General features: G+C 40.3%; 1 protein-coding gene across 1 annotated transcript; it reads left to right on the forward strand.

The window, feature by feature from the left end:
• Positions 1 to 831: 831 nt before the first annotated feature.
• Positions 832 to 53,698, forward strand: gas2b (growth arrest-specific 2b). Its single transcript, XM_034191728.1, has 8 exons — positions 832 to 949; positions 9,744 to 9,956; positions 13,765 to 13,874; positions 20,676 to 20,817; positions 25,067 to 25,130; positions 28,417 to 28,915; positions 29,011 to 29,118; positions 51,612 to 53,698. Exons 2-8 carry the CDS (start codon positions 9,764 to 9,766, stop codon positions 51,822 to 51,824), a joined length of 1,329 nt encoding a protein of 442 aa, XP_034047619.1. The 5' UTR covers positions 832 to 949; positions 9,744 to 9,763; the 3' UTR covers positions 51,825 to 53,698.
• Positions 53,699 to 56,076: the final 2,378 nt, after the last annotated feature.

Consider the following 56,076-nt stretch of genomic DNA (forward strand, 5'->3'; position numbering starts at 1 on the left):
ACGTGAATTTGTGGTGTCGCGTGGCGTCCGGTGTGAACGCAGCATGAAACTCATACTTTCGTCACTTTTCCACTGGGCTCCCTCTTATTCATACACATGTACTCAGTCTTGTTCCTACTGACTTTTATTCTCCTGCTCTCCAGAGCATATCTCCACCTTTTCAGCCTGGACTCAACCTGCTCTCTACTCATTACAGATCACAGTGTCATCTACAAACATCATAGCCCATGGAGACTCCTGTCTGAGCTCATCTGGAAATGTCTGTGCACTGACGCTCCCCATTCAACCTGATGGAGCTTGAGAGTTGCTGCAAAGACAAATGGGCAAAACTGCCCAAAGATAGGTGCACCAAACCTGTGGCATGTGTAATTGCTGCCAAAGGTGTATCAATAAAGTATTGAGCAAAGGGTGTGAATACTTACGTACACATGGCACTTCGTTTTTTGTTTAATAAATCAAAGCCTTTGTCATTATGGGGTTTTGGTTGTGAAATTTTGAGGAAAACAAATAATTTACTCCATTTTGGAATAAGGCTGTAACATAAAATGTGGAAAAGTGAAGCACTGTGAATACTATCTGGACGCACAGTATTATTGTGGAATTATTATGGCTCTGAAAGTGAACATCTCACCAAATCATCACCACTGATTTGAGTGCAACTTCTGAGAAACCTGGAAAGTAGACAAATCTGACACATGAACACACAACTGTGTGAGGATTTTTTTCCCCTCATCACTTGTAAACTGACACCACAAACTTGCAAGGCGTGTACAGAGGTGTTTGTTTTAGGAGTAACGCCTGTCCCATGCGTGTAGAGACTCTGAAGGCACTGAACATCTGACTGTGGGTGATGTGCACGTCTGTTTCTAACTGCACAGATACTGCTAAGATACTGTTAGAAAAAGGGAAATATTCTGAAGATTCCTGCTGAACTTACAGCTTGCTTCTTGTAAGTATATTAGAGTTTTTTTTCTTAAAAAAATGGCAAACTTGTTGCTGCGCAGTTTGATGGTGTTACGGTGGTAAGATAAACACACTAAGTGATAAAATCTGAAATATCGCTGATGTCAAAAGATCTATAACTCAGTTTCTGCTTTTTTTAAAGTAGAAAAACTTCCACGACAGTGTTTAAACTTTTTTATGCACAGTTATTAAAAGCTTTTGTGTGGAACAGGGGATGAACAAAATCAGATGTTCAAATAATTTGCATTGAATTATCCATAAAGTTGTTGAAACATTTCACATTCCTTCAATATGAAAATCATCATTCACTTGATTGAATTCTTGCACTGAAAAAATTGTTTCAGTAACTGCAATGTGAATATATATATTTATATTATTCCCTCCAGAAGATACTCAATTCCACTCAACTTTTCACAGACTGAAATTTGTTCTGCAGCATATTTTAAGTTTTTGACCTGCAGCCTGAATCAGAACTAACTTAAAAAAACAAAGCAGGCTGCACTGAGGTGATAATTTATTTAACAAACCTACAACAGTCACTGGAAGATTGTTGTTGTGTTTTTTTTTAATTAATACTGGAGATGAGCAGTGATCCTCCCCCATTTGGTGTGCATCAGGAGTAGGAGATGACTGACTTGTCCCATTGTGTGTTGATGCATTATTTTGTCAAGAAGCATCTGAATGAAACACAGCCAACATCTGTATTTCAGTCATGCAGCAAAATCCATTAATTTCCTGTTCTCCAATTTTGCATTTTCTCTTTAACTGATGCTGGACATCAATTTGACATTATAGTAGTCCAAACTGACAAAGTAAGAGAAGCAAGCTTGAAATGGTTTGTGCATGTGTAGAGAAACTGGGGGGAATATGGGGAGAACACAGAGTCCCTTCACACAGTGCGAATTTGCGCATAAAGTGCGCATGAAGCAGGAATCATATTCAAATCATGTAAAATCGTAGCTGCCTCGTACACCTGTTGCTACAACTATTTGCACACACCAGTTGCTCAAAGACGGTGTGTGCTGTGCGAACCCATCGAACTCTCTCACGGCAGGTGTCGGCCAAATTCCAGGTGACACGCACAAACGTCTAACACCGCTCGCATGTCACTTAGAAAATGTGTGGCCATTCACACTATTAACATGAAAACAGTCAGACAATCACTGTCAAGCGGGATGTGAAATTTATGTAAGTGTCCAGTGGTGTGTGTGGGTGTGGCAGCCAACAGAAGCAGCTCTGGAGATCTGTGGTTCTGGATGTCCCAGCTGGACAACACGTACTGTGTTTGGACGGACATAAACTAATAACTGCCCACTATGACCTGTGTGTCTGCATGCTGTCCTTACATGTAGATAAATAAAAACATAAACATTGACAGGCTGCTCCCAGGTTGAAATAGCACGTCAGATCAGAACACGCAGCAGGCGATCTGACTGGTGGCTTACCATAGACTGTCACGTCACCCCACTTGAGCTCTGTTCCACATGACATGGTGTCTGTCCTGCAGTGTGGCATCCACAAGACACACGTGTCAGGTAGGAGAGGCGCCTGCGGCCAGCTGGACACACCAGACCAGTAGATGGAGACATGATAAGAGCGAACTGCTTCATCATTCATGTCATTTCATGACTAAGTCTGTGACCATGGGTCATCTACAGAGGAACAGACAGATCATATTTGTATTGCACATTTGATAAGAGGGATTCAATAAAAATGTGGTGTTTTTATATGGTATGCATTTTTTATTATACATCCATGTGCTTCCTGATATGAGGCAGTGTCCCACAGCTTTCACAGGACAGTGACTGTAGCTCAGTGGTAAAGTTTTTGGCTGGCAATCAGTTTTTGACACAGGTTTAATTCCTGTGGGTGGAATGTAATTTTTATTTTCACAGCAGCTGCACAGCGTGCACGAACTGTCGCACCGGCATTGTGCACACATGCCCGTCAGCAGGAGACAAAGAAGTCCAAAGGAGGACATACAGGTGGTTGATCTGACAGACACACACAGAAGAGGGTGAGATGAAATGGATGATCGAATGTAGCGCCCAGTAAGACAAACAGCATGGCATGAAAAACTGATAGTCCACCCTAAATTCTTTGGAAAAGAGTAGACATGAAACCTATAAGATGCACAGAGTGAACAGAAAGATTGATACATATATACGTCAGTAGCTTCCAATCTGTTAACATTAACTAAAAAAAAAGGATATGCCTCAACCAGGTTTTTGGTACCGCTTAACATGACTAAACCACAGTTGCAGTCCAGCCTCAGTGTACCATAGCCTACACAAAAATGTACGTATGATACCCATCTCACAGTGGCAGCTGTCGCCAAGTTTGGGTCACTGAAGGATCACACTGATCAACAATTCAAAATGCTCCAAACATATTAAAAAGTATGCTACATTGTTTGTCTGATCATTTAAAAAAAAAAAAAAAAAAAAAAAAAAAAATCCAAATAGGTATAAATTGTACTATCTACTTATGACAGACTTATGGAGTTTTGTGAAAAAAAAAAAGCAAATATGGTTAGTTTTAGAGGTGTTAAAAGTTAAAATTCCTCCAATTGTGGCTCAAAAAGAAAACTAATGCACACTCTTTGGTCAAAACTGGATGAAAATTAGATGAAAAGGACTGTATATAATGAGCATAAAGTGTTTAAAAGTTAATTCAAATGCATCAGATCAATTAAAAAAAGTATTTTGTTTCTATAATATACCATGCATGTCTTCCACACTCTGAACACTGCCAACTGCTGGATATCTCAGTATTTTACAGGAACTAATCTTATCCAAGCGCCAACCTGAGCCTGGTCTAAATAAGGTTGATGTGTAAGTGTAGTACCTTGACTGGCCACTTGAGGCTGGCTTCTAAAAGCACTTTCCCATAGGACTCCATGTTAAAATGTCCACAGAAATAAACGTTGCAGCCTGGTTAAAACAAACAAACAAAAAAAAAGTTTTGGTCTCTTTCAAACAGTTTCTGCTTCCATGACAACTGTATGGGGGTGATTTTTTTTTTCTAACGTCTTGTTTAAGATGTTTTAACCCTCTGGGGTCGACACCTTCGTATACGACAGCTAAGACCAAGCTTTACTAAATTATAAATAACTATGATATAACATAGAAACTTTTTTTTTTGCTGAAAAGTTAACTCCGCAGCCAGCCATCAGCCATCTTTGTACTCCTCATAGAAGCTGTGTGATGATGTGCACAGTGTGAGTGTCCAATCGGAATTGGTTCACCGTCACATGGTTTTCCAAAATCCAATTGTAGGGCAGATTTACCTCACGTGAAAAGCCAAAGATTGTTTTCAGGAGTGATATGTTACTAGTTGGCCTGTTTGAATAGCCCTCTGGGTGCTCCACTGAGTACATACTATTAGTACATACTCAGTGCGCCCTGCGCCATTACGCACAGCCATCAGTGAAAGCAGGAGCACACGGAGAGCTTCTGATGACAATCTCATGTGCTCAAACAAAGAGTGTGTAACTATCAGGATTGCTCCACTAGTTTGCATGTGAATGTTACTGGATAACTCTGTTGCTTTCTCTGCGTAAAGCACTGATTACCATATCAATGGACAACAAAATGCATATACCATTTGTATATCCATCCATCCATCCATCCATTTTCTTCCGCTTTATCCAGAGTCGGGTCACAGGGGCAGCAGCTCAAGCAAAGCCGCCCAGACCTCCCGATCCACACACACCTCCCCCAGCTCCTCTGGGGGAAACCCAAGGCATTCCCAAGCCAGCCGAGAGATGTAGTCCCTCCAGCGTGTCCTGGGTCTTCCCCGGGGCCTCCTCCAAATGGGATGTGCCCGGAACACCTCTCCAGCGAGGCGTCCAGGGGGCATCCGAAAAGATGCCCCGAGCTACCTCAACTGACTCCTTTTCGACGTGGAGGAGCAGCGGCTTGACTCCGAGCTCCTCACCCTATCTCTGAGGGAGTGCCCAGCCACCCTGCAGAGGAAACTCATCTCGGCCGCTTGTACTCGCGATCTCGTTCTTCGGTCATGAGCCAAATCTCATGACCATAGGTGAGGATCGTAACGTAGATCGATCGGTAAATCGAGAGCTTTGCCCCCCTACTCAGCTTTCTCTTCACCACGACGGTCCGATACAGCAACCGCATCACTGCAGACGCTGCACCGATCCGTCTATCGATCTCACACTCCATCCGTCCCTCACATTGTGAACAAGACCCCGAGATACTTAACTCCTCCACTGAGGCAAGGTCACTCCACCGACCTGAAGAGGGCAAAGCACCTTGTTCCGGTCGAGAACCATGGCCTCGGATTTGGAGGTTGCTGATTTTCATCCCGGACACTTCACACTCGACTGCAAACCACCCCAGTACACGCTGAAGGTCCTGATTTGACGAAGCCAACAGAACCACATCTTCCACAAACAGAAGGGTTCGGGGATTGCCGCCACGTCAGGCACCAGAGACCTTGCGACCAAGCTATGACGGCCGCATCAACAATGGAGGTGGAGAACATGGTCCACTCGGACTCCATGTCTCCAACCTCTCCCGGGATCTGGGAGAAGCTCTCCTGGAGGTGGGAGTTGAAGACCTCGCTGACAGAGGGTTCCACAGTTCCCAGCAGACCCTCACGATACATTTGGGCCTGCCAGGTTTGGCCGGCTTCCTTCCCTCCCAGCGGATCCAACTCACCACCAGGTGGTGATCGGTCGACAGCTCTGCCCCTCTTTTCACTCGAGTGTCCGAGACACGTGGCCAAAGGTCAGATGATACGACTACAAAGTCGATCATCGACCTCCGGCTCAGGGTGTCCTGGTGCCACATGCACTTATGGACACCCTTGTGCTCGAACCTGGTGTTCGTGATTAACAAACTGTGACTAGCACAGAAGTCCAACAACTGAACACCACTCGGGTTCAGATCGGGGAGGCCGTGCTTCCCGATCACCCCCCTCCATAAAGTTCGCCATAAAGTTCTGCATAATTGGGGGCGTGGTCACTTTGAGAGAGAGCTGTTGAGCAGAGGGTCTCCGTGTCTTGTCTTGAGCTCAGATTCCAGTCGATGTGGCTGGTCGTGGAGAATGTGTCTGCTTGTTTGGAGTATAATCTGGCTTGTGGTGCAGTAAAACTGTTCTGTTGCAATAGACACACTGAGTGAAACTCTAGTCAGATTTGTATCATTTTTAGCTGTTGGTAGCTTCACCCGTTAGATCCACTTAATGTATGATTACTGAGAAAATACGCAGCTCATAACTTTTAATGTCCACATCAAAAGTAAACCATTAGGAAAACCACTGTACAGTCCCCCAAACATGATTTAATAAACACCCAAAATAGTTGTTGCACTGTAGGCAGGTACCAGGTCTTGCTTGAAAAGAAACTCAGCATCTCCATAAAACCTGTCAGCAGATGGAAGTATGAATTGCTCCAAAGGTCCCACAAGTTCTTGAAATCGGTTTTGCTTGACATTCTTTTCAAGCCTCAATGAACAGCCAGCCCATTCAGCAATGACCTTCTGTGGCTTGCCCTCCGTGTGGAAGGGGTCAGTGAGTTTCTTTGACAACATGATTGTGGTTGAGTCAGACTGAAGGATTCATGGTATTTTTTACTGCATAACTAGTGATTGCAAAATAAAGTGATATTTTGAGATAAACATTTTCTGGAGCTGTAAATCATAACTATCAAAATTAAAATAAAAAGCTTGAAACATTTTAGTTTATTATGTAATAAGTATAGAATATACAATTGTCTCTCTCTTTCTGAAATACCTGAATTTTTTTTTTCAAGACATTCAAATTTTTTTGAGACGCACCTGTACATGCACATTATCACACACGTTTCCTTTTTATCTGTTACATGAATGTAAATGTTTGTATGAATCTGCATGCAGAGTGTATCTCATGCCTCACCTTACTACCACCAGCCTGATCACTCAAGTCGAGCTTTATTTCCAAAGCACATTCAAAACGACGACAGCAGTCGACCAAAGTGCTGTACATAACTAAAAAATCGGCACCAGTTACCCCAATCGTAAATAAATACATTCTATCAGGCATGGTTTTGTCTTCTGTTTGTCTGATCTGTCTTTCTCATGTTCACGTCCTCAGCTGTTGTTACAGTCTTATTCAGCTGTTACACCATCATTGTGTTTAATGGTGGTTTTGTGAGTCACCCCTTTAATTTATGAGAAAATAAAGAGGGGCGGCAAACCACTGGCCGCCATATTAAAATGGTATATTTCCTAACAGCATGAGTGGGAGGGGTGGTAACCAAGCGCTTGTTTTCCCAGAGGGGAAGGTTCACGGTTCAAGGCCGCCCCTACACATTCTCCGTGTAACGTAACACTGCATCAGGAGGAACATCCGGTGTAAACATAGGGTCGCCACAGCAGAGCTGAGGTGAATCTGCATGTTGATTTGGCACGAATGAAACAAAGTAGAATCTGGAAAAGGCTCATGTGACTCACACTAAAGGGGATTTTATATATATATATATATATAATATATATATATATATATATATATATATATATATATATATATATATATATATATTATATATATAAAGACAAGGGATTTAGAACATTTTGTCAACTAGGATACTACCTTATCAGTGTGTTTGTGGAAAACCATGTTGATTTATGATGAGTGCACGTTCAGCAGCTGAAGCCAGTGCTTCAACTGATGTAAACTAACTTAAACTCTTCACACCTTCACTGTCAAATTACCCACAAGACGACTGAAAAGTGTGCAAAATTAGACTCACATTACACAGTTACAGTATGAAATAGCACCAAAGCAAATTGAACTTTGGAGGCATTAAAGTAAGTGATGCAGGATAAAATGACTGACACATGCACGGGTGTGTGTACATGTGCACTGCTCTCACAGTGCCTGTGGTCTATAGATGTGAACCCTCAGCTTTTGCGGAGAATAAAGACTGCCAGTGTCTCTGTGACCTTTGCCCTCCCTTCCCAGCACAGCTGTCCTGTAGCTGAGGTGTGAATATATCACCTGGATGTTTAGTTATAGTCTGAGGATCTCGTGCCCAGCGGGTCAAGCTGTAAACCAGTCTCCAGGGCAGGCAGCCTCCGACTATAAACAACTGCCACGTCTGCAAGGCATGTTGACAAAAGAGCCTTATCATATTATGTGTACATATTTTCAACATTTATCAAAAGATGTCATTTTCCTCTGCGCTGGTAACAGTAAGGTTCAGACAGACAGCAAAAATGCAGGCAAGCGGGTGAGTGAGTAGGTTCATCCATCCCAGCCAGTTTGGGTGGACAATAATTCAAAAACAATTAAAGCTATCAACATGTAGTAACTCACTAAATTAGGAAGAGCACATAATTTGATGTACTAGATCAATTGAAAAGCAAGTTTACTTTACCTGTGTAAAGTAACTTTTTTTTTTTTAAATATCCCACACACCTGTCTGCCACCTATTGGATGGGTTGCAGAAAGTTATGAATAGTTGTGGTACCAACATGCAGTTCATCTGATACATGCTTATCATTTGTGGAATGATCTCCCTGCATCAATAAAACAGATTCTGTAGAGAATTTCAAGTCCAGACTTAAGACGCACTTATTTTCCCTTTCGTATGGCTAGCATACTGGCATAGGACAGTACTATGCTTCCTCCCCTTTTAAGTTAATTTTATTAGTAAACAGAGCGGCTCTCGGCCTCAACTTAAGTCTGGGTTTGTTAGTGAAGTTTAGGGCTAGTGGCCGGCAATCACCTTAGTATTTCTTCTGCTTTCTTGTTGCTTAATGCTGACAAATTATACCTTAAGTGTAGTTTTTCTGGCCGACTGATTCTTTTTTCTTTTTGTCTCTGTTCGAGATGCACCTGGAATGGATTCTGTGACACACATGGGATGGACTCTTTTACAGGAACAGATCCAACGAATGGCTCAGTGACACCCCTCCCCAACCCCCCGACGGTGGACTGGAGGCCTGCATGGACTCATCAGTTGTTGTGTTGTGTTCTGTATTGTAAACCTTTTTGGTAAAATGGCCCAAGCAGAGGGTCACCCCTTTGAGTCTGGTCTGCTTGAGGTTTCTTTCTCAAATCAGAGGGAGTTTTTTCTTACCACTGTCACGTGTGCTAGGGGTTGGTAAGGTTAGACTGTACTTGTGTGAAGTGCCTTGAGGCAACTTTGTTGTGATTTGGTGTTATATAAATCCTATCTATCTTCTGCTTTGCTTCAAATATACATCAAGTCTATTTTTGATAGACACTGCATCTGGCTACAAGTTCAGTCCTGAGTGTTCTATGTACAATAAACTGCTGTTTGATGTCAGCATTCCCTTAACTTGTCATTTGCTTCCATTTCAAAAGTCAAAGTCTGGTGGCCCACACTGCTTGTTTAGTAGCCTCAGTATTATACATATTAACAAAGCTCAACTGATGTACTGTCAAGTTCCAAAATGATGCCTGATGGAAAATGTTTGATACCTGCAGATGGTGTAAAACATTAAGGAGCTCAAAGTAGAACAGTTTCTGTGACTCTGCTTGTCTGTGTCACAAACATCTGCCCTGCAGGTGTCTGCCTCTGCCTGGGTATGTTCCTATGGACAGTATATCCGGAAAGTACTCACAGTGCTTCACTCAACACCCCATAATAACAACATGAAACATGTTTTTTTTTAAATTTGCAAATAAAAAATAAAAAAAACGTGTACAGTACATAAGTATTCACACCCTTTGCTCAATACTTTGACTTAAAAGGTTAAAGATTCATTTTTAAAAGAAAGCAGTGAAAATAAATCACATTTATTGTTCAGTCCATTATATTAGGTGAAGGATGGACACAAACCCTGGTAGTCCTTGGAGTCCAACAGAGTTGGGGAGGAACTGCGTTTTCAGCCAGAAGTATGGACACTGTGGTCCAGGACTGTCCAGTCCTCACGAGTACAACCAATGGCTGCCTTACCGTCATGATGCCAGCCTGCTGCCCATGAAAGAAGACCTGGCCTTATGGCTCAACAGCATTATGGGTAAGACAGATCAACATATCCAATGTCAGGATGGCAACTAAAAAAAAATCAGGATCCAAGCTGAGAATTTTGAACCAGACTTTGAATTTTACAAACAAACTATGCATTTATGTATCGTTATCTTTGGCTGCTTTCAGTGATGCCGGTATTTGGTTAGACTCTTTCTCTCCGATTGTTCTGTCTGAGTTATTTTCATTAGTTACTTCATCCAAACCATCAACATGCTTATTAGACCCCATTCCTGCCAGGCTGCTCAAGGAAGTCCTACCATTATTTAATGCTTCAATCTTAAATATGATCAATCTATCTTTGTTAGTTGGTTATGTACCACAGGTCTTTAAGGTGGCAGTAATTAAACCATTACTTAAAAAGCCATCACTTGACCCAGCTATCTTAGCTAATTATAGGCCAATCTCCAACCTTCCTTTTCTCTCAAAGATTCTTGAGAGGGTAGTTGTAAAACAGCTAACTGATCACCTGCAGAGGAATGGTCTATTTGAAGAGTTTCAGTCAGGTTTTAGAATTCATCATAGTACAGAAACAGCATTAGTGAAGGTTACAAATGATCTTCTTATGGCTTCGGACAGTGGACTTATCTCTGTGCTTGTTCTGTTGGACCTCAGTGCTGCTTTTGATACTGTTGACCATAAAATTTTATTACAGAGATTAGAGCATGTCATAGGTATTAAAGGCACTGCGCTGCGGTGGTTTGAATCATATTTGTCTAATAGATTACAGTTTGTTCATGTAAATGGGGAATCTTCTTCACAGACTAAAGTTAATTATGGAGTTCCACAAGGTTCTGTGCTAGGACCAATTTTATTCACTTTATACATGCTTCCCTTGGGCAGTATTATTAGACGGTATTGCTTAAATTTTCATTGTTACGCAGATGATACCCAGCTTTATCTATCCATGAAGCCAGAGGATACACACCAATTAGCTAAACTGCAGGATTGTCTTACAGACATAAAGACATGGATGACCTCTAATTTCCTGCTTTTAAACTCAGATAAAACTGAAGTTATTGTACTTGGCCCCACAAATCTTGGAAGCATGGTGTCTAACCAGATCGTTACTCTGGATGGCATTTCCCTGATCTCTGGTAATACTGTGAGAAATCTTGGAGTTATTTTTGATCAGGATATGTCATTCAAAGCGCATATTAAACAAATATGTAGGACTGCCTTTTTTCATTTACGCAATATCTCTAAAATCACAAAGGTCTTGTCTCAGAGTGATGCTGAAAAACTAATTCATGCATTTATTTCCTCTAGGCTGGACTATTGTAATTCATTATTATCAGGTTGTCCTAAAAGTTCCCTAAAAAGCCTTCAGTTGGTTCAGAATGCTGCAGCTAGAGTACTGACGGGGACTAGCAGGAGAGAGCATATCTCACCCGTGTTGGCCTCTCTTCATTGGCTTCCTGTTAATTCTAGAATAGAATTTAAAATTCTTCTTCTTACTTATAAGGTTTTGAATAATCAGGTCCCATCTTATCTTAGGGACCTCGTAGTACCATATTACCCCATTAGAGCGCTTCGCTCTCAGACTGCGGGCTTACTTGTAGTTCCTAGGGTTTGTAAGAGTAGAATGGGAGGCAGAGCCTTCAGCTTTCAGGCTCCTCTCCTGTGGAACCAGCTCCCAATTCAGATCAGGGTGACAGATACCCTCTCTACTTTTAAGATTAGGCTTAAAACTTTCCTTTTCGCTAAGGCTTATAGTTAGGGCTGGATCGGGTGACCCTGGACCATCCCTTGGTTATGTTGCTTTAGACGTAGACTGTGGGGGGGTTCCCATGATGCACTGTTTCTTTCTTTTTTTGCTCCGTATGCATCACTCTGCATTTAATCATTAGTGATCGATCTCTGCCCCCCTTCTCGGCATGTCTTTTTCCTGGTTCTTTCCCTCAGCCCCAACCAGTCTCAGCAGAAGACTGCCCCTCCCTGAGCCTGGTTCTGCTGGAGGTTTCTTCCTGTTAAAAGGGAGTTTTTCCTTCCCACTGTGGCCAAGTGCTTGCTCATAGGGGGTCGTTTTGACCGTTGGGGTTTTTCATGGTTATTGTATGGCCTTGCCTTGCAATATGGAGCGCCTTGGGGCAACTGTTTGTTGTGATTTGGCGCTATATAAGAAAAAAGTTGATTGATTGATTGATTTATGATTGTCACAACTTCAGAATATCACCTCAGTTTATCATTTCTCACTACACTTACAGAACATTAGCATTTGACTGAATTACTGAATTGTTTTGCATAAACAGTCATGCAAAACCAAAATAAGTACAGACAGAACATTAACTTACTCATTTCAAATACCTCTACAGTAAGATAACACTGAAAAACAGCATGGTCCTCCTCCTCCTCCGTTACTGCACTGAAGTAAAACAAAGAGTCTGCACAGGTCACAGCCTGTAGAAGTCTGGAAAGTGACAAGGAGCATCAAGGAAGAGTTAACAACAAAACACTCAGAAATGCATAAAATGTCAGCTGTAATGTTAGAAAAACGTACAGCCACTGAAAAGACGAGCAGTTCTGTTTGCACATTAACTATGAGTGTCTGAGGTCCATGAAAATGACAGGAGGTGTGTGTACAGTATAATATTGTTTTAAGATCTGTCACTTCTGCAAAAAATGCTTATGACAGTTATTTCAGTCAAATCAGCTAATTTTTGACTTTGGTCAATCTGCTACAATTTGAGCACGAGCTACCTCATATTTGGACCTGGGCATCAATGTGTACTGTACTATAGTAGTCTCCATTCTCCAGACAGTGTCAGAGAGCACTATGGATCCTATCTTTTCCAGGGCTAAAAATCCAAATGGCTTTCCCCTATCCCATCATGATGCGTTTACTCCTCTGATGGAAGGTAACTCTCAGAATTCATGAACAAGAGACAGTCGCTTGTACATAAAATGTTCTGCCTCTCTGGGTTCTCAACGTTTGAGACTGAGACACATCTGGGGAGATCTTGTGGAGACATGAGGTCACCAGACAGGTGTTTGCCAATACCTTTGCAGGAGAGTAACGGTTCAAGTATTTGGGGTCCTGCTACTTCCTGTCTTATATGGTTGTGAAACTTTAACAGTAACCAGTAAACATATGTATTGCATATGAGTGCTTTTTTCCTTTGGAAAGCATTTCATCTGAAATAGCCACACAGTTCCGGTTTCAGATGTCTGATGTGTTTATTTCACATGTGTAGTTTGTGCAGTCAAGTCACTGCTGACCGTCAGACCTTATAGTGTGAACACATAAGGGGCGGGGGGACCTTTGGCTTTACGTCATGCAGTTTACTTATAAATGGTAAATGGGCTGCATTTATATAGCATCAGATGCTCAAAGCGCTTTACAATAATGCCTCACATTCACCCTAATATGAGAATGCTACCATACACTGGCAGCAACTCTGGGATTAAGGACCTTGCCCAAGGGGCCTTAGCGATTTTCTGGTCAGATTGGGATTTGAACCGAAGATCCTCTGGTCTCAAGCCCAACACTTAACCACTAGACCATCAGTTGACAAAAATATTGCTAAAACTGTCCAGTCTATGGAGGAGCATCCAAAAGACAAATTTGAACTAAGAACTAAAACAACTTCCTACTGTCCTTAAAATTTTAATAGCTTAACTCAGTTTTCTGATATTTTTCTAAGTGGACACATAGTAATCCAAAGATACTCACAACTGTCATATTAATCAAAATGTATTTAAATAGGATGAGACCAAGAATTCCTCCAAGGATCCAGAGAGGATGAAGCAGTGGGGCTGATGATCTCTATTGTCTGCATGTGTGTGTGTTTGTCCCACAGGTGTAGATGTCACAGCGGACAATCTGATGGAGGAGTTGGAGAACGGCGTTCTCCTCTGTCATCTGGCACAACTGCTGCAGGAGAAAATGATCCAACCGAACACTGATAATGTACGTTCTCTCTCTAGAACATAACGCGATTTTTAGAGCATAGCACTTAAACACACCTTTCAAATCATGTACGCTCTCCACACAGTGATACTCAATAGGCAATAATCAGAACATGCAACATTACTCAACACAAAAAATAAAATAAATTAGTGCAAAAAAAAAGTCACTGGTTTGTGCAATATTTTAATCCCGTCATTTCCCCACAGTGGGGATAGAAACAGTGCAAGATTCCGTTTTCACATGAGGCTCAAATGGTTTAAACAAGGACATACAAACATATCTGCTGTTAATACACCATACGAATTCATAATTTGACATTAAAAACACAAATCTCACACTCCAACCTTTTAACATACAACGAAAGTTGAAATTTGGAAAACTGTAGGCTAAAACTCTTTCGTAAATTAAAATAGGATGTTTAAGTTCATAATTGGCAATAACTAACTAGAAATTAACCCTCTGGGGTCCGAGGGCATTTTTTGGACAGTTCACTTGCCTGGCATAAATGTTTTATTATTGCTGTTAACAGCTCTCCCTGCATCCCACAATCAAGTTTGTGTCTCTTTTTTCCGGACAACCTGTACTTTCAAAATATATATGCTATAGTTGTGTTTTATAAGTGTAATAAGGGTTTACAATCAGAAATAAGAAAGGAAAAAGTAAAGCGGCAAATAATTTTACACACACACAGCAAACTATAATAAACAAACTGTTTTGACACTTTATAAAGGTAATTTGGGCTCTTGTGTGAAAGACTGTACACCAAAAAGGTTCAAACAATAAACACAAATGCACATTTTGAACAATATATACAAAATGGTCTATGCGTTTTGTTTGTTTTCATCTCAAAGCAATTTCTGTCTGCTATTACACAAAGGTCACATCACAAACTTCTACTATGAAGTTGACTGTGTGTTTGTTTTCTCCTGCTCTGAAAACAACATTCACACTTCGAGGCTCATCCAGTTTGAGGAGCGCCCCCCCCCCCCACTCCATTGATATGGTAAACAGTGCTTTATGCCGGAACGAGAGAGCTTGCCACAGGCTTATCCAGTAACATGAAAACTAGTCGGGCAATCCTGATACTCACACACTGTTTGAGCATGAGAGGCTCTCTGTCTGCTCACTTTCACTGTGCATAATGGCGCAGGGCGCATTGGAGTAGCCAGATAGCTATTCAAACGGGCCAACTAGTAACACATCACTCCTAAAAACAATCTTTGGTGTGTCACGTGAGGTGAATTGCCCTACGACTGGATTCTGGAAAACCATGTGACGGTGAACCAATTCTGATTGGACACTCACATTGCTCACGTCACACAGCTTCTATGAGGAGTACAAAGATGGTGGACAGTGGCTCGAAAGTCCGGAGTTAACTTTTCAGCAAAAAAAAAAAAAAAAAAAGTAAGTTTCTATCTCATATCATTAAAAAGTTATTCATAATTTAGTAAAGCTTGGTCTGCCCCAGAGGGTTAAACCTTATTTTGTAAATATAGATTAGATTACCGTTTTCTTGCTCAAATCTGTATTTTCTACTTTTTTCTTTGTTTTCCTTTTCTCTGGAATTCAACCTGCATATTCCACTGGTAAAAACAATAAAAGTGTTAAACGCTGAGTTGGTCTCGCATCCTGCTTCTCCCCCGTTCCTTTCAAGTGGGACCAAAAATCAAAATATACATAGCTTGACAAGTACATAGAGAGCACAACAGTTTTAGACAGATGAACATCTTTGACTTACCTTAAAACTGCCCACAACATGCCCTTGCATAATGTGAAGCAGTGATCACTCCCTTTGTGCCCAGCACTAAAGATAGTCTAAACATAGTAATGCACACTCATGCCTCAAATGAACATGCAGCTGTGTATTAGTATCTCAAGATAGGGGTCACGGCCCCTCCCAGTGGACACCCGACATTGAATCAACGTTGATAACATGTTGAGTCAGGTCGCGATGTTGAGCAACGTAATATCTATGTATATTCAACATCTAATCACGACATTGGTTCAACATCTGGAATCAATGTTGATTCCACGTTGTTCTACAGTCATTTTCTGACCCCACTATGAAAAGAATGCGTTATGACATGATGGCTCATCATTGCGTTCAGAGCGCACTCTCCAAGCTCTTGTTTTTCCCCATTCACTTTTCTCCCATGATGCAATGCGCGGCATTTCCGTTTTTGGAGAAGGCGGACAGTTGTATTTCTGTGTTCAGCATGTGTTTAATCCAACGAATCGAGTGGTAAGTCATCAAAATTGAGAATGCTCGTGCCTCATATCGAGTCAACAATATCTCAAGGATCATGTAGAGTGGTTTATTTTGTAACGACATTGAATATTTATTATGTATTTCTAATGAAATTGCCCGCCACATCACATGGGCAAAAACCGAGAACTCACACTGCATGTTGTTGTACACATCGCCGGATTCGGGTAGGCAAGTGGACCTAGATTTGATAAGCTTAGCTTTGATTAATTTTTGTGAAATATATTTTAGAATAGACTGTGTATAGATGTATATTTAGTGGCATGCTTTAGTATAAACCCTGAGCCTATCCAAATCGGATCAGTTCAATCAAAATGGTGCCGGGGCTGTACAGCCTTAGTCAGATTGTAGAGGCGAACTTGTAATAGTTCAGATTTTACAGCGGGCCCAGACCAGGGTCAGCAGGGACTGACAGCATGGACAGGGTGAAGTGAAAATCTGATTCATTCATACACTAAGTTTTATTTACCCATGAATGAAAATGGGCGATAATTTTGCCCAATAGATTATGGGGATCAATAGTTAAAAAAAAAGAAAAAAAAGGAAAGGCAACTTGTCCTTAAGATTTCATCATAGATGATAGAAAAGTGAGAAAAATTCCCCAAACCTCCCTCTGAAAGGAACACTAATTATGATATCAATCAATCAAGGTTCATTGATGTAAATATACAATAGCATATGTCAGTGAATAATAATCAGTTTGCAGGTAAATGACAGTAATTATAATAGATTTGACATTAACAACAATACCATAAAACTATACAATTTTTAATGGTACTTAGCCCTATAATATTTGCATGAATTCCTTGTGTGTGAGCTGCATCCTTTGCATGATATAACCCACCTGGCATTTTGTTAGAACCTGCATGGAACCTTTTGATCAATTGTTAGAAAACAGGTTTTACCATGTTGTGTCAAATGAGTATTAAATGTAAAACTACAGTTTATTATATTTCATATAAATTGAACTGCCCTCAATAATAAATGAGGTTAATTACTGCATGTGTTTGGTGTTAAATGCACCTTCTTAGTTCTTGCCATGTATTTATTATTCAGATTTTTTTTAAATATTCAAATAATATTTATTATAGAGGCAGGGTGTGTTTTATTCTGAAAAATTCCAAATCAAATATACCCATTAAAATCTGAATGTATGCATACATGGATTCTGGATTCATTTGTTAGAACTTAATACAAAATAGTATTTTGTATTTGTACATTTAGTTAGAAAACTTAATTGGTACAAATTAACATTTACAGAAATAACAGATTATTTCATTAGATTTAAATATCATCTATCTTTAACAAACAATGCATGCTTGACCATTTAAAAATATTATACTTACCAACACAGGCTCTCAGATAAACGGAGAATTGCAGATGAGCTTCTGTCATGGAAAATGGAGAACGTGCGATGCAGCTGTGTGAGCTTTGATCAATGAGTCTAGCGGTAGTGCTGACGATGGAACGCTTCAAGAAGACAGTAGCATTCATGAGGGCCATAGAGCAGATCCAGATTCTCTGGGTTGTGAGTCAGAGGTTGCAAATGCTGAAAACAACTCTGATACATCTCCAGCTGATGGAGAATTGTCAGACTATGGATGCAACGAATTTGTGTCTTCTACCAATTCCGAAGTTGGTGTTGAAGAAGAACAAGAAGTAGAAGAAAACCTGGAAGATATGACAACCAAATTTCAGGCGTGGTCAACAAAGCATGGGTGCACACGTGCTGCACCACCTACTAAAAGATGCTCGTACTCTGCTACTCCCAGGAAAGTTGTGTCCCTAGAGAAATGCGGCGGAAAATACAAGTATTTTGGATTAGAATCTGGCATTCTTAGGAACTTGACTTAAAATGGGAATGATCTGGGAGATGACACAATCAAGTTGCAAATTAACAGATGGTGTTCCGCTCTTCAAATCCAGAAATATCCAATTTTGGCCATTCTTGTGCGGTTCTAGAAATTTTGACCCGTTCATTGTAGCTTTATTTTGTGGGAACAGTAAACCTTCTTCTGTCAATGAATATCTCGACCTTCTGCAAGAACTAAATACCCTTAAACAAGATGGACTAACTCATGAAGGAAAAACGTACAACGTGACTGTCCAAGCTTTCATTTGTGATGCTCCAGCCAGGGCATTCATCAAGTGCATTGGGAGTCATAATGCATACTCTGCGTGTGAGCGGTGCACTGTTCATAGGATGGGCGAGTTGTGTATAATTCTGAGGATCCACAAGAGCTGAGAACAGAACAACGGTTCAAGGACATCATCAGACTGGAAAATCCCCGTTAATTGAGTTGGGTATAGAGTGTCTTTCGCAGTTTCTGTTAGACTACATGCACCTTGTCTGCCTTGGTGTTGTGAATCGCTTGCTTTGCTTTTTAACAAATGGTCCACGTCAATGCAGACTCTCCGCCCAGCAAAAGCAACAGATATCAGGAAATCTTGAAACCATTGCAGGTTTAATGCCCAGTGAATTTGCTCGCCAGCCCCGATCGTTAACTGAACTTGATCGATGGAAAGCAACAGAGTTCCGTCAGTTTGTGTTATACACTGGTCCTGTAATGTTGCGAAATGTACTTCCAAATGAAATGTATCAACATTTCCTTACCCTAGCTGTTGGTCTCTCGATCATGCTGCAGTCTAGTACAGATGAGAGGAACTCATACTTGCTGTATGCCAAGGAACTTCTTGAGTACTTTGTGAAGAAATCCAAGCAGTTTTATTGGCCAACATTCACTGTGCACAATGTTCACAGTATGGTGCATTTAAGTGAAGGTACAATCATTCCAGTCATCACAAAATGAGATTTCTTCATTCCCATTTGAAAATTACCTGCAAAAACTCAAAAAGCTAGTGAAGAATCATCGGAATCCGATCACCCAGGTCTCAAAACGACTTTCCGAGATTGATGGATCCAACAGAGCAGTATTGCAAAAGATGACATGTTGTATTACCAATCTGGAGAAGGACTGATGCTTTCTTTTGCTGAATAGTGATTTCGCATTTATTTCTGTGAAGGCTCTCAGTTGTCCAGGTAGTTTCCATAATAGAGAAGCTTGAATCTTTGACTGGACTGGGTTGCTTGACATGAGGATGTTTCGCTTCAAAATCGCAGAAGCTTCCTCAGCTAAAACTCTTGCTCTGGTAGTCTGACTTCTGTCTTTACTCTTGTAGAGAAGAATAACAGAAGCCACAAAAGCTGGAGTTTTAAACCTAACCAGACCCCTCCTACTGAGAGGCAGACTGCTATAGGTTAGTGACTAAAAAAACTGCTCTAATTAGCACCCACCTAATGACAGGGCGGCTGTCTCTACTAATGATGGCACTGATGCCTCTCCTGACAACTCTCCTGATGACATGAATGACGCATTACCATGAACAAAAGACAAACTGCTTTGTCCTGAGTACCCCATTGTAAACAGGGGACAAAGCGGGTCAGACCCCCTCCCTGGTTAAGGCTGCGTTTCAACTGTTTCACATACAATGCCTCCTTCACTCCTCTCTCAAACCATTTCCTTTCTCTGGCTAAGATTTTAACTTCCTTGTCCTCATACTTGTGGTTAGTTTTTTTAAGGTGGAGATGAACTGCAGACTGAGGTCCACTGGTGCCCTCTCTGCGGTGCCGGTATAGCCTTTTGTGTAACGGCTGCTTAGTTTCACCTATGTAGTGTTTGTTACAGTTTTCCTGACATCTGATAGAATGCACTACATTGCTCTGTTTGTAACTAGGGATCCTGTCCTTAGGGTGAACAAATTTCTATCTCAAGGTGTTAACAGGTTTAAAGTAAACTGGGATTTTGTGCTGTCTGAAGATCCTCTGTAGTTTTTCCCCTACTGCTAAATAAGGGAGAGACACTCTTCTTCTTGACTCCGTCTCCTGTCTGTCTGTTGTTTCAACATCTGAGAACTACATTGTTACAATTTACAAATACAATCAAAAATCAACGTTATTTCACTGTCTACCCTGTATGTTGTTTTAACGTTGATTCAACGTATTGTGCCCACTGAGCTAGTGTCCTCCTGATGCAGCTGCCATTTTGACAACTGCACCCTCAAAAAAAAATAAATAAGGACGTGTGGCTGAACACAGAGCTGGTGCAACATCTTCAATCAGCAGACAGCATTTGAGCCTTACACCACCAAAAACCAAACTTACATTCCAGCACTGACATCTAGTCATTGCTTTGGGTCACTGGTTAGCGTCCAAGCTTCTGAACCATACCGTAAAATAGAAAACACAAGGAATCATCCACCTGGATGTTCTTTTACCTGTAAACATATCAGCAATGCCAAACACATTTGTCCAGTGATGTCATAAGTTCTTAAACTTTTCCCAGTTTCCGTTTAACAGTGAACATTAAAAAGTCTTGATATATCATGTGACTATTTAAGACAACTTTAATGTTAAAAGCCATAAGAACTGATTTACTGATGTCTTTGTAAAAATTATCACATTTTAAATGTTACTTCATGAAGTTGGGCAGTTATATTCATGGTTTTGTCATTTCTCTCCGTGTTTTGCGCTGCAGCCTTTTGAACAAACAGTGATCCACTGGCGACCTGATGCAACATCTGGATCCTTTTTTGCCAGAGACAATACTGCCAGTTTTCTTTATTGGTGCCGGAAGATTGGTGTTGATGAGGCTTACCTGTTCGAATCTGAGGATTTGGGTAAGAACTGTCAAAGAAAGAAAGAACGTCCATGGTGCAACAACTGAACCTAGAACCCCAGTGCAGAGAACAATACTGGAGTCATGTAAAAGATGGTTTTATTCACCACACACATTACTGGAACAGTCGATACACTCAGCAGAAGCAGTCCAAAAAAGAAAGTCTTCCATGCAGAAGAAGAATTAGGCAGTTTGTCAGGCAACAATATCTGTGAGGGAAGCAGCAAATGAGTAATCCAGTTAAACAAGCAAAGGGTCCATACATAGCAAACATACCAGATCGACAGATCAAGAAACTGCACGCTATCTATATATTAAAAGTCAAGTGACCTCTGTGTATGTGTGCATGTATATGGCTTTTTGGCACTGTATATATTAAGGCAATGTGGTGCATTTAACTGACTGAGGAAGCTTTACATCACAGGTTCAGCTGTTTGACATCCATTGCAGTCTCACTGATATCTGGTGGTTTATACTGACAAGCAGATCAGCTATTAGGACACTGGCACCCGAGATGTCCAACATCACCCTTATACAACTGCTCAGTCACCTGTCAGGACTGTTCCATCATTTAAACTACACCTCTTGCCTTCTCAGCCAAGTGGAGAGGTGTGATGATTTGGTGGCACCTGCAGATTCATCTCACAAATGCATGTCTGCTCTCTGCATGTCTACCATCACAGCCCCTCACTTCCTTATACAGTCCAGATTTCCCACCCTGACCTGCACATCCTCTGGATGATATTCAGGGGAGCCTCAGAGATGAAGCATCATCTCCTATGAGCTTGAATAACTCCAGTGGAACTTCTCAGCACATTTCCAGGACCTTGTGAAATAATTTCTATGATACTGAGTCTGGTCTGCTTGAGGCTGTAAAATTAGAAAGTTATTTGAGCTGAATTGTGTTATGACTTTGGTGACTAGATCAGAGTGATCTCCAGTGGGTTTTTTTCTAGAGATGAGGATAGAAACAGCTTTTCCCCTACTCCCTTCATAATGTGTTTCTTCTTCCAATGTAGTGAAAACAAATAGTAATATTACACCTAGTTTGTGCAAGTAGAGGTACAGCTAAATGTGTACAGTACAGTGTGTCTATGCTCATGGAAGTGACAATACTGGAATGGAGTCTACAGGATTGCCAGCCTGGTAACAGAACTCTAAGGAGTGCTGTGGTGCAGAGTATGTACCTGTGGTATACTGTAGTAACAATTATGCATCCATCTTCTGTGGTGACCAACAGCTGGAGATGTGTTGTTGGGATGTCCACAGTGTCGTGCTGTATCCTATGGATCATGGTGACCTTGGCCTTAGCTCTTCCCTCTGCCGGTGTACTACACTGAAGGTTGTGACGCTGCCCTCTCCCTTGAGTTATAGTTCTTGATTAACTTTGCAGCTTTCCGTTGTCTACCTTCTGTCTTGGCTATGTTGTGTTTGGTGTGTGGGCTGCAGGCAAACTCTGAGGATGTACTAGTGTTTTATAACAGGCGCTTTTAATTTTCTACAAACGCTACCTTAATTTCTGTTTGAGAAAGGCAAGTGTCCTGTGAGCCTTCTTTGATATCTTGTCTGAGCATTCCAGGAGAGGGTTGGTGTGCACTTTACTGCTTGGTGCTTAATAGCAGCAGTAGAGTAAATCCCGTAGAGTGCAGAAACTAAAGATCTTAAAAACTTTTGGAAAGTCTTTTAAGGTGGCTGAAGTGTCAGTCCCATCCCCCCCCCCCCCAAAAAAGGGTATTACATAAAGGTTTGGTAGAGACCACCTACATTAATGGATGCAGTTTAACATCATACCCATGATTGTTTTATTGTTGTAAACAGATCATGTAGTTTTTGGTTCCTTCAGCAGATTCTACTTGTTGAGGAGGTTGTCGTTAATCCAGGGTCATTTCCATGACTGTTGTAAATTAAGATCCCTTTTTGAAACATCTCTAGTTTGAGAAGGTTAATGCTGTAATGGTCTTCACCTTATGATCGTTTTGGGAAATAAGGTCCTGATTGCTAGGGACTGGGGGTGGTGGGGTTTGGTTGGTATTGATTTTGTTCAGTGACTGATTAAGTTCTGGTTTGCATCTGTTCTCCGGTGATGTCACAGGTAGAGATGGGAAGGTTACAATGTGACAAAGAAAAAAAAACAAAATAAAAATCAGTCATGTTATTTCAGGCAATAATGTCAATGTAGCCATAGAAGGGGTTTATTTCATTTACTTACAAAACCTAGATAAGTGTTAAGATCTGTTATCCCCACGTTTATCTCCAATTGCATACCTTGTCAAGCTGTTGTGTACAGCACTTTGTGTTTTGCCTTCTGCCTGTCTTTCTGTAACCTTTGTATCGCTACCCTTCATTATCCCGCTGTGTTTTCACGCAGTCGCTGCCTCTTTCTGTAGTCAAAACAGAACTGAAGGAGCCACCATGAGTTGCGCTGATCATAGACAAAATCTAACTAATCCTCCTTTAGTACTCAGGAGACAGAAAAAGGCTTAGTTACTTTTCCATAAAATCAAATGTATAATTTGCTTTTCAACTGTAACTCGGGCACGTCAGGTCAGGACACCTCATGCGTGAGAAAGACAATGTGCTGGTTAATCCTCACCAACAATAAGTCCCTCAAAAAACTACTTCACTTGATTAAGTGAAGAAGAAATTTTAGCTGCCTTAAGCTAAATGCTGATTACATCCGCCCTCGTGCATATTATCTTTTCATCATATTGTCTCTGTTCATCCGTTCCGCTGAGTCGGGAATATTGTTGGTGTCTTATAGTTAGATTAGTCGAAATCGTCAAAAAGCTCCTATGAAATTTTGAGGAATAACTATTATTAGTAAAAGAAACATTAGATGAGGGCTCTGCAAAATTTGTTAATACTTTTTGCACCTCTGGCAAGTAGCAGAGGTGTTTGCTCTCCAAGTGCACCAATATAGTTCCATCGTTATTGTCGTTTCAGTGATCTCAAAAACCATAAAAAGGTCTCAGCACACAACTTAATGCATATGTTGGCTCCTTGAAAACTATTGGACCTGATTGAACTCGTCATGAGTGCTGTTTTGTCCTTTGATGGAAAAATGATAAGAAATAAAAAGCATATGGAGTTTGGCTGTGTGGTGCTAAAATAGTATAGTCTCATCTCACATGCCACATCTATATTACAATAGCTGAGTGGCCCCTGTGCACGTGTATGGCTTTGATCACAGACAAACTGGGGAGAACTGACATTTGCAGTTTGGTATGCTTACATATTTGGGTCAAGATGAATGTGGCCAAAACAGGCCGTTGATAAGATGAATATTTTTGGAGAAACTATGGATATTAGCCAACACTGAACAATGGACATTGGGAATTACATTCTGCACTCACAAACCATTCCAGCAGGGGGTGGTAAATCATCTATTAAAAGCGTGTATTTAGTAAGTTCAATGTAAGTACATAATATAATTGTAAATACATTAAAAATACATGGATGACAAGAAACTGAAAACACTTATTTCCATTATGGTCCATTTAAAAATCAAATGATGAACAACATAACCTAAACAATTTATAAATAAAATCACAACAGTAAATTAACATTGAAAAAATGTAATTAACAGGAAATAAAAAGGGTTGAGTTCTTCTAAAAAAAAAAAAAAAAAAAAAAAACCCCATTGGTCTAAGGTTCTAAAAACATTCTGGTCTCACACACCATTCCAACTCATTATAGAAACTTTGCCTAATTTATTACCACTGTGAAAAATATCAGCCCATGGATCCCCACGGGCACTGAGCTAGTGGAACCTTATGTGCCTTCTCGTGCATTGCATTCTCAAGATGCAGACCAAAAATTCAAAAGTAGTCACCATCATTCACCTTGTGTGTGATGGAATCTGCATGCTGGGATTAGACAGTCAAATTTCATTCTTTTATTTCATTGAAAGAAATTTGAGAAAAACATCCCAATGTTTTAGTTGTACCTTTATTTTGCTGTTTAGGCTGCATAGTTTTAGCAATAGCTTGTGTTTTGTTCCAGCCAAGTAAAGGCATTCCCTGGTCCAAACAAAGGAAATGGTTTGGTATAGTGACATAGTGGAGTAAAGGGAGGTTGTTGATGTTGCTTACCCACATGCCCTCTGGTGCACACCTCACAGGAATGTGTGCACAGCTTTGAAGATAGTGATCCACAATGGAGACAGAGGTTTATCTCCAGAATTATCTTCCCCTTCAAAGTCATGAGATTTCTTTCCTACTCTTCCCTCTGTTTGTGCATGTCGTATGAAGTTCTCCGCAAGCATCCACGAGGGGTTTGTCTGTGCCTGATGGAGCTGGGACGGATCGCAGCAAGGTAACAAAACACAGGGTAGCTTCATTTTATCCTGAAATAGTCAATAGAGTGACACCAGAAAACTGTTTCATCACCCTATATGGGCTGACATTTTCATCTTGTCGCAGTCATATCAAAATCACCTGTTCCATCGGCTGAGAAAGACTGAAATGATGGTTCTTGGTCCAGCGAGACATCGGCATCGGTTTGACCAGCTAGCGCTTAGTTTAGGTTCGTGCGTTATACATCATACAGACAAAGGAACCTTGGGGTAATTTTTGATGCTACGTTTTCCTTTGACCTCCACATTAAAAACATCACGAGGACTGCTTACTTCCATCTGCGAAATATAGTGAAGATCCATCCTACCCTGTCTATGGCTGACTCAGACCCTGATACATGCATTTGTTTCTTCTAGATTAGATTATTGCAATGTTTTAGTTTCTGGGTTGCCATAGTCCAGAATCAGGGGTCTTCAATTTGTTCAAAATGCTGCTGCCAGACTCCAGACATGATGCAGAAGGTTTGACTACATTACTCCCATAGTGGCATCTCTTCAAGAACAGATTTTAAGGTCCTGCTACTGGTCTATAAAATTGCTCACGGACTGGCACCACCCTGCTTGGAGGGTCTACTTAAGCCCTACATACTGGCCCAGACTTTGCGCTTACAGGACACAGGATTGCTCTGTGTTCCTAGGGTGAATAAAAAGTCTGTGGGAAATAAGAGCCTTTTCCTATTGTTCCCCAGTCCTGTGGAATGATCTCCCTATACTAGTGAGGCAGTCAGACTCTGTGGAGACTTAAGTCACGTGTGAAGATGCATTTGTTTTCTATTTTACATGATTAATATATTGTTTACTATGCTTTTATTATTTTTATTTTTTTTACCTTTTTAACCTTTTGATCATGCTCTTTGATTTTTTTTTTTATTAGATTTTTTTTGGTTTTTATTGTTGAGTTGTTTTATGTGAAGTGCCTTGAGACGATGCTGTCGTGATTTGGCGCTCAATAGTTAAGTCCCTTCGGCTGCTCCCTTGTTTGCACTCGGGGTCGCCAATCCAAGGAAACCAAGCGCATTAACCACTTGTCTACCACCCCTGCTTCATGATTTGGCTCTCAATAAGTTTAATAAATTGAAACAGATCAGAGTTTTTCTATTCTTAAAATTTTCAGCCATGGACAAAATAAATGCTATTCGGGTTATCCTAACAATTTTTTTTTTTCCATAAGATGTAAGTAAAAATTCCTACATATCCCACATGCAGGCTATGATGTCATAAGACATTCATCTTGTACTTATTATACATTACATGACACAGAAGTAGATCTTGTCATTTGATTGGTGGATTATATGCCATGCAACATTTATTATATGTTGTATATGTTATATGTTGTATGAGGAAATTAGTCCAGTAGTCACAGTATTCTTGGGGAGCAGTCACAGTATTCTTTTGCAGCAGTACAAGTGGTATCAGATGAATAATTAGATGCTCCGATTGTGTTTTTTTTTTTTGTTTTTTTTGCTGAATTGAAGAAAACAAAACTTTGCTTCCACAGACACCACCGAATTCATCTGCCATGTTCACTAAGCTCAGCAGTGAGTTTGGCCTACAGGCTGGAGTCAGCTGCTGAGTGGATACAGACAGACAGTTCTGTGCCCTACTGCTCTCCATGTCCTGCTCTGATAAGAAATGTCTGTCTTAATTTTAAGAAAAATAATATCAAACAATGTGGATCTATTTAGGTGTCATGTAAAACAAATAATGAATGTTTTTCATTTGCACAATGAAAGAATATTTTCTTTCTTTGCAAGATAGAATGGCATGTTCCAGCTTTCAAATCCTGCAAATATTCTTACCACTGAACTCATACATTCATTATTTATAGATTTTGTTATTCTAACCCAAACCCTAAAGCTCATTTAGCATATTGAAGGTATATGCATAAGATTCTACGCTTACAGTTTTTTTACGTGATAAAATGTGAAATGCTTTGAGAATATATTGGGCTTTGATTTTTTTTTTTTTTTCCCCACTTAGACTCCAGACAGTCATGACCTGAAGTGCAGCAAAAACATCAGTTTCTTTCAATGACGTCAGTTTCAGTGATGCAAATTAAATGCCCCTTCACACATAGTACAAATGTGGTCGAATTGCACATGAAGCAGGAATTGTATACAAAAAGCGTAAAATAGCTGCCTCTAGTGCCTCGTACATCTATTTGCGCACACCAGCGGCTGAAGGTGTGCCCTGTGAGAGCCCATAGAATCCTCTCGCGGCAGGTGTTGGCCATATTCCAGCTGACACACACGAACATCTAACACCGCTCGCTTGGCACTTCAAAAATGTGTGGATTAGCACGACAACAGTCAGCAGACAATCACATTCGAGCTGGATGTGAAATTTGTCTAAGTTCTCCACAAGTGTGGCTTTACAAACAGACACAGTGACACGGTGTGTGGCCACCGACAGGAGCAGCTGTGGAGATCTGTGGTTCTGGATGTCATGGCTGGGGAACACGTATTGTGTTTGGATAGACATGAACTAACAACTGTCCACTGTGATGGACGTGCGACTGCTTGCTGTCCTCATGTGGACAGACAAAAGCATATCGCTGTTGCACTAGGCTGCAGCAAGCATGTGCACATTGACAGGTTACCCCAGGTGAAATGGACTATCAGATCGTACCACGCAGCAGGCGATCTGAATGTTACGACACCGTGAGCTCTGTTCCACATGATGCAGTGTCTGTCCTCTGGCGTGCCGTCCACAAGACACATGCGGGGCTAGCTGGACATGCCTCCAGCAGATGTGGACAAGAGCGCACTGCTTCTCATTTGTGTCATTTCATTACTGTATGTCTGTGACCATGGATCATACTTGTACTGCCCGCTTGATAAGAGGGATTTAATAAAATGCAGTGTGGTTTTATTTTTTCTAAAATACATCCATCTCCTTCTTGATATCAGGCATTGTCCCGCACCTTTTACAGGACAGCGATGGTAGCTCAGTGGTAAAGTTTCTGGCTGGCAATCAGAGCTTTTGGGAAGTGCAGGTTCAAATCCCATGGGTGGCATGCATTTTTTATTTTCACAGCAGCTGCACGATGAGTAACCACATCGCACCTGTGTTCCCGCTTGCATGAATCCGTCGCAGTGGCATCGTGGACGCCTGCCCATTGGCTCTATGTTTTCGTGGTTTGCTCATATGAGCTGTTCCGCTGTGATTTGCCCCGAGTTGTACTATGTGTGAAGGGGCTCTAAGTGTTGCTTTAACATTTAGCATGAACCTGTTCTTCCCCCTCAGGTATGGAGTGGAGCCTCCGGGCCTGGTCCAGTTGGAGGAGAGTGAGCTAGAGAAAGAAGAGACTAGGTCCTTATCTCCATCATCCCCTCTGCACCTCCCTTTTCCTCCTGCACCGAGTTCAATGGTGCAACCAGAACTCCTCCCAACCCCGTCTCCTCCCCCTCCATCCACGGCTTGTCTGCCTGAACCTCTTTCAGCTTCCCTTGTCTCTGATCTTCCATCAGCCATAACAAACCCAGCGGCAGAGTGTTTTTCCTCCCCCTCAACCGCCAACCCACATACAAACACAGCCTCAACACAAACACCTTTGTTTTCTTCAACCAGAGTCTCTAACACGCCCGCTCCACTGTCAGCTACCCCCTCAGACCAAAACCTGGTGTCAGTCTCCACCACTAGCCTCACACCTGAAGACACACCTCCCTCCTCGTCGGCAGCTCTGCCTCATCGTTGCAACAAACCTACGCGACGAAGCACCGTAGGCACGCTTTTGGATGAGACTGTACGCATTGCAGTGAATTAAACATCACTGAGCTTTTAGACTGAAGGTGTTTGCACTCAACTTTGCCATATGCCTGTCTGTCCAATCTGTTCCAGGTAAGAAACATGATCGAGGATCCTCCCTGCAGCTGTCCCACCACATTCCCTGTAGAGAAACAGCCTAAAGGTTGCTATCGAGTTGGGGATAAAGTTCTGTACGTACGAGTGAGTATTGTATATTTACATCAACACGCTCCTCAAACTGTGAAACTTTTAACACATGAAAATGCAGCTAACATCATGCAGCAGTAGCTTTGAAAAAAACAAAAACAAAAAAAAAAAACACCTCATTTATAGCAACTTCAAAATCCTGCATATGTTGAGAGCGCTACGGAGAGAAGGAACAAAGTGTTTGCTTCAGTTACATTCATAAACATGGAGGGTTGTACGGTCTTGTAACAGTGTATGTTTGAGTTGTAGAAAGTACCAGCTGTTAATCGTACAGTAATGGATTATTTCTGTGATATTGTTAATTTTTGTGGGGTTAGAGCAGGTAGCTCAAATAACAAGTTATGCTACCAATATGTGCACCTACTAGGTTCAATTCCTGCTCACGATACCAGGAACTGAAGTGAACAAGACACTTCATCTGCACTGATTTTTAAGAGAGCACACCTTCTCTTCTTCATGAAGGTAGAATTTGCTGCAGGTCTGCATGCACGCACACATCAATAAATCAGTTAATCACGGTGTAGAACTGTTATAAGATGTTCAGGCGCCCCTTCAGAGCAAGTTATTACTCTGTAAGGCTATATAGGACCTCGTGTAATGTATTTGATTCATGGAAATGCTTTAAACACAGTTTTGTGAAGCTGTTGAACTTTGATGAAATTGCTCAGCTGCATGCTGCTAACCACCGATGTGTTTGGAATTCAACCTGCAAGCCTAGCTTTGATTCAATGCGCCAATTCAAAACTTTGAATACTTCAGAGTGCCTCAGCTGCAATCTGAGTTATGTGACATCCATCGATAACTAGTTATCGTAGCTTAACGTTTTGTGACAATTGAAGAAAAAAAAAAAAAAATCACACAGATGAAATACTTCATAAAAGTAGCTGGAAGTTGGACGTTGAACACAACGGCCTTGGTGGTTGTCAAGGTTATCACAGCCAGAGTAACGGGTGAATAAAAATTCTGTTTGCGCATTGTCCAATAAAATTAGATCAAAAAACATGAAAAAAAAAATTCCAATGCTCCAACAAAAGGAGGGGCAAACAACAACTGTGCCCCCCCCCCCCAACAAATGACAACAACGTTACATCACTATACAGACAATCCAGTCTCACAGGGTTTTTTTTTTCCATGCTCCTGTCATGAATGTTTAAAATTTGAGACTTTTTTAAAACTCATTACTAACCCTACCCTATGCCTTCCCCTAACCATAACTACCCTGACTCCCCACGTCACTTTTAAGTTTCGTGCAGCCATCACGGAATGTATTTAAAAAAATTGTGCTCCCATGATGAACATTTTGCACTTTTGGTGACAATATCAGAAAAACAATAGATTAATATATATTTTGTGCTGCTGAATCACGACATGCCGTGAGACTGGGTTGTAGTAGAACTAAAAAACAAAAATAATTCGCAAGAATCCTCCTTGATGGTGCGTTCAACGGTATGAGGAACAGAGCCATCTGTTTTCAGCACAAGTTAGTGTTGCTTGATGTGATGGTGGTGTGACCCGTCCAACTCAACAGCACATTGTGGCTGCGCCACATCAAAAAGAACCTGATTGTTTGAATACCCACTGCAGTCGGATAGGCTGGAACCACAACAGAATGATAGAGAAATGGAGTGCTTCATGTTTGCAATAAAACATGAAGTGAAACATTTCAGCACACAAGATACCCAGCTAATGATTTACTATATTATAATCTGCTTTGCTCTGTTAAACAGGGTGAAAATTATTTCCACTCAGGATTTTGACTAAAATGTTTTCTGGTACTCAGTGTAGCTCTTACCCCAGTGCCAACATGGAACTGAAGGCAAAGAACTCTAAGCTGAACTGCAGTAAGATGATGTTGATATGCAGAAGTAAAATTCAACCATTAGACAGACAGACAGACAGACAGACAGACAGACAGACAGACAATCATATTTTACTAGACATACAGTAGTGCCCTATTAAAAAACACCAAGTGCAAGTGTCATTGCTTGTTTCCACCTGATGTAGTTCTTAATTTTAAGCCCAGTGCCTGCATCCTACAACAATAATTCAGCCCAGTCTCACATTTGTTTTCCTCCGTCCTTCCATCACGAAATGATTCAAATTTTCGTGACTTTTTTTAACTCAGTATCACTAACCCTACTCCTTCCCCCAACCCTAACCATAAGCTAACCCTACTCCTTCCCTTAACCACCCCCCCCCCTGCATTTTTATTACGTGCACCCATCACAGAATTAATTAGTGCTCCCATGATGAAAATTTTGCACTTTTCATGACAATATGATGAACCAATAGATTAATATATATTTTGTCCTGCTGAATCACAACATGCCATGAGACCAGGTTGACACTTGTGCTTCTGTGCGAAGATAGTGTGGTTGAGTACAGCAATGACGCATTTGTTTCATCCAATCTCCATAAAATGTCTGTACCTTAGACCACCAAAAACTTGTTCTAAAGCCCAGCACTGTACAAAAAGTGCCAGACATGCTTCACATAAGGGCCCCTTCACACATAGTGCGAATTTGCGTTGATTTACGCATAAAGTGGGCATGAAGCAGGAATCGTGTGCAAAACGTGTAAAATCGTAGCTGCCTCATACACCTACAACTATTTGCACACACCAGCGGCTGAAAGACAGAGTGTGCGCTGTGCGAGTCCATCGAACCCTCTCGTGGCAGGTGTTGGCCAAATTCCAGGTGACATACATGAACATCTAACACCGCTCACATGGCACTTAGAAAATGTGTGGCCATTCACACTATTAACATGACAACAGTCAGCAGATGATCACTGTCGTGCTGGCAGTGAAAATTGTCTAAGTGCCCCACAAGTGTGGCTTTGGTGTGTGCGCTGAACTGACAGGAGGTGTGGCCACTGACAGAAGCAGCTGTGGAGATCTGTGGATCTGGACAACATGTAGTGTTGTGGATCACGTCCAAACACGTACTGTGTTTGGACGGACATGGACTAACAACTGCCCACTGTGACGCGCGTGGGTCTGCTTGCTGTCATCATGTGGACATAAATAAAAACATTGCTGCAGTGAGCGCACGCTGCAGGTCATTGACAGGCTGCCCCCAGGTTTAAACGGACCATCAGATCCTAACACGCAGTGGGCGATCTGACTGTCACATCATTCATGTGACCTCTGTTCCACATGACATGGTGTCAGTCCTGCAGTGAACGGGCAGGACACACGCGCGGGCCGGCTGGGCACGGATGTCATGTCAGACTATATTACCCATCTGAAGTCCCTCCACCTGTATCCATGAATGGAAAGAATAGAACCCATAGTTAGATCCATGTTTTGAAGACCACATTTTCACGCTGTGTTGGAAATCATTCCAGGTCCTCCTTCCGTTCTTATTTCAACATTATCACTGACAGTTCAAATGAAAAGGTTGACTCAAGGATCATTTAAATATACACTTCTTTTGAGATTTTTCTTCCAGGTGATGCTGAAAATGTATCATTATGTACAAAATTAAATGGGCCCCAGTCCCCCTTGCAAATTTTCCTCAGATTTTACCATTTTCATTTCACAGCCCTGAGTCTGTCCTAGAGGCACTCACAAAATAAAGAGATAAATAATAATGTACAGTACATCTATAAACACTCCCTCCCACTTTCCTCCTCAAAATCTTTTCGGGAAATCTGTCCACACACACAAAAGACATTTTACACTGTAGAAACTTCAGTTTTCCCCCTTATTAATTTCAATAGAGGGCCCCAAGGGGCGTTAACCTATGTGATGTCATCAGTTCACATTCCTCACATCTTCATATTTCTGAAGCGTTTATCAGCAGCAGGTGAAATCAGGCTAAATTTCCCATGTTTGTATGACTTCATTGCTCAGGGCACCAAAAATAAAAATGCATCAATATTTTCATAATTCCTTAGTTATTTAGAATAGTCAGCATACCATCCACTTTCAAACTTAAGGTTTGACATTAAAAGGTGGAACAGCCTTTCAAATTTTCACAAAAACACTGAAAATGTACTTTCTACTGAAACCCAAGCATTATGATGTCCATTTATTTTTGAAATGCGTTGCAAAGTTACACCTCATCTTAATGCAGCTAACATTTATTTAGGGGAATTCCATATATATATTATATATATATATATATATATATATATATATATATATATATATATATATATATATATATATATTTCCTTTTTACAGTGTCTGTAGGAGGATGTGCGTGTGCATGAGGTTTTGAAGTTACCAGACGTTACCAGTGAGTGATGACCTTTGTGTGATGCGCGCAAATGGCCATCATCTTTAATCACTTTAGAGGTGTTATCTTGTTTCAATAAGTGTTTCTTTCTTACTAACCTTTACAAAATATGAGACAGATTTATACAGAAATATGTTATTTCAGAGTGTTTTCCATCATCTTGGCTCATTTTGTAATGAGCGCCCAGCTGACACTGCTGTGCCTTTCTCTGCTCTGATTGGCCGTCACCGCATGCTTCCCAGCACTCCTCATGCAAGTTGGGGGAAGCCCCCACATGATCTATGGCATCGCTACAATAGGTTGTATGGGTTACGACTGAACATAATTCAAGGCTATCTGTTCTTTTGCTTTTCCCCTTCAGGGTAACTATCTTTATTAATTTTTTTCTTGACAACATGACTTTTTATCATATTGACAATGAATCCCCTATTTAAAAGGCTCAAATAAAATAAAAGGTGGTGCACAAGAAATCCTTTTTAATGACTTAAAAAAAAATCCTTAAGTCTGTACACCTTCAAGTCTTCACATGGAAATAAATGATAGTACCAAATCAAACTGTTCTTCAAATAAAAATGCCTCTTTGAAAAACAGAATTATGTGTGTGAATCCCATTTTCTGTAGTATTCGGGATTGCTTTTAGCATCTGTGAGACATACAGTACCCATGTGCTTCTGCACAAAAGCTGGAAGAACGGCCTTCTGGGAGCCAGGGTTGCTTGGCAACCAATGGCCAGGATAGGACAAAGCCAACAATGACTTTATTCAGTGCCGAGACCTTCAGCAAAGAGTTCAAACCTGAAGAAAAACAAACACGTCTCTTTGAAAATGATTTTGCACAGATATGACTGCGGTGTGCGGCTTAAATGGCAGCTCACCTAGGAGTGCAGCTGTGCACAGAAACTGAAGGATATCTGACAATCTGCACAGAACCACATCAAAACACAGCTAATGGAACTCAGTTTAGTGCACGTACATTATGATTTAGCTGCTTTATGAGGCACCCACTGTAAGGTTTAAACCCATTTATGAAATGGGGTATTTAAATGATAAAAACACAGATTTAATAAGCATATTCAAGTTAATATGATGCGAGTGAAACCCTTCTTGCATCTTCAGTCACGTTTCCTTCCCACATTGTCACAGCACTGGTGCCTAATTGCTAACTAGCTGACACCCATTTAACCTCATTGACTTACTCTTTAAATGGGTGATCAATTTCACTTTGCAACAGCAGGTTTACAGCTGTATTTTCCTGTTGGTGGAACAGACAGAATGGCTTTATTTCCTGTAAGTCATTGAAGATTTGGGAGAACGTTTCCAATAAACACATGAGGGCAGCAGTAAAGTTATGATATTTCCTGGTTTCTGTGTTCGGCCAAGTACCTATGAAGGCTTTTATTTTTTAGTGCATCACAATAGGACATTTGGTTTTTGTAACAGTTCATGTTTGATGCATCATTGCCCAACAGGCAATAGGTGGGGGTATGGACCAGAACCTTCATATCCGAATGATAATCGTCTTCAGTGTCTGAAAATAAAGCCTGTATCCAGAGTGGGGGGGCATGCTTCATGTTTGGAGTCAGGCATTTAACTGACACCACACAGATGGAGTTATATACTTGGATGTTAAGTTTTGGTTCTGATGTGACCCCCAAATACACAAAACCAGCAGGGTATGTTCAAACAGTGTTCTTCAATCAAAGCCAACTGATCAAAGCACAAAGTCCAAAAATCTAACCGCAGGGTCAAAGATCATAAAAGAAAATACAGATCTAAAGCAGAACATTTAACTTGAAAGACATAAACACACAGTACAGCAAAAGCAACCAACAGGTACCTGACAAGCAGAGTTTAAATAGACTGGGAGGTGATTATGATTGACTGCAGGTGCACTGGTGGCCAAGTGAGTCAGGTGTGAGTGCAACAGGAAGAAAGCAACCTAACAAGAACAGAGAAGACTGTATCAAGTAAAACAGGAAGTAGGCTGAACCTGTCAAGCCGTTAGAATAAAATCAAAGTAGGACATTTAGAAATAAACCTAAACTTCAGTAACTCTTAGAAACAACACTGAAATCAGATACACGCTTAAAGAATAAACTAGAACTAAATCTATTAAAGAGTTACATCAACCACAATACCAACCAGTGAACCATTCCATTGCACAGAGAGTCTGAGTACTTCAAGTCTGAAAAAATAACAGAAATTATGTTTTATCCAGGAACCAAACATCTGGCAAGGGATAGTGGCCACATAGAAACTGTTAAACAATATCTCAAACTGTTTAGAGACAAACTTAACTGTCATTGCCATCAGTACATGCTGTCTCACTCTTCTGGCCATTTTCACATGCTAAAAGAACCCAGGTGCAACACACACCAGGCACCAGAACCATGACATCAGACATGGGAGGATCAGCTCACAGCATCTGCTCAAAGTAGTCCAGCAGAAACATCGGTCTGGGTTGTGCTTTCACCTGCAGTGACTTTGAAGGGATGAGGGGACTTGTATTTGACTGAAAATCACATTTGGTGATTTCATTCTATTTGTATTGGAGAAACGATGACACAAGGTTAGAGAAGTGAACTTGTGATGGGTTCAGTTCCCCAACCAGGCAGCCAAAGCCTTGAGCAAGGTCCTTAACTCCAAAATTGGTGGTTTTGTGCCTTACACAACAACACCCTGGCATCTGGAAGTGATTGAATGAACATGACATTGTAAAGGCCTTTGATCTACAGTATATGAGAGAGAAAAGCAGTATATAAATACAGCCCATTTAAAAATGATCATGTGAAGTGTATCCCTGGAGTATTTTATAAATTGTATGTTGGATGTTGTCTGTAAGTGACATCAGAAAAGAATTTTTGCAGACTGAAATTCATCTGTCTGGATCACAGAAAAAGTCAAGGTCTTTTCCTTCCTCTCTCTCTCATGGTTTAATAGAATGCAATATTAAATTTTTTGCCTTTTGTTTTTGAGACAGGTTTCATTTGGTTCTTTATTGTAAGTTAGTTTTTCTAATGATGAGCTGGTTGAAGAGTGTTTTTAGTTAAACTAATTGTACCATTCAGACAGTGTTTTCATTTGTAATCATAAAAATGTTTAACATTGTTGCCATCCTCTGCATCAGTTTATCAAAAGTAATCAATGAATTATCTTCAAATATGGGTTCTGGGGGGGGGGGGGGGGGGGGGGGGGAACGTGCAAGCCATTTCCATGAGCAGTGCTGGTGTATATTATTTGGAGATATGGTGTAACTAGAAAAATGGTTAAATCTCCAACAGGTTTGACCGAGTTGCTACAATATTTTCACTCTGTATTGATGAAGCCATGGAGTAGCGTATTATTTGACTGGTTTGTGTGTCTGTGTCACTGTGGACAACAGAACTGGATGGATTTTCTTTGAAGTAGATGGGACCAGGGTTCTAGCCACGGTGGGCACCGCCGGGCGACCCTGCCTGGTACTGCAAATTTCCACCCGGCTCTCCTGTTCAAATTGGCTGTGCCACCTAGCACAGAATTTCTGGGAAAAAAAAAAAAAAACTGAAATGTTGCTGAAAATGTACCAATTTGATCGTATTTCAACCTTATAGAGTCATAGTTTTGCAATTTTAAAGAAATAATTAAAGTAATAAATATATTTCTCATTTTCTTCGTATCAAATCACAAACAGCAGAGATCAGAGAGTGTGGCCACAGAGCTGTGAAGGGCAGCAGCTGAAAACAGTGTCTCTGCTCTGAGCTGAAGAAAAAAAAAAATCTGTCATGAAAATTCTACATTAAGTAATCCAGAGGTACTTCTGTATTTGATAATACATTTAGAGTTTATTTTACAGTTTGAAAGGCTTTGTGTTTCCAAAAAGCTCATAAACCGTTTTCATAAATAACAGACACCTGAGCGATCCAAGTGTGTGTGTGTGTGTGTGTGTGTGTGTGGAGGGGGGGGGGGGGGGAGAAGGAGGGGTGGAGAGGAGGAGGGGTACAGCATTAGTGAAAGAGCTGAAAACTGATTCACAAAGTTTTTCATTTAAAAGAGCAAGTTTGACAAATCAGTCCAGGTTCAGGCTCTTGTTCAAACAAGGCAATTAGGTGTTATATTGTTTAAAAAGAAATATCATACAATACCACTCAACATGTTTGAAAAATAAAAACAAACAACAACAACAAAAACAAAACTGTCAGGATGACAGAAAAACTGCTTGCTTCACTCGATTAAAAACTACTGTGTGTCATTTTTGAAGAGAGAGCTTTGTCCATTAAATGTTGATGTGTTTTAACATTTTCAATGTTATTTAATTTATTAAGTTAGACTTAGACAGAAACATGCAAAAAAGAACGTTGATCTTACAAATATTACAACATAATGATAATTTTTGTTTATTATTCTTGCTTTCAATGCATCCAAAACTACCCCAAAATTAGTTAAAATAAGGCTTGCCAATAATGCTTTAGTGGTATAAAACCCTATATCTTTTGGGGGGCCGTGGGTCCAGGTACCCGCAACCCCCAAAGCTATGAGCCGCAATCACATAATTTACTCAGCACTAAATAGGTCCTACTAGCTAGAACCCTGGATGGGGCTATAACATCAATAAATAACTAGAAGTGACTAGATTTTATATAGACTGGTGTAGTGCCTGGGGTGCACCCTATACCGATGGCTGTTGGGTTAGGCTCGAGCCCCGTGACTCTTGAATGAAGTAGGTATAGAAAATGAATGAATGGTGAGTAACATTAAAATGAAGTCACACAGATCATATGATGAAGTCATACATAGTAAACACACACACATACATATATATATATATATATATATATATAGATAGATAGATAGATAGATAGATAGATAGATAGATAGATAGATAGATAGATAGATAGATAGATAGATAGATAGATAGATAGATAGATAGATAGATAGATAGATAGATAGATAGATAGATACACGTATATAGATAGATAGATAGATAGATAGATAGATATTTCTCTGAAAATTAATGTACCTTGGACATTTATATTATTACTAATAAAATAGCATGGAATATAATGTATACTTTATTAAGCATGGAAGATCATTCACTCATATCTGCAGTTAAAAAAGACACAGTAAATAAATACAAATATTTATTATAAAACACAACAAAAAGTGAACATTACACTGCATTCACAGTGCTTCACTTTTCACACATTTTGCTACAGCCTTATTCCAAAATGGAGTAAGTTCACCCCACCCCCCAAATTCTACTCAAAACACTCCATAATGACAACATGAAAAAAGTTTATATATATATATATATATATATCTATATATATATATATATATATATATATATATATATATATATATATACACAACAAAAAAAAAAAAAACAAGAAACCACATGTACATACAATGTGTATTCACGCCCTTTGCTCAATACCTTGTGATGCACCTTGGCAGCAATTACAGCCTCAAGTCTTCTTGAAAATGATGCCACAAGCTTGGTGCATCTACAGTATCTTGGGCAGTTTTGCCCATTCCTCTTTGCAGAACCTCTCAAGCTCCATCAGGTGGATGGGGAGCGTCAGTGCACAGCCATTTTCAGATCTCTCCAGAGACTTTCAATCAGATTCAGGTCTGGGCTCTGACTGGGCCACTCAAGGACACTCACAGAGTTGTCCTGAAGCCACTCCTTTGATATATTGGCTGTGTCCTGCTGAAAGGTGAACCGTGTTAACCCCAAAACCTGACTCAGCTGCAAACCATGAATTATCCGCAAATTGTTAATTGCAAAATGTGAATACTGAAAAAAAAATCTCCCAAAACGTGAATGCGGGTCTCACAAATGTGAATATCATTGATGATATCTAAATTTTTTTTCTTGTTAACTAGTTATGGATTTCAGTTTACGGATCAATTACTGCAGGAAGTCTTGATCACAAACCCTATCTCCTCAAAAATACGAGGTCTGTCCAAAAGTATCGTACCTTCTATTTTTTGCAAAAAACCATATGGATTGAATCAGTGTGATAGCATCAGACAAGCTTGAACCTTCGTGCGCATGCGTGAGTTTTTTCATGCCTGTCGGTTGTGTCATTCGCCTGTGAGCAGGCTTTGTGTGAGCAGTGGTCCACCCTCCCGTCGGATTTTTATTGTGAATAAATGTCTGAACGATTTGGAGCTTTGCTGCATCAAATTTTTCCAGAGAAACTGTGAGAGACCTCCAGGTGGACACCATTCGGAAAATTTAGATGGCTTTCAGCGACGATTTTATGGGGATTACACAGATTAAGGAGTGCTTAAGCTCAAACCCCGCTCAAACAACCAGATCATTTCCAATGTGAAGGCTTTGTTGATCCGGGACGTCGTCTAACTTTCACAAAAAAGGCAGAAGGCGTGGACATCAGCACTTTTTCGGCACATTCTACTGTTACAGGAGTTTTTTTTTCATGGAAAGAGAAGCGGAGGATTTGCGCCACCATGCCGCTCATGGCGCGGGACAAAACCATCTCCTGTTGGTCTCACAGGATGGCTTTCAGGTGGCTCAGATGGCTTCCGGTTGCTTTCAGTCGTGTGAGTATCCGAGAAATTTTTGCATGAGCTGGACATGCCCCCAACATGTCCTGTGAGGCTTCATCACGGTGTTGCTTTGCGCCATGCGGCTCTGCTGCGAAACGCGGAGTTCCTCCGCTCCTCTTTCCATAACAAAAAACTCCTGTAACAGTGGAATGTGCCGTTCATTTTTAAACTGGACACTGTCCTGATCCGGTATGTCGTCTGACTAGCACAGGAATTGCGGGAAGACGTGGACATCAGCACTTTTTCGGCACCATTGAGACAAACGTGCGGAGGAACTCTGCACTATGATGCACTTTCTTTTACCAAAGTAAAGCGACAATTGTTAGAATCAACCATTCCTTAAACTTCTGTAGTTCCCTCTTCATCTTGTTCAGAACCTGTCCCAAATGATTCCCATTACAAAACACAGTCGTGTCATCAGCAAATAAAATACAACTCACAAACTTGGAAACCAAACATATGTCATTAAAATATATATATATAAAAACAGCAAAGGCCCCAAGAACTGAACCCTGGGGCACCCCCACAATTACACCTCAAAAATTCTGATTTATTCCACCCAATGTGAACATATTGATACCTATTGTACAAGTAGTTGGCTATCTAATCATGTGCTAATCCTCTGATGCCATACTTCCATAATTTATCCGACCAGAAGAACTCAGAGAGCGCAAACCTCCGCCAAGGCCATAGGGTCACTGATGTCACATGGAATACCCTTTGGCAAGAGGACTTATTCCACATTGTTTCACGCATCTACCGTCATGTTTTCAGATTCAGTGGTTAACCTCTGGGGTCCGAGGGCATTTTTGGACAGTTTTAATTTTGCTGTTAACAGCTCTCTCTGCATCCCACAATAAAGTTTTATGTCTCTTTTTTTCAGGACAACCTGTACTTTCAAAATATATATACTATAGTTGTGTTTTATAAGTGTAATAAAGGTTTACAATCAGAAATAAGAAAGGAAAAGTAAAGCGAAAAATAATTTTCCACACACATTTATTCAAACACACAGCAAACTATAATAACTAGTAACACATCACTCCTAAAAACAATCTTTGGTGTGTCACGTGAGGTGAATCTGCCCTACGATTGGATTTTGGAAAACCATGAGACGGTGAACCAATTCCGATTGGACACTCACACTGCATGAACCTATACAAGTTTTTTTTATTTTCTAATAACAAGTTATTCCTATGAGGAGAAACAAATGCTAAATTATTATTGTGTCATAACTTAATTTTTTGTTCTGCCTTTGGTGACCCGTCTCTTCATGAAGTTAGATGCAAAATGTTGAAATTGGCCCTAATCTGCCAATGATAAAGAATCCTTAAAAATTAATGGATCCGGATCGTGTTCGGATCATTACCAAAATTTAATGACTTCAAAGTTAGGCCAAGATACACCCCTGGTAAAAAATTTCATTGAAATCCATTGAGGTATTTTTTGAGTAATCCTGCTAACCAACCAACCAACCAACAAACAAACGGCCGCGACTGAAAACACTAACCTCCTTGGTGGAGGTAATAATACAGTATGATCTATAGCATCAAATGCTATCTGTAAAAACCAAGCCAACAACTAAGTCAAGAGGACACACACCATGTACTCCATTAAGAGTTGGACATGTTCGTGTGGCAGATTTATATGATTAATCTATAGATTTCATCAAATAAATTACACTGACTACTGTCGTGCACCTCATGCATTGAGTTTGTGTCTTGGACTTCAAATGCAGGCGTATGAAAAAAGTACTTTTGAACCCATTTTAACATGTTTTTAAAGGTAAGAAGAGATCCCCCCAACAGTAAAGGTCTCACTGGGAGCCGTAAGTGCAGTGAGCAAAGACTGCTTTTTTTATGAATTTGGATCTACAGAACATCCGGTTTCTCTTTCTTACTGTTTCGATGAGATTAGATTGAACTTTAATGGTGCCTTTGGAAGACTTTCTCAAAACAGTTTACAAATATAAATATAAATATACAATATAAATACCAGACATACTGATCAGTACTGCTTTACTGGCTATTACTGATCCTCTCCTTCCCATCCTCTGTCTTCCTGTTACTCCTCCTCCCCCTGAGTGAGGAGTTGTACAGTCTGATGGCCTGAGGGACAAAGGAGTTTTTCTGTCTGTTGGTCCTGCACTTGGGGAGGAGCAGTCTGTGGCTCAAGACACTAGCGCCACTGGCTGGCATGGAGGGTTCTAACACCTGTGCCGAACATACATGCTCAATGGCTGTTTGCTGTCGTCTCTCCAGTGTGTTCAGTTACTACTTTTTCATGCGACAGGGGCTGGACGATCACCAAATCACAGTTGATCAGAGTCTCCACCAGTCTCCCTGGTGTGTACCCTCCTTTAAACGTAGATGAAACCCAATTTTCCACAACGACCGCTTTAAATGCAGCCTCGCAGCGACTGTTTAATCATATCAGTTTTCAGCAGTAAGTGTTTGTAGATGTCCTCTCTTTACCCGCAGCATGCAGACGGCTCTGCCGCAGGAATAGAGCACTGACTACATCCATTATCTACATCCTGACAGAGGCAAAGCCGCCTGTACGCGTGAAGGGTGACAGGCCATAAAGCTCAAATGGCGTACACGGCGATAACCCCTGTACTTCTCCTGTCAGTGTGTGCAGACCTTCCTAAAGAGCACACACTATTGATTACAGAGACAAAGTCATTAGTGGGGGATTAATCAGGCAGCTTGTTAATGAGTGGCTGAGCGTGACTGTCCCTCCCCACATATTAACTTTCTACTCCGCCCCTTCTTCCTTTTAGAGGCCGTTCTATCATTGTAGCCCTGAAGTACTCTGTCATTCATCGGCTTTAAAAAGAGGAAGGTTGTTCTTTCTTCTCTGCACCCAATTAGGTCCTCCTACCGCTTTGAAGCAAGGACATTGTGTGTCATCTCCCACCAACATGTCTACCAGGTTATCTGCAAAAACAAAAATAAAGAACAACAGGAAGATAGCGTGGAACAAAATGTCGCGCAGGAGAACAAACAATGAAGATTATCATTTTTTTTCTTGCCATTCATCATCCACACTTTCTCAGCTGTCTTTGAGCAAGATTGTAGTGGCACCACACAACCTCTGGGGTTGCTGTTCTGTTGCCGTCTCTAGTGTGCAGGTCCTTTGCACTGCATGAATGTGTTTTTGGTGGTTTTCCTTAAAGACCAAATTTTAAATTTCCACATACTAATTATTTAAAACAAATAAATCAGTAAATACATCATTTCAAATGCTTCAGAGAAAGTTTGTTTGCTTTTATTGAAGAAAGTAATTTGTTAAAGAAATTCAAAATTAAGACGCAAACATTTTACGCACATTTAATATGCCTGAAACTTTAAAAATAAGGAAAAGCTGCTACATGTCTTACATGTAAGCGTCAGATGTATGTATGTGTGTGTGTGTACACACACACACTGGATGGGATGGATGGATGGATGGATGGATGGATGGATGGATGGATGGATGGATGGATGGATGGATGGATGGATGGATGGATGGATGGATGGATGGATGGATGGATATGGTCATCAGACAGTCCATTCAGGCTCTCAAAAATAATCTTCAAATACAATTTACAGTAATGATTTACTGATAAAACCCTCACAGCTAATTTGAATTAATTCTGTTGTTCTTTTGCTATGCATGTTTTTCAGTTTGACTCATAAACTGTAAAATTTAGACAAGTTGACTGTGAAGTGCTGAATTCAGACGTGACTTTTACAGCTGCTTTTTAACAAACTCTTCACACTCATGCATTTTTCAAGAGGAAAACGAGAGAGAATCAATAGTCACTTTAAATTTTAAACAGAGGTTCTACTATACTGCTGTTAAGAATATCCTCATTGCTTGCTTGTAGTGACCCAAATAAATGTGGCATATTTCTGGCCCAGCGTGTGATTTTAGAAAGTGTGCTGATGTTCCAGAATTAGAACCGTGACGAGGGCGGCATCATTGCCGAGTACAACGTATGTATAACAGTTGTGCTGGAAATGCAATACCCTCCAAGTCAGAGACATCTGGTTGTTGGTCCTATTTCGTCTATTAGTGCTGTGTAAGGTTATGGACCACTTGCTGTGACCCATTCCACAGACATGTCAATAGTAGCACCTTGGTTGTTCTTTACTTGCTAACTTTCCCCTTTGTGGTTGCACACATGAACACATCATGAGACCAGCTCTCATTTTTACACCAATGACGATTCAGCACCATGGCCACTGTCACTCTTGGCTTATTGGCAGAAGAGCAATGCTCCCTCATTTCTATGCTCTATGCATGGCCCAGAATGAGGAGGCAGAATAATGGTGCAGCATTCCCACCTCGAACAAACTGTGCAACAAGGGCTAATGAAACTCCTCAAAGAGGACACAAGGACTCCAGACGAGGACTTATGGGCTGCAGACTGATCCACTTGTATGAAGGCCGTAGGGGGAGGGCCATTTGTGAAATAAGAGTCTGTATTACAAACGAAGCAGAATATTACAACTTCTCCATTTTTATTGAATTTGGATTGGCAACAGATGTCCTTGTGTTACAAGTGCCCTGCTATTAAAATGCAACAACAACCAGTTATCATTAAAAAATACAGGAAAAGACATGGCAGCTATGTTATTAAAGCAGTGATCATTTATTTTAATCTACAATTTATTGGTTAGAAAAGGTTTATTGACCTTGACATCATGGATCTGATCTTTGTGGAATCAACAGATGACCTGAATGTGGCAATTGAGAAGCTGAGTGATGAATTAGAGTGTCTGAGTTGTGATTATCCTGGATCAAGCCTAAGATCCACGCTTTTAATGACTTTCTGGTCTTGGCCATCAGAAGTGTTGAACTTACTGAGATACTCACTTAACTCCCGCAGTAATATTTCAAGCAGGTCGGACTGGGAACAAATTTCGGGCCCTGGCATTTTTACTCTGGACCAGCCCAATATTGGCCTGACGAATCCACCCCCAACACGCACACCCACCCGTCCATACCGAACCCCCAATGAACAAATACTATACACCTAAACACCATGACACACACCTAAACACACACTTTCACTGTCATTTCACCTTGATCATAGTACAAAACGCGCGTTCCCGGCGCCACGAGGGGCATCCCGATAACATTAAAGGCAATTACATATTTTGACAAATTACAAGTTTAAATGACTATATATCAATCCAAACAATTTTTTTATATAGCGCCAAATCACAACAAACAGTTGCCCCAAGGCACTTTATATTGTAAGGCAAGGCCATACAATAATTATGTAAAACCCCAACGGTCAAAACGACCCCCTGTGAGCAAGCACTTGGCTACAGTGGGAAGGAAAAACTCCCCTTTTCACAGGAAGAAACCTCCAGCAGAACCAGGCTCAGGGAGGGGCAGTCTTCTGCTGGGACTGGTTGGGGCTGAGGGAGAGAACCAGGAAAAAGACATGCTGTGGAGGGGAGCAGAGATCGATCACTAATGATTAAATGCAGAGTGGTGCATACAGAGCAAAAAGAGAAAGAAACAGTGCATCATGGGAACCCCCCAGCAGTCTACGTCTATAGCAGCATAACTAAGGGATGGTTCAGGGTCACCTGATCCAGCCCTAACTATAAGCTTTAGCAAAAAGGAAAGTTTTAAGCCTAATCTTAAAAGTAGAGAGGGTATCTGTCTCCCTGATCTGAATTGGGAGCTGGTTCCACAGGAGAGGAGCCTGAAAGCTGAAGGCTTCTGCCTCCCATTCTACTCTTACAAACCCTAGGAACTACAAGTAAGCCTGCAGTCTGAGAGCGAAGCGCTCTATTGGGTTGATATGGTACTACGAGGTCCCTAAGATAAGATGGGACCTGATTTATTCAAAACCTTATAAGTAAGAAGAAGAATTTTAAATTCTATTCTAGAATTAACAGGAAGCCAATGAAGAGAGGCCAATATGGGGTGAGATATGCTCTCTCCTTCTAGCCCCCGCCAGTACTCTAGCTGCAGGATTTATATATATATATATATATATATATATATATATATATTATATATATATATATATATATATAAACATCATGAGGTGTATGTCACAGAAATCCTACTTTACAATCACACTGCAGTCCTTGTTCAATTATTTCCTTTTGCATTTATAATAAACATTTGTATTTAATTTAGTGTTTGTTTTTCTGGTTGAAATAAGATATAAATAATCTACCAGACTTCAAAAATATACAAGTTTCCATGTTATTTTATTTGTCTAAAAATAAATGTCTGAACAAGAAATTATCTAATCTGAAATAACAGGTGGTTTTAATACAGATGAAAGGTTTCTAAAGAACCATTTATTGATTTATTTACCTATTTTAATTACAGTAATCAGAAATTTTGAGGTAACAACAACAACAAAAAAACATTTCCAATGATTTTTCTTCAGAAAACTGCTCCATAAATGAGCAGTCCTGTCACACGTTAATGTTTTGTACAGATCAGTGGTTTCTGCACCAATCGGATTGGTCCAGTCCATTTTGTACAGATCAGTGGTTTCTGCCACGAGTCTTCCGTGTTTTGGCCCGACGCGTCGTTCCTATTGGACAATGTGAAGGTACGTCACAGCTCAGAGTGTCGAAAGTTGGCGCACCTCATCTCGACAGAACACCGGCTCTGTGTGGAATGGAGGAGATCACTTGACCGAGCATCTATTACGGTTCAAATAATAATAAAAAAATACTGTCATTACTCTTCACTCTAGTCAGTCTCTTACACGGTGCAGCAAAATACACGAGCTTCCAGGAGCGCAAGGTCTCCTCGGTGCGCACTTTTTTTTGGGGGGGGGGGTAGTGATTGATAAACCCCTCGCCCCCTTAATATATATATATATATATATATATATATATCTATATATTATATATATATTTATTTATTTTTTTTTTTTTTTTTATTTTTTTTTGTTTTTTCTGGTGCGGGTCTGACAAAACGGAAGCAAAAGCAGCAGCAGCACACAAGTGGAAAAAGTTTTTGTTCTCCAAAGTATGGTGTGAGTGAGAGAGAGAGAGAAAGACGAGAGAGAGAGACAGGAGAGGGGGGTAATGTGTAACCACTGCTAGGATTCCACAGCAGCAAATTAAGGAGCTGAAGTTCGTAGCTGTTGCATTTAAAGATTAACAAAAGTAAAGCACAGTTAATTAGGATAAAAGAAACGATTCCAACCTTGTAATCAGTAGGAGAGCGGAGAGAAGTCCAGGCGCCGAGGAGTAAGTCCATTCACAGGGGCGGAGCGGCCTCCTGCTCTTCCTGCAATCTGATTGGCCACCCTGTATGGTTCTCCAATTGTCATTGGCTGTTGGTCATGTCAATCATTGTGCTCGATGTAAGTCTCCGTTGTGTGATCAAACGGAAACAAAACCGAAACCTAGAATAAGACTGTGCCGTGTATGAAACACTACAGAACTTTTATTTTGACACAAATTCAGGAAGTGGTTCTGCAGCTGCACCGATTAAATGCTGTAGCTTCACCGATCACGGACTTTCCTCGTGTTGACAGCAGCGCGCGGTTCGAGAACACTGTATATTTCCATAATCTCTATAAATATGGAGGGCCGACCCACGCACGTCTAAACGTGCAGCGGCCCACCGGGCAAATGCCCAAAATCACAGATTATCAGTCCGAGTATGTATTCAAGTCTATCCGTCCTTGATGTAAAATACCCCAGAGCAGAGAACAAGACAGAAGTACCCGAACAGGCTTTATTATTAGCTGTAGCTTGAGCAACATTGAGGATACAGCAGAAGATCAGTCCATACAGCAAATGCTCAAGTGGAAATGAAGCACACAGATGGGAAAGATGTTGAACCAGATGATGGGTCAGAAAACAGCAGAAGATCAGTCAGACGTACAACAGTGTCTGTGAGGTTACAAGACAGGTCTTTTTCAATCCCAGTGCACGTACTGTCAAAGTGCAAGTGTAATTTACTCATTTGTACCTTTGTCTGCATTTTTGGTCTGAAATGAGGTGTGGACAGGTACGGTGCATGTGCACTGTTCTTGTGTTGGTGTCAGAAAGTGATTGCGACACAGTCCAGCAAAAACCTGGTGTTAAGTTGAGCACAGAGTGTTTTGGTGAATTGCAAGGCACGTAAATCAGATATCATCTCATAGGTGTGTTCACTATACATGTGCTCTCTGCCTGCACACAAGGATGAACATTTGTACAGCATACTACTACAAAACTGAATAGAAAACAAAAACAAAAGAAAAGGTTAGGTGGACAGCGACAGAGAAGATCCTGCAGCAACAAGGCACTTAATTGCTTCACCTCAGGGAGCTTTGGTGGATGGCTGCTGCTCAGCCCCACAGTCAGAACAAAACAAGGGAACATCAGCCAGAACAAAACAAGGGGACAACAGTTTTCACAGAGAATCAAGACTTTAAACATGGTTTGAACTGAAAACGTAGAGTGCTGATGATACATCAAAAAGATACATATAGCAACATGTGCTTTGATACAAAAATACATTGCAAATATTAACTACACACTCACACCTTAAGAGAAAAAAAAAAGCTCTCTCACTCCATGTCAGCGTCACACATAGAGCGCACAGCATTTTCAGTGTGAGCCATTGTGTGGAGTTTTTTTATCTTGTATCATATATGGTTTGGTCATCCTGAAAGTCCCAAAGTTCTACATCATAGCTTGTAGAAATCATTCTGCTGTAATCAAAATTTAGGAATAAAATGGCTCATTTTAGGCTTCTGCAATATATGTCATGGAATCCATATCTTGTATTTTGCCTTAAGATTATAACATAAAAGTGTATTTCATGAGACGTGAAATAAGGGATAGCTACGCCTGCCAAGGGCATAATAAAATCATTGGCGTTTATTTATTTGTCTGTCTGTCTGTCTGACTGACTGACTGTTAGTGGGATTACATCAAAACTACTGCACGGATTTTGATGAAATTTTCACCACAGAGAGATATTAGTTTATGGAAGAACCCATTAAATTTTGGAGGTGATCTAGATATGGATCCGGATTCTGGATCAAATTTCTCTTTATATAGGCTTTGAAGGATTACTGTTAGCAGGATAACATCAAAAAACTACTGCACAGATTTTGATGAAATTTTCAACACAGATACATATTAAGCCATGAAAGACTCATTAAATTTTGGAGGTGATCTGGATCTGAATTCTGGATCAAGTTTCACATTATATAAGCTTTGAAGGATTATGTCAGAACCACTTCACGGATTCTCACCAAATTTTCACCACAGATAGATATTAGGCCATGGAAGACTCCCATTAAATTTTGGAGGTGATCTGCGTCCGAATCCGGATTCTGGATCAAGATTTCACTTTATATACAGTAGGCTTTGAAGGATTATCTCAAAACTACTTCACGGATTCTCACCACATTTGTGCCACAGATAGTTATTAGGGCATGGAAGACTCCACTGAATTTTGGAGGTGATCCGGATCCGGGTTGGCGGACGTCAGAAATCTCTGTTTGCTCTTGTTTTTGGATGCATCTCTCTGTGTCTGTGTTGTGTTTTTAGCTACAGACTTCAATATCTGTTTTTAGGACACCTTGTGACTGATGTTAATTTGCTGAAAAAAGTGACCCCTTTAAGCAGTACTTATACAGCAAAATGAGCTTGCACTAAAAGACAAATATAGATATTCTCAAGAATACAGAAATTTAAAAAAATGGAATGATAATGGTGGCTGCTGTATATTCAGCCATGAATGTATATATTTTAGGTGGTAATATTGGTTAAAATTAGATTTTATTTATTTATTTATTTATTTATTTATTTTTGGGTGGCGGCTGGGGGGGGCAACAATCAAATTCTCTGCCAACAGGAAGGCTGTTTATTTAGGATGTCAGAGCTGACCTCTGTCAACGTGAACATTTTAATCTGCAGTACGACAGCTGAGACGCAGCATGTCTGGGGTTTCCTCCAAGTGCTTGAGCCACCAGTGCATCTGTCTGTGCATGTAGCATCAATTCTCCGCATTTGTAAGCGTGGATCGGCATGTAATATCACATCCTTAATGGCTCCATAATGAAGGGTTTATTGGCGATAAGGCCAGAGGGGGCGGGCCAGCGTTGACAGGACAACGAATGGTGCTGCAAGGCCTCCTGGGAATGCTCAGGCCTATTGAGAGTTGCAGGTCTGCATCTCAATCTCTCTTTTTATTTCTCCCTCATCTTTAGATTGTGGCAGTGGTTGCCATGGTAGCAGCTGGTGTTCAGTGGAATGGCAAAATGTAAGGAAAGGTGTCTGAAGGATGTGTTGATTCAGATAAAACTGACTTCTGTGCAGCTGCTGCCAGATAGACTAGAAGTCACTTTTTTTTTTTAAATGGTGTTTGTCAGGTGGTTTGTATGCATTTGTTCTGTGTAGCTGCGCCTTTGTGAGTCAATGCATGCATGCTCATGTAAGGATTAGTCTTTAGCGTGCGCTCAGCTGGTGCTATGAGGTGTTGTTTCATTTATTTTAATGAGATTTAGACAAAGCCATTCTGGAGATCATTTGCCTTTCATAAGCAAAGCTAGAGAGAAGCTTTTAAATCTTAAATTTGTGTGTGCGTGCGTGCATATGCACACACACACACACACACACACACACACACACACACACACACACACACACACACACACACACACACACACACACACACACACACACATCTACAAGTTTATGCACCTCCATGTTTTTGAAAGTATTGGAAGACATGCATTTTGCACACTCTGGGCCCTACTTTATACATTGTTGGTTTCAGATTGATGTAGTTGTCATTTTCACGCTCAGCATCCACATCATTTAAATAGCAAATGTACTTGCAATCACCTGTGTGTCCATAGATGTGTTGGTCTTAACATGAGATGTGGTCATGTGCAGTGTTGGTGCTTTGCTGTTGTCATGAGGTAGAAGGACACGTAGGTGGGTTCACGACATGCAAACACTGCTTGTCCACCCAGGGATGTGCATTCACTCTGATTACTCCTCATCACTCATCAAGCTAAAACCAAATTAAAATGAAAACAAAAGTTTAAAGTGAAATAAAAGTTAAAAATTGGTGTAAAAACACAAAACTTTGATGAGTCTCATTTGTACTATATTTTTAGGCTGTTTTATCTGCCCCAGATTTGCAGGTGGAAACACCACGACAGGTCTGGCCATGGAACAGTCCAAGCGTGACAGCTATCTAGTTAGATGGAGGTGGAGGAGTAAGAGGAGGAGGTGCTGCAGAAATTATTTATGCAACTGCTTCACCTCAGGGAGCTGTGGTGGATGTTGTGACCGTAAATGACCTCTTTGTATGCTTTTCCAGCAGATCTGTTTCCTTGCCAAATAAACCTCTCACCTCTGTCAAATACTGAGTGTTCCTTCTCAACAGCAATGCATCAAATTCAACATCAAATTCAAGTGCACACTGCTCTTAAATGCAATGGCAGATTGCGATTTGATTGGTTTATATCATGTCATGCCCAAAAACACACTTATGAATGGACTAAAAACACTCGCTTTGTGCCCTCCACCTGATGTTGGGCTCAGAATATGTTTAATGTAAATAGTAAGGTGAAGCTGGACAAGAACCAAGTGTGCTTGCACAACACGCTTTGGAACGTGCATGCTATAAATTAATAAGGTAGATAGGGACCTCTTTTTCCCAGCATTCCATGTCTGACTGTAGCCTCTCTCCTTTGCAGATGCTGAACGAGCATCATGTAATGGTGCGAGTCGGTGGAGGCTGGGAGACTTTTCTAAGTTACATCCAGAAACACGACCCCTGCCGAGGAGGTGCAGTTGGCAGATCTGAGGTCAGGAGCTGTGGGGTCAAAGCGAAGGCGCACAGTTTGAACACCTCACCTGACAGCTACATGGTGGTTGGTGCCCGTTACCACAGCAAGAAGTGCTCTTAACCTGATTCCCTCCTGCTCTGGGTAGCATTGACCTAATTTGACCAAATTGTAGAAGGTCAGTGATATAATCTAGTTAAAATCACATATTTTCAATTTAAAAAGGCATTGTGTCTTGCAAAAAGGCGATTAGTATCTTCCAGTATGTTTGTCATTAATAATTTGATGCCGTTTAGTTATTTTGGTTGTTATGTATTTATGCAGTTACAGTATTTTCTGGAGTATAAATCTTGTTTTGGGTTGGGGTTTTGGGTTGAGAGATCCTGCGACTTATATACCAAAAAAAAAAAAAAAATCACACATTTGTTAATGGTAATAATAATTATAGTGACTGTTTATACAGGCCATTCAAAGTAATCCAAGCAACAAACAAAATAAACTCTAATAATAAAAAGTACACTACTACAGAAAAATTCCAAATTAAAGAATTGATAATAAATAAAGGTGTGATTTATACTCTGGAAAATACAGTACCTTTTTCAGTTGGAAACAAATATTCACACAAGCACACTGAGCAGTGACGTAGTTCTTATGGTTTCATACCTGCTGACCCACTGACGAACAGCACTGTGTAAAGCTCTTAAGCATCCTAGTGTTTCTCTATAAATGGGGGTTTGATGTTTTTCTTCATTATTATGTCAGCAAAAGACAACATTTGCAATATGCAAATGTATTTTCCAAAATAAATAAATGCATTTTTTAAAAAAAACATACATGACAGAGAAATATATTTATTCTATTAAAGAAAGTAGCATATTATAGAAAGTAATAGTCTTTTTCATATAAATATGAACCTTACTTTGAAAGTTTACAGCTGATAAACAATTCAACAAAGAGAACAAACAACATAATATAATAATAGTTATTATTATATAACAATAGTTATTAATAATAATGTTTTTTTTTCAGTGTGGTAGTCTTGTAAAATCATTGAGTAGTTTAGCATAAAGGAATACGTATGATTTAAAGAGTTGTCAAACAATATATTTTTCTGATGGTTTTGTCCAGTGGGAGCCAATGTATAGCTGACCTTTGCATTAATTATCACCAAGTACAACACATTCAGCGTGTGTCTCGTTCATATATTGATCAGCGAGGCCACACTTTGCGTCAGCCAGCAGCATTGATTTTGGCAGAGCATCTCATATAACTGTTTCCAGAAGAGCTCCCCTCTTCAAGGCCATCCCTGTCCATTCTCCATGGGATGTGGAGTTGTGTCAGGAAGGCATCTGGTGTAAAACGTGTGCCCAAATCAACATGTAGATCCATAATGGATGTGCTGTGGCGATCATGAGGAAATAAGGGAAAAGCCAAAAGAACCTACTTTCTATTGTGAATTACATTATATCAAAAAGAGTTTCATTATTTTTTCTGCTTCTTGGTTTGAGGAAAAAAGTTTCACTGTGCCTTAGTTTTTGCATGGTACTGTATATCATAAACAGGCCTGTTGGAAAGCATATAATAATATAATGATGGATTTTTATAAAAATCATACTCAAGGTTTTTGCACAGTGCTAAACTCTAACAGTATTTATGCATTTTATATTGAATATGTGTTTGATGGCCACAGGTTAAAAATAACCTAATGCAACAAATTTCCTTTTAATAGTGCAAATGTCATTCCCAAAATATCATACGTATAACACATGATGGGTGAAAAAGACACTTGCAAATTTTGTGCTCCATAGGGAGAGAAAGCATAAGGAAAGCATGAGGATCTTCCTCTAGATGGCACCATATCCTCAGTAATAAAAGGTCTTTCCACAGCTCAGTTCAGAATTTAGTCCTCTTCTCTATAGCTTTTCCACATCTTACAGAATGGTTTCAGATTAACTACACAAACTGCTATATACAAAAAAAAAAAAAAAAAAAAAAAATCTACAAAAACAGTTAAACATTTCTTTAAACATACTTTAGTCTGACCAAATGGGCAATGTTGTTCTTATAATTAAATATTATATCTGCAGTTTGCAGAAATTCAGGGTCCATGCCCTTAACCAGATCAGTACAAGCAGACATATAGGTCACTGTCTTAATTATAAATAAGTGTGTGTGTGTGTATATATATATATATATATATATATATATATATATATATATATATATATATATACACACACACACACACACACACACACACACACACACACACACACACACATCAGGTTTTAACTCACAAATAATAAAAAGACATATATTTTTAATTTCCAATAAAAATTAGTCAGACATGAGTGCACGTTAAAGGGATATTGTGGGATTTTTTTCCGACATGGACTCTTTTTTTAGATGCTTCTGGGTTGAACTGTCCCATTCAGACAAAAGTGATAATTATCAGTGGAGTACTGAGTTAGAACGCAAACACCACCGTGGGCTAAACTGCTATACAACCCCTGGCAAAAATTATGGAATCACCGGCCTCAGAGGATGTTCATTCAGTTGTTTAATTTTGTAGAAAAAAAGCAGATCACAGACATGACACAAAACTAAAGTCATTTCAAATGGCAACTTTCTGGCTTTAAGAAACACTATAAGAAATCAGGAAACAAATTAAGTAACGGTTACTTTTTTAGACCAAGCAGAGGGAAAAAAATATGGACTCACTCAATTCTGAGGAAAAAATTAGGGAATCACCCTGGAAATTTTCATCCCCAAAACTAACACCTGCATCAAATCAGATCTACTCGTTAGCCTGCATCTAAAAAGGAGTGATCACACCTTGGAGAGCTGTTGCAGCAAGTGGACTGACATGAATCATGGCTCCAACACGAGAGATGTCAATTGAAACAAAGGAGAGGATTATCAAACTCTTAAAAGAGGGTAAATCATCACACAATGTTGCAAAAGATGTTGGTTGTTCACAGTCAGCTGTGTCTAAACTCTGGACCAAATACAAACAACATGGGAAGGTTGTTAAAGGCAAACATACTGGTAGACCAAGGAAGACATCAAAGCATCAAAACAGAAAACTTAAAGCAATATGTCTCAAAAATCGAAACTGCACAACAAAACAAATGAGGAACGAATGGGAGGAAACTGGAGTCAACGTCTGTGACCGAACTGTAAGAAACTGCCTAAAGGAAATGGGATTTACATGCAGAAAAGCTAAACGAAAGCCATCATTAACACCTAAACAGAAACAAACAAGGTTACAATGGGCTAAGGAAAAGCAGTCGTGGACTGTGGATGACTGGATGAAAGTCATATTAAGTGATGAATCTCGAATCTGCATTGGGCAAGGTGATGATGCTGGAACTTTTGTTTGGTGCCGTTCCAATGAGATTTATAAAGATGACTGCCTGAAGAGAACATGTAAATTTCCACAGTCATTGATGATATGGGGCTGCATGTCAGGTAAAGGCACTGGGGAGATGGCTGTCATTACATCATCAATAAATGCACAAGTTTACGTTGATATTTTGGACACTTTTCTTATCCCATCAATTGAAAGGATGTTTGGGGATGATGAAATCATTTTTCAAGATGATAATGCATCTTGCCATAGAGCAAAAACTGTGAAAACATTCCTTGCAAAAAGACACATAGGGTCAATGTCATGGCCTGCAAATAGTCCGGATCTTAATCCAATTGAAAATCTTTGGTGGAAGTTGAAGAAAATGGTCCATGACAAGGCTCCAACCTGCAAAGCTGATCTGGCAACAGCAATCAGAGAATGTTGGAGCCAGATTGATGAAGAGTACTGTTTGTCACTCATTAAGTCCATGCCTCAGAGACTGCAAGCTGTTATAAAACCCAGAGGTAGTGCAACAAAATACTAGTGATGTGTTGGAGCGTTCTTTTGTTTTTCATGATTCCATAATTTTTTCCTCAGAATTGAGTGATTCCATATTTTTTTTCCCTCTGCTTGGTCTAAAAAAGTAACCGTTACTGACTGCCACAATTTTTTTTTCCTGATTTCTTATAGTGTTTCTTAAAGCCAGAAAGTTGCCATTTGAAATGACTTTAGTTTTGTGTCATGTCTGTGATCTGCTTTTTTTCTACGAAATTAAACTGAATGAACATCCTCTGAGGCCGGTGATTCCATAATTTTTGCCAGGGGTTGTACAATGTAAGGGTATGAGGCAAGCTAAAAAAAAAAACAACAACCTTAAATTGCTTCTTGCCTCCTCTATATAGGCAAAAATGTCTTTAGAAGTGTCTGGTACCATTGCAAGGATCCTTACAGAGATACAAGTGTGCATGGTTACCACAATAAACAACAAGAAACTTCCTAAAATGACTTACCTTAGCCTTCTGC

The sequence above is a fragment of the Thalassophryne amazonica genome, chromosome 2, assembly GCF_902500255.1.
Source record: "Thalassophryne amazonica chromosome 2, fThaAma1.1, whole genome shotgun sequence".
NCBI lineage: Eukaryota > Metazoa > Chordata > Actinopteri > Batrachoidiformes > Batrachoididae > Thalassophryne > Thalassophryne amazonica.

Excerpts from the sequence above, each read along its gene's own strand:
- gas2b (XM_034191728.1), top strand. The coding sequence starts at position 9,764 with ATGGACACAAACCCTGGTAGTCCTTGGAGTCCAACAGAGTTGGGGAGG. Across the intron at positions 13,875-20,675 it reads TCCAACCGAACACTGATAAT|CCTTTTGAACAAACAGTGAT; the intron begins GTACGTTCTCTC and ends TTTGCGCTGCAG. Across the intron at positions 28,916-29,010 it reads GCACGCTTTTGGATGAGACT|GTAAGAAACATGATCGAGGA; the intron begins GTACGCATTGCA and ends AATCTGTTCCAG.